We start from the raw sequence: 72,089 nt of genomic DNA on the forward strand, positions 1-72,089 counted from the left end.
CAGTACCAAAGCACCGGCCACCCACATATCAAATTATCAAAGTACCAAACGCGAATCATATGAGCATGATGAAACTAGCTTGAGGATAATTCCCATGTGTCCTCAGGAGCGCTCATTATAAGAAATTGTCCAGGCTTGTCCTTTGCCACAAAAAGGACTGGGCCACCTTGCTGCACCTTATTTACTTTCATTTCTTGTTATCCGTTACAAATTATCTTATCACAAAACTATCTGTTACCTACAATTTCAGTGCTTGCAGAGAATACCTTACTGAAAACCGCTTGTCATTTCCTTCTGCTCCTCGTTGGGTTCGACACTCTTAGTTATCAAAGGACTACGATAGATCCCCTATACTTGTGGGTCATCAAGACTCTTTTCTGGCGTCGTTGCCGGGGAGTGAAGCGCCTTTGGTGAGTGGAACTTGATAAGGAAACATTTATATAGTGTGCTGAAATTTTCTGTCACTTGTTACTATGGAAACTAATCCTTTGAGGGGCTTGTTCGGGGTATCTTCACCCCGACCAGTAGAGCAAAGAGTTGCTCCTCAACCTAGTGAACCTACTGAAAATGTTTACTTCGAAATTCCTTCGGGTATGATAGAGAAACTGCTAGCTAATCCCTTTGCAGGAGATGGAACATTGCATCCCGATTTACACCTTATCTTTGTGGATGAAGTTTGTGGATTATTTAAGCTTGTAGGTTTCCCCGATGACGTTGTTAAGAGGAAGGTTTTCCCTTTATCTTTGAAGGGAGATGCATTGACATGGTATAGGCTATGTGATGATACGAGATCTTGGAACTATAAACGATTGAAGTTGGAATTTCACCAGAAGTTCTATCCTATGCATCTTGTTCACCGTGATCGTAATTACATATATAATTTCTGGCCTCGCGAAGGAGAAAGCATCGCTCAAGCTTGGGGGAGGCTTAAGTTAATGTTATATTCATGCCCCAATTATGAGCTCTCAAGAGAAATGATTATTCAAAAATTTTATGCTCGGCTTTCTCTCAATGATCGCACCATGATCGATACTTCCTTTGCTGGTTCTTATATGCTGAAGACTATTGAATTCAAGTGGGACTTATTGGAAAGAATTAAACGCAACTCTGAAGATTGGGGTTCCGACGATGGTAAGGAGACAGGTACAACACCTAGGTTTGATTGTGTTAAATCTTTTATGGATACCGATGCTTTTCGTGGATTTAGCGCTAAATAGGGACTTGACTCCAAGATAGTAGCTTCTATCTGTGAATCTTTTGCTACTCATGTTGATCCCCCTAAGGAGAAGTGGTTTAAATATAATCCTCCCATTGAAGTAAAAGTAGTTGCACCTATTACAGTTGAAGAAAAGACTATTACTTATAATGATCCTATTGTTCCTACTACTTATGTTCAGAAACCACCTTTTCCTGTTAGAATAAAGAATCATGCTAAAGCTTCAACTGTTGTTCGTAAGTATAGTACTAGAATTTATACACCTCCTGAGCAAATTAAAGTTGAACCTAGTATTGCTATGGTTAAAGATCTCTTGGATGATAATATAGATGGGCATGTTATTTACTTCTGTGGTGAAACTGCTAATATTGTTAAACCAGATGCAAAAGTACATAGACCTGTAGTAGGCATGCCTATTATTTCTGTTAAAATAGGAGATCATTGTTATCATGGCTTATGTGATATGGGTGCTAGTGCTACTGCAATACCTTTTTCGTTATATCAATAAATTATGCACGATATTACACCTTCTGAGTTGGAAGATATTGATGTTACAATTAAGCTTGCCAATAGAGATACTATTAAGCCTTTTGGGATTGTTAGAGATGTTGAAGTCTTGTGTGGGAAGGTCAAATACCCTGCTGAGTTTCTTGTTATTGGTTCCCCACAAGATGACTTTTGTCCCATCATATTTGGTAGACCCTTCTTGAACACTGTTAATGCTAAGATTGATTGCAAAAAGGATGTTGTTACGATTGGCTTGGATGATATGACTCATGAGTTTAATTTTGCTAAATTTCGTAGACAACCCTGTGATAAAGAATTACCTCGTAAAGATGAAATAATTGGTCTTGCTTCTATTGCCGTGCCTCCTACTGATCCGTTAGAACAATCTATATCTATACTAATTCTTGACTTACTAGAAATTCCCACGTAAATTAGATTTTACGAGCCGTTCATCTAGCATGGGACCGAGTTATTACGGTGTAGATCCAACCATAAAATCCTGAGCTGAAAAAAAAACCAACCAACATCCCGAGCCAAAAAAAAGAATTTGTCCACTGCAAAAACAGAAAAGAAAAACATATCTCAATCAATACCTATACCAGTTATTACGGTAGATCTTTCTTTTGGGGTCATTACGGTAGATCTTTTGATAATGTAATAACTGCCAAAAAATTGCCACGTCCATCGCTTTGCCTCTCCCAATCTCTCATGACTCTTTCCTTCCTAAGCATGCAAAAAAAAGACTCTTTCCTTTCTATAGGTCCCCCGCATCTCACACCTCACGACTCACCTTGATCTATTCTCTATGTCAACAAATGAAAAAAAGAATCACGATCTCAGAAGCCCACCCCTCCTCGGCGGCGAGCGTCCTCTCTCCCGATATGATGTGAGTTCTTCATCGTCTATTGCTCCCTGGTGGCGATCTCAGAAGCCTGGCCCATGGCATGACGCCTTCTACCAGCACTCTTCCATGGCTCTATGCCTAGACACAAACATCCTCAGTACAGGAAAGGAGAACCAATTGCCTGAAGACGAACGGCCCTCAGGTTAGATCTTACAATCTTCCATGCCAAGTCAGTCATCTATGCTCTCTCCTGACCTCATCACTCTCATGTCTTCTGCAACAAATTTGTGCATATAACTCCATGGCTCTTACCATACCAGGTTGCCATGTCCAGATTTACTAATGTTTCTTCTTGTATCACGTGGAGATGGAACTGTCAAGAACAAACAGTATGTAGACAAATTTGTTTTTCTCCTATTATACTTGGATCTGATTTCTGTTTCTCATGTTTATTACTAATAAATAGTCCAGGATTTTGGTCCCTTTTTCAGGGTTTCCTTCTCAGATTACTCTTCTCCTCATAATATTCCACTTCTCATGTTCTATGCATCAATCTCATTGTATTACAATCTCTCCCCTCTTGGGTTTCAAACATGTATGATTGCTTTGCTGCCAGGACTGTTCTGACTGTGTTGGCCTTGAATTCGATTAACAAGAGTCAGTTCTTCGGTGAGACGCCCAGCTGTAGGTGGTTGCAAGATATATCATAAGGCATTGACTGGATGTTCATGGTGTTAGTTATCTCAAGATCATGTGATACAGAGCACACAAAGGAGTAGCTAGCAGAATGGTCGGTGCAAAACTGAGCAGATTTTTCGTTGGGCATCAGACTGCCAAAATTTCCTTCACTTATTATAACTTGATTAACTACATTAGGTTATAGAAGATTCCTTTTGAAAATTGATCAACCACCTGACTCGAAGGGTTGTGCACCACAGATCATGGGTGGCGCAGAGTCCTACCATCAACTTCTCTGCTGCTTCCATCAAAACAAAAAACTTCTCTGTTGCTTCTCATCTCATGTGAAAGGCATATGCCAGTACAGAACAATGTGTCCCAGTGAAGGTACGAAAAACATACATGTGAATCTTCTTTCAATCTAATCTGTACGTTTCCGAATGATTGTCTATTCTGCTTCTAATTATGATGTAAAAAAAGTGTGCAAAGTGTGCGCGCGCTGGGGACATAATATCATAACGTAACAAATAAACATGAATACTTCTACTTCATCCTGCAACAGTGGTAGTATACTCGGCACTGATGTGTACGTTTGCATGTATGTCCAGTTTAATATACATCTGATCTATGTATCATGACAAGATGTGGTTAGCTTGGAGATCGTCGTAACTTCTAATGGAATAGATACATGTTATACTAGCTCCGTTTATATGCTTTTGATGTTAAATTACTAATTAGTTCGTAGAATTTCTCTCATCCTCTGTTAAATAGAAGTCATGCATTGGCGTAGAATTTATAATGGTTAGGTGTGAGACTAAGGTGTGAATGAAATTTTTGTAACCCAACATGTAAATATGTTCTATAGTTATATCTGAATCACTTTTTATCCATCGGGTATAGTTTATCTGGTTTTCTTTCATAGTAATACCTGAATCATTCGTTTTTATTCATCGGGTAATCGGGTTTTCATACTTTTATTTATTTGATATCATGATGATCTAATATGGAAACTCATAATACTCTCACATGTGAAATGCAAGAAGGCACAAAAAATCATTTTATGTACTATAGTTCAGAAATATTAGAAGTTTGACATGTGAAACGCTTGCAAAAAACTCCCCTGCTAGCACAGATGACGCCTTGGTAGAGAACCAGTGGCATCCTCATCCCCATTTAGTGTGGCGATGACATGTCCATGTTCATTTATATGGTTGGTACTCACCACTGTTAATATCGCCTCCTCATTATATATGTACGAATGTGTCTATAGTTTTAAATTGATGAAGTTGGAGAACACCATACTTCATACAGACCTCATGGCGATTTAAAATATTCTTATGGTGTGCTTGGCTATTATTTTCTGTAAGATGGTAGCATTATCCATTAGATCTTTCTCTTTCTCTCCAAGATAATTATGTGGTAGATTTTTTGACTAAAGGACTGAAAGTAATTTTTTGAATAAGCTGGGGGCTGTCTTTCTTTCCGGACAGTACAACATGGTATCTTCCAGTGAATGGATAAGGAAACAATATAAGCAAAAATAGCAATGTGCACAGGTAAGCATAACTTCTAAATTTATATTTTAGCCCATCGCCACTTCTCTTACATATGGCTGAACAGGTGCTGCGTCAATAAAATTTGATGTAAATTTTTGTTTCCCTTTTATTCACTAGGGGCTTGCGACGTAGGTCATTCACTTCAATATGCCTTTGGGATAAGCATTCACATTGTGTTAGATTTGGTTGTTGGTTCATAGCAGGGTGAAATAAATAATAGTTGAAAAGAAATACTCAATTTTAGATGTCATAGCAGTTCAAATGATTTATTTCACACCACTATGGAGAGTAGTTAGGCCTCTAATGGAATTTCTGTATGTAACTACATGAGCTTTACATGTGGATAAGGCCTTTGTACCATTTCATATTTGGCAAATCAATTTCAGGTCAGGTAGCTCCTTCTAGAAGGTTTATAATAAGAAAAGTATGCTGATTTGGACATTATACCTCCTTTAGGGTTTACAAGGCATACATATTTTGAGTTCAAGTATTAATTACCATCAATTAGACAAGTAGCGTAGGTTAGCCCTGATTAAACATGAAGTATATGATTCCAAAAAATTAGGTAGAAGTTACTTTATATACAAAAGTCATTGGCATTCATAACAAATGCATGTCTGAAAAAAAACTTAGTAAATCTTGACATGTATATATATATTTGAAGGATAACATTCTTCTTATAAAGTATCATTGTTACGTTATTGTATTTTACCATCGATGTGTTTATTTGAATCTCATTTTTCCTTTATTATTTTATGATGGTATATTTCCTAACCAATTCGAATCTTCTAGATGACATAGGTCCACTTAATACTGCAGTGTGCAATTTAATCATCTTAAAATGTTCATGTCACTTCACCCATGTAAATCTTATTAGAAATTTTCTCGCGGTGAATCTGATTTCATGAATAAGACCTACATCCGAACCCATATAGAATTGAAGTGCTCACAAATCTATCATAGAAGGAACAAGTTACTCCGTACAAACTTTACATCAGCATGGAAAGAAACTGATCTACTCTAAAGTATAGCACCAATTATCACTCAAAGTTGCATAAGTAAGCACTCTTTATACAAGCCGGATAATTTATGCAGGCAAAATAGAAAAAAAACACAATAAAAAAATTAATATTGATTTGACCGCGAGATATTGCAAATGTAAAAAATCATAAAAAAGAAAAGATTGTTCTATTCTAATATGTAATTACTAGAATTTGGAATTATAATGTTCATGTGTGTTGCTATCTAAACTAGATTCAAAAGTTATAAATGGTCTGAGGCTTTCAGTATATATTAATCACTAAACTAGCCCGTGCAAATGCACGGGTTGGCGACTAGTATTTGCTAGACCATGAAAATGATATGTTTATGAATGAAAGAAGGGAAATAGATGAAGTATTCTTGCAGCAGGTTCCTATCTTGAAACACAACTTACCTGTTGAAATCCTAGGGGATCCTCCTCCACCCAAGAGTGATCCCGTGTCTGAGCTTAAACCATTACCTGATAATCTTAAATATGCTTATCTTGATGAAAAGAAGATATATTCTATTATTATTAGTGCTAACCTTTCAGAGCAGGAAGAGGAAAGATTATTGAAAACTCTGAAGAAGCACCGTGATGCTATTGGATATACTATGGATGATCTTAAGGGCATCGGTCCTACTCTATGCCAACACAAAATTAAAGTGGAGAAAGATGCCAAACCAGTTAGAGATCCGATCCTCAACGACGCTTTAATCCTAAGATGAAAGAAGTGGTAAGAAAGGAGATACTAAAGCTCCTTGAGGGAGGTATAATTTATCCCGTTGCTGATAGTGAATGGGTAAGCCCTGTCCATTGTGTCCCTAAAAAGGGAGGTATTACTGTTGTTTCTAATGATAAAGATGAATTTATTCCGCAAAGAATTATTACAGGTTATAGGATGGTAATTGATTTCCATAGATTAAATAAAGCTACTAAGAAAGATCATTACCCTTTACCTTTTATTGATCAAATGCTAGAAAGACTATCCAAACATACACATTTCTGCTTTCTAGATGGTTATTCTGGTTTCTCTCAAATACCTGTGTTAGCGGAAGATCAATCAAAAACTACTTTTACTTGCCCTTTCGGTACTTTTGCTTATAGACATATGCCTTTTGGTTTATGTAATGCACCTTCTACCGTTCAAAGATGCATGATGGCTATATTCTCTGACTTTTGTGAAAAGATTTGTGAGGTATTCATGGATGACTTCTTAGTCTATGGATCCTCTTTGATGATTGCTTGAGCAATCTTGATCGAGTTTTGCAAAGATGTGAAGACACTAGTCTCGTCCTGAATTGGGAAAAGTGTCACTTTATGGTTAATGAAGGCATTGTCTTGGGGCATAAAGTTTCTGAAAGAGGTATTGAAGTTGACAAAGCTAAAGTTGATGCTATTGAAAAGATGCCATGTCCCAAGGACATTAAAGGTATAAGAAGTTTCCTTGGTCATGCCGGTTTTTATAGGAGGTTCATTAATGACTTTTCTAAAATCTCTAGGCCTCTGACTAATTTATTACAAAAATATATTCCTTTTGTCTTTGATGATGATTGTGTAGAAGCATTTGTAGTACTTAAGAAAGCTTTGATCACTGCACCTATTGTTCAGCCACCTGATTGGAATTTACCTTTTGAAATTATGTGTGATGCTAGTGATTATGTTGTAGGTGCTATTCTAGGGCAGAGAGTTGATAAGAAATTAGATGTTATTCAATATGCTAGCAAGACTCTTGATACTGCCCAGAGAAATTATGCTACTACTGAAAAAGAATTCTTAGCAGTTGTATTTGCTTGTGATAAGTTCAGACCTTACATCGTTGATTCTAAAGTTACTATTCACACTAATCATGCTGCTATTAAATATCTTATGGAAAAGAAAGATGCTAAACCTAGACTTATCAGATGGGTCCTCTTGCTTCAAGAATTTGATTTACATATTATCAATAGAAAGGGAGCTGAGAACCCCGTTGCAGAAAACTTGTCTAGGCTAGAGAATGTTCTTGATGACCCACTACCTATTGATGATGGCTTTCCTGATGAACAATTAGCGGTCATTGATGCTTCTCGTACTGCTCCATGGTATGCTGATTATGCTAATTACATTGTTGCTAAATTTATACCACCTAGTTGCACATACCAGCAAAAGAAAAAGTTCTTTTATGATTTAAGACATTACTTCTGGGATGACCCACACCTTTATAAAGAAGGGGATGGTGTTATTAGACGTTGTGTACCTGAGCATGAACAGGAAAATATCCTACGCAAGTGTCACTCCGAACTATATGGAGGACACCACGCTGGAGACAAAAACTGCACATAAGGTATTGCAATCCGGTTTTTATTGGCCTACTCTCTTCAAAGATGCCCGTAAGTTTGTCTTGTCGTGTGATGAACGTCAAAGAATTGGTAATATTAGTAGACGTCAAGAAATGCCTATGAATTATTCTCTTGTTATTAAACCATTTGATGTTTGGGGCTTTGATTATATGGGACCTTTTCCTACCTCTAATGGATATACACATATTTTAGTTGATGTTGATTACGCTACTAAGTGAGTAGAAGCTATTCCAACTAGTAGTGCTGATCATAACACCTCTATTAAGATGCTTAAAGAAGTTATTTTTCCGAGGTTTGGAGTCCCTAGATATCTCATGACTGATGGTGGTTCACTAAGTATGATGTTAATCATAGAATTGCATCTCCTTATCACCCACAGTCTAGTGGTCAAGTAGAGTTGAGCAATAGAGAGATCAAATTAATTTTGCAAAAGACTGTTAATAGATCTAGAAAGAATTGTTCCAAGAAACTTGATGATGGATTATGGGCTTATAGAACTTCATATAAAAATCCTATGGGTATGTCCCCGTATAAGATGGTTTATGGAAAAGCGTGTCACTTACCTCTTGAACTTGAACATAAGGCATATTGGGCCATTAAAGAGCTCAACTATGATTTCAAACTTGCTGGTGAGAAGAGGTTATTTGACATTATCTCACTTGATGAATGGAGAACCCAGGCCTATGAGAATGCCAAGTTGTTTAAATAAAAAGTTAAAAGATGGCATGACAAAAGGATACAAAAGCGAGAATTTAACGTACGTGATTATGTGTTACTATTCAACTCTTGTTTAAGATTTTTTGTAGGAAAACTTCTCTCTAAGTGGGAAGGCCCTTACGTTATCGAGGAGGTCTATCGTTCGGTGCCATAAAAATTAACAACTTCGAAGGCACAATTCCGAGGGTGGTGAACGGTCCAAGAATCAAACATTATATCTCAGGTAACCCTATTAATGTTGAAACTAATATTATTGAAACCGTAACCCCAGAGGAATACATAAGGGCCACTTTCCAGAACATTCTAGACTCTGAAAAGGAATACGTATGTGGTACGGTAAGTAAACCGACTCCAAAACAATTCTAATGGCAATTTTTCTCCGTTTTGGAATATTTAGGAATTTTGGGAATAAAGAAGTAGTCCGAGAGGGACACGAGGCCTCCACGAGGGTGGAGGGCGCGCCCCCCTACCGGACACGCCCCCTATCTCGTGGACACCTCGTGTGTCCCCGGACTCCGTTTTCTTGCACATTACGTATTTGGTCAGTAAAAAGTCATTATGTAATCTCCCTAAAGTTTTGACCGCCGTATCACACAAGAATCTTCTGTCTTTGTTTCGAGCTATTTTTTCTGACAGAGCTAGAGCATCATGACATCACCCTCCTCCAACAATGAAGACAAGGATGCTCGGATATTGAAGATAGATCTGAAAAGAGAAGAACCGGAGGAGATCAACAGGGATGAAGGGATCAAGAAGGTCATGGAGGATAAAGCTCCGATGGTGAAAGAAGAAGACATCCCTCAACCTCTTCCTAACCTCTTTACCCCGAGTGAGATTGAAGCTTTCAAGATGATTGAGTTAGCTCGCATACAAAACAAGTATCTCACACAGGAAAATATTTTGCTGAAGGATCATATTGCCGGACTCAAGGGCATTATTCGCAAGTTGGAGGAGCCTTTACGCTCGATGTGCGATTATCCACCGTCATCATCACCGCCTTCATCACCTCCGAGGACATAATCACATGGGTATGGGCACTCCCCTTGGCATCTGCCAAGCTTGGGGGAGGTGCCCCGGTATTGTATCACCATCACACTCCTATCTTTACCGTTTTACTTAGTTCGATTCCTTTAGTAATATCTTGATCAAGTAGATTGAAGTTTTGATATGAATTAGTTTTGAGTTTTGCTTTGTGATCTCTATGTAATCGAGTCCATGAGTTATCTATAATAAAGATTAGTGTTGAGTCAAAGGGCTTTGCTATCTTGCTATGATCTTGAGAAAAATAGAAAGAATATAAAAAGAATAAAAGAGTTCATATTGATCTTGTGGATAGTGATGACTTCACACATAGAAAGTATGAGGCTTAAAAGTTGTTGAGAGTTGACAAGCATAGTTTTTGTCATCGTTGCAATTAATAGGAAGTAATAAGGAAAGAGAGGTTTTCACATATAAATACACTATCTTGGATATCTTTTATGATTGTGAGCACTCATTAAAGTATGACATGCTAAAGAGTTGACGTTGGACAAGGAAGACAACATAATGGTTTATGTTTTCTCACACCCCAATTAAAGTATATTGTCATGGATCTTCCTAACATGTTGAGCTTGCCTCTCCCCCTCATGCTAGCCAAATTCCTAGCACCAAGTAGAGATACTACTTGTGCTTTCAAATATCCTTAAATCCAGTTTTGCCATGAGAGTCCACCATATCTACCCATGGATTGAGTAAGATCCTTCAAGTAAGTTGTCATCGGTGCAGGCAATAAAAATTGCTCTCTAAATATGCATGACTTATTAGTGCGGAGAAAATAAGCTTTATACGATATTGTTATGGAAGCAATAAAAGCGACGGACTACATAATAAAGGTCCATATACAAGTGGCAATATAAAGTGACATTCTTTCGTATTAAGATTTTGTGTATCCAACCCTAAAAGCGCATGACAACCTCTGCTTCCCTCTGCGAAGGGCCTACCTTTTACTTTATGTCTTTTACTTTATGCAAGAGTCAAGGTGATCTTCACCTTTCCCTTTTTCATTTTATCCTTTGGCAAGCACCTCGTGTTGGAAAGATCCTGATACTTATATCCAATTGGATGTTCGTTAGCATGAACTATTATTGTTGACATTACCCTTGAGGTAAAACGTTGGGAGGCAACATTATAAGCCCCTATCTTTCTCAGTGTTCGATTAAAACTCCATAACCATAAGTATTGCGTGAGTGTTAGCAATTGTAGAAGACTATATGTTAGTTGAGTATGTGGACTTGCTGAAAAGCTCTATTCTTGACTCTTTCTGACGTTATGATAAATCGCAATTGCTTCATTGACTGAGATTATAGTTTGTTAGTTCCCAATGAAGTTTATGTTCCATACTTGACATTGTGAATAGATTGTTACTTGAGCATAAGAAATCATATGGCAAAATCTATATATGTCGCTGTTATAAGAATGATCATGATGCCCTCATGTATGTATTTTATTTTTATCGACACCTCTATCTATAAACATGTGGACATATTTTTGATTTTGGCTTCCGCTTGAGGACAAGCGAGGTCTAAGCTTGGGGAGTTGATACGACCATTTTACATCATGCTTTTATATCAATATTGATTGCATTATGGGCTGTTATTACACACTATGTCACAATACTTATGGATATTCCCTCTTATTTTACAAGGTTTACCATGAAGAGGGGAATGCCGGCTGCTGGGATTCTGGCTAGAAAAGGAGCAAATATGGGAAACCTATTCTGCACAGCTCCAAAAATCCTGAAACTCCACGGAAGTCATTTTTGGAATTAATAAGAATTATTGAGCGAAGAAAATACCAGAGGGGGCCCACACCCTGGCCAGGAGGGTGGGGGGTGCCCCCCTACTAGGCGCCCCCCCCGTCTCATGGGCCCCCTGTTGGCCCTCCGGTGCCCATCTTCTTCTATACGAAGGCTTTTACCCTGAAAAAAAATCATAAGCAAGCTTATAGGATGAAACTCTGCCGCCACGAGGCAGAACCTTGGAGGAAACCAATCTGGGGCTCTAGCAGAGCTGTTCCGCCGGGGGAAACTTCCCTCCGTGAGGGGGAAATCATCACCATCGTCATCACCAACGATCCTCTCATCGGGAGGGGGTCAATCTCCATCAACATCTTCACCAACACCATCTCCTCTCAAAACCCTAGTTCATCTCTTGTATCCAATCTTGTATCAAAACCAAAAATTGGTACCTATGGGTTGCTAGTAGTTTTGATTACTCCTTGTAGTGGATGCTAATTGGTTTACTTGGTGGAAGATCATATGTTCAGATCGTTAATGCATATTAATACTCCTCTGATCATGAACATGAATATGCTTTGTGAGTAGTTACGTTTGTTCCTGAGGACATGTGTGATGTCTTGCTATTAGTAGTCATGTGAATTTGGTATTCGTTCGATATTTTGATGAGATGTATGTTGTCTCTCCTCTAGTGGTGTTATGTGAACATCTACTACATGACAGTTCACCATTATTTGGGCCTAGAGGAAGGCATTGGGAAGTAATAAGTAGATGATGGGTTGCTAGAGTGACAGAAGCTTAAACCCTAGTTTATAAGTTGCTTCGTAAGGGGCTGATTTGGATCCATATGTTTCATGCTATGGTTAGGTTTACCTTAGTACTTCTTTTGTAGTTGCGGATGCTTGCAATATGGGTTAATCATAAGTGGGATGCTCGTCCAAGTAAGGGTAGTACCCAACCAGCGGTCCACCCACATATCAAATTATCAAAGTATCAAACGCGAATCATGTGAGCGTGATGAAACTAGCTTGACGATAATTCCCATGTGTCCTCGGGAGCACTTTTCTCATTATAAGAAATTGTCCAGGCTTGTCCTTTGCTACAAAAAGGATTGGGCCACCTTGTTGCACCTTATTTACTTTCATTGCTTGTTACCCGTTACAAATTATCTTGTCACAAAACTATCTGTTACCTAAAATTTCAGTGCTTGCAAGAATACCTTACTGAAAACCGCTTGTCATTTCCTTCTGCTCCTCGTTGGGTTCGATACTCTTACTTATCGAAAGGACTACGATAGATCCCCTATACTTGTGGGTCATCATCTACTAAATCTCATAGCCAATGTTTAGATGAATTTGATGAATTTATGGCTAGACAAGAAAGTTTTAATGCTTATGTTGGTAGAGAATTAAAGAATAATGCTTTTATGATAGAGCACTTGAGTGATTATTGTTGGGGAACGTAGCAGAAATTCAAAATTTTCTACACATCACCAAGATCAATCTATGGAGAGACTAGCAACGAGAGAGATGGGAGTGCATCTTCATACCCTTGAAGATCGCTAAGCGAAGCGTTACAAGAACACGGTCAGTGGAGTCGTTCACGAAGCGATTCAAATCGCGGCCGAATCCGATCTAAGCACCGAACAACGGTGCCTCCGCGTTCAACACATGTACAGCCCGGGGACGTCTCCTCCTTCTTGATCTAGCAAGAGGAGAGGAGAAGTTGCGGGAGAACTCTGACAACACGATGGCATGGTGGTGATGGAGCTCGTGGTTCTCCGGCAGGGCTTCGCCAAGCACTACGAGGAGGAGGAGGTGTTGGAGGGAGAGGGCTGCTCCAGGGGAAGGGTTGCGGCTGCCCTCTCTCTCTCTCACTATATAGGGGGGAGGGGGAGGAGGAGGCGCCCTAGGGTTTCCCTAGGGGAGGGGCGGCAGCCACAGGGGAAACCGTAGATGGGTTTGGGCGCCCCCACCCCATAGGAACTTGACCCCCAAGCCGGGAGGGGCGGCTGCCCTAGGGGTGGCGCCCCCACCTCTCCTGGTTACGTGAGATGGGGTGGGGAGGGGGCGCTCAGCCCTTAGTGGGCTGATGTGCCCCCTCCCCTTGGCCCATAAGGCCCCCAACACTTGCCGGGGCCTTCGAAACCCCCTTCGGACACGCTGGTCATCACCTGGTACCCCCGGAACAATTCTGGACTCCAACACCCTTCGTCCCAATATACCGATCTTCACCTCCGGACCATTCCGAAGCTCCTTGTCATGTCCGGGATCTCATCCGGGACTCCAAACAACCTTCGGTAACCACATACTATTTCCCATAACACCTCTAGCGTCACCGAACCTTAAGTGTGTAGACCCTACGGGTTCGGGAAACCATGCAGACATGACCGAGACATTCTCCGGCCAATAACCAACAGTGTAATCTGGATACCCATGTTGGCTCCCACATGTTCCACGATGATCTCATCGGATGAACCACGATGTCGGGGATTCAATCAAGCCTGTATACAATTCCCTTTGTCAATCGGTATGTTACTTGCCCGAGATTCGATCGTCGGTATCCCAATACCTCGTTCAATCTCATTACTGGCAAGTCACTTTACTCGTTCCATAATGCATGATCCCATGACTAACTACTTAGTCACATTGAGCTCATTGTGATGATGCATCACCAAGTGGGCCTAGAGATACCTCCCCGTCATACGGAGTGACAAATCCTAGTCTCAACGTGCCAACCCAACAAACACTTTCGGAGATACCTGTAGTGCACCTTCATAGTCACCCAGTTATGTTGTGATGTTTGGTACACCCAAAGCACTCCTAAGGTATCAGGGAGTTACACCATCTCATGGTCTAAGGAAATGATACTTGACATTAGAAAAGCTTTAGCAAACGAAGTACATGATCTTGTGCTATGCTTATGATTGGGTCTTGTCCATCACATCATTCTCCTAATGATGCGATCACGTTATCAATGACATCCAATGTCCATGGTCAGGAAACCATGACCATCTGTTGATCAACGAGTTAGTCAACTAGAGGCTTACTAGGGACATGTTGTGGTCTATGTATTCACACATGTATTGCGGTTCCGGTCAATACAATTATAGCATGAACAATAGACAGTTATCATGAACAAGGAAATACAATAATAACCAGTTTATTATTGCCTCCAGGGCATATTTCCAACAGTCTCCCACTTGCACTAGAGTCAATAATCTAGTTCACATCACTATGGGATTGTAATGAATCAACACCCGATGGGGTTTGATCATATCTCGCTTGTGAGATAGGTTATTAGTCAACAAATCTGAAACCTTTCAGATCCGTGTGTGCTTTGCAAATCTCTATGTCATCTTGTAGATGCAGCTACCACGCGCTATTTGGAACTATTCCAAATAACTAATCTACTATATGAATCCAGTTTACTACTCAGAGTCATCTGGATTAGTGTCAAAGTTTGCATCGGCGTAACCCTTTACGACGAACTCTTTTACCACCTCGTAATCGAGAAAATCCCTTAGTCCACTAGTTACTAAGGATAACCTTGACCGCTGTCCTGTGATCCATTCCTGGATCGCACTTGTACCCCTTGACTGACTCATGGCAAGGCACACTTCAGGTGCAGTACACAACATAGCATACTGTAGAGCCTACGTCTAAAGCATAGGGGACGGACCTTCGTCCTTTCTTCTCTCTTCTGCCGTGGTCAGGTCTTGAGTCTTACTCACTACTCACACCTCATAACACAAGCCAAGACTCCTTCTTTGCCTATATATTTTGAACTCCTTCAAAATCTTGTCACGGTATGTATTCATTTGAAAGTACTATTAAGCGATTTTGATCTATCCTTATAGATCTTGATGCTCAATGTTCAAGTAGCTTAATCCAGGTTTTCCATTGAAAAACACCTTCAAATACCCTATATGTTGTCCAGAAATTCTACATCATTTCTGATCAACAATATGTCAATAACATATACTCATCAGAAATTCCATAGTGCTCCCGCTCACTTCTTTGGAAATACAAGTTTCTCATAAACTTTGTATAAACCCAAAATCTTTGATTATCTCATCAAAGCGTATATCCCAACTCCAAGATGCTTACTCTAGTACTTAGAAGGATTGCTGGAGCTTTGCATACTTGTTAGCATCTTTGAGGATTGACAAAACCTTTTGGTTGTATCACATACAACCTTTCCTCAAGAATATCATCGAGGAAACAATGTTTGACATCCTATCTACAAGATTTCATAAATCATGCAGTAACTGCTAATATAATTCCAACAGACTCTTTAGCATCGCTATGAATGAGAAAGTCTCATCGTAGTCAACTCCTTGAACTTGTCAGAAAACATCTTAGCGACAAGTCGAGCTTTCTTAATGGCGATACTTACCATCATTGTCCGTCTTCCTTTTAAAATCCATCTGTACCCAACAGCCTTATGACCATCAAGTAGTTCTTCCAAAGTCTACACTTTGTTTTCATACATGGATCCTCTCTCGGATTTTATGGCCTTCGAGCCATTTGTCGGAATCCGGGCCCACCACCGCTTCTCCATAGCTCGTAGGTTCATTGTTGTCTAGCACCATGACCTCCAAGACAGGATTACCGTACCACTCTGAAGCAGTACGCGTGCTTGTCGTCCTACGAGGTTTGGTAGTGACTTGATCCGAAGTTTCATGAATCACTATCATCAACTTCCACTTCAATTAGTGTAGGTGCCACAGAACAACTTTTTGTGCCCTGCTACACACTGATTGAAGTGATGGTTCAATAACCTCATCAAGTCTCCACCATCCTCCCACTCAATTCTTTCGAGAGAAACTATTCCTCGAGAAAGGACCCGTTTCTAGAAACAATCATTTTTGCTTCCGGATCTGAATTAGGAGGTATACCCAACTGTTTTGGGTGTCCTATGAAGATGCATTTATCCGCTTTGGGTTTGAGCTTATCTGGCTGAAACCTTTCACATAAGCGTCACAGCCCCAAACTTTTAAGAAACGACAACTTAGGTTTCTCTAAACCATAGTTCATACACTGTCATCTCAACGGAATTACGTGGTGCCCTATTTAAAGTGAATGCGGTTGTCTCTAATGCTTAACCCATAAACCGATAATGGTAATTAGATAAGAGACATCATGGTATGCCACCATATCCAATAGGGTGCAGCTATGATGTTCGGACACACCATCACACTATGGTGTTCCAGGCGGTATTAGTTGTGAAACAATTCCACAAGGTCTTAATTGTGTACCAAACTCATAACTCAGATATTTATCTCTATGATCATATCATAGACATTTTATCCTATTGTCATGATGATCTTCAACTTCACTCTGAAATTACATGAACCTTTCAATAATTTAGACTTGTGTTTCATCAAGTAAATATACTCAGCATCTACTCAGATCATCTGTGAAGTAAGAACATAACAATATCCACCGCGTGCCTCAGCACTCATTGGACTGCACATATCAAAATGCATTACTTCCAACAAGTTGCTTTCTTGTTCCATTTCACTAAAAACGAGGCCTTTCAGTCATCTTGCCCATGTGGTATGATTTGCATGACTCAAGTGATTCAAAATCAAGTGAGACCAAACGATCCATCTGCATGGAGTTTCTTCATGCGTATATACCAATAGACATGGCTCGCATGTCTCAAACTTTTCAAAAACGAGTGAGTCCAAAGATCCATCAACATGGAGCTTCTTCATGCATTTTATACCAATATGACTCAAATGGCAGTGCCACAAGCAGGTGATACTATCATTACTATCTTATATCTTTTGGCATGAACATGTGTATCACTATGATCGAGATTCAGTAAACCATTCATTTTAGGTGCAAGACCATTGAAGGTATTATTCAAATATACAGAGTAACCATTATTCTCCTTAAATGAATAACCGTATTGCGATAGACATAATCCAATCATGTCTATGCTCAACGCAAACACCAAATAACAATTATTTAGGTTTAACACCAATCTCGATGGTAGAGGGAGCAGGTGATGCTTGATCACATCAACCTTGGAAACACTTCCAACACACATCGTCATCTCACCTTTAGCTAGTCTCCGTTTATTCCATAGCTCTTTATTTCGAGTTACTAACACTTAGCAACCGAACCGGTATCTTAATACCCTGGTGCTACTAGGAGTACTAGTAAAGTACACATTTAATACAATGTATATCCAATATACTTGTGTCAACCTTGCCAGCCTTCTCATCTACCAAGTATCTAGGATAGTTCTGCTTTAGTGACCGTTCCCTCATTACAGAAGCACTTAGTCTCGGGTTTGGGTTCAACCCTGGGTTTCTTCACTGGAGCAGCAACTAATTTGCCGTTTCATGAAGTATCCCTTCTTGCCCTTGCCCTTCTTGAAACTAGTGGTTTCACTAACCATCAATAGTTGATGCTCCTTCTGATTTCTACTTTCGCGGTGTCAAACATCCCGAATATTCAAGGATCATCATATCTATCCTTGATATGTTATAGTTCATCACGAAGCTCTAGTAGCTTGGTAGCAATGTCTTTGGAGAAACATCACTATCTTATCTGGAAGATTAACTCCCACTCGATTCAAGTTATTGTTGTACCCAGACAATCTGAGTACAAGCTCAACGATTGAGCTTTTCTCCCTTAGTTTGTAGGCTAAGAAACTCGTTAGAGGTCTCATCCCTTTTGTCCTGGGCACGAGCCTGAAATCCCAGTTTCAGCCCTCGAAACATCTCATATGTTCCGTGACGTTTCAAAATTGTCTTTGTTGCCTCAATTCTAAACCGTTTATCATTACTGAACTATCAGGTAGTCATCAAAACATGTATGTCATATGTTCGCAACATCCACAGACGATGTTCGAGGTTCAGCACACTGAGCGATGCATTAAGGACATAAGCCTTCTGCGCAGTAATGAGGACAGTCCTTAGTTTACGGACCCAGTCCGCATAATTGCTACTATCAACTTTCAACTAAATTTTCTCTAGGAACATATCTAAACAGTAGAACTAAAACACGATCTACGACATAATTTGCAAAGACCTTTTGACTATGTTTAGGATAATTAAGTTCATCTAATGAACTCCCACTCAGATAGACATCCCTCTAGTCATCTAAGTGATACATGATCTGAGTCAACTAGGCCGTGTCCGATCATCACGTGAGATGGACTAGTCATCATCGGTGAACATCTTCATGTTGATCGTATCTACTATATGACTCATGCTCGACCTTTCGGTCTCTTGTCTTCCGAGGCCATGTCTGTACATGCTAGGCTCGTCAAGTCAACCTAAGTGTTTCGCGTGTGTAAATCTGGCTTACACCCGTTGTATGTGAATGTTAGAATCTATCATACCCGATCATCACGTGGTGCTTTGAAGCAACGATGTTTCGCAACGGTGCACAGTTAGGGGGAACACTTTCTTGAAATTATTATGAGGGATGATACATCTCCAACGTATCTATAATTTTTGATTGTTCCATGGTATTATATTACCCCTTTTGGATGTTTATGGGCTTTATTTACACATTTATATCATTTTTGGGACTAGCCTACTAACCGGAGGCCAAACCCATATTGCTGTCTTTTTTGCCTATTTCAGTATTTCGAAGAAAAGGAATATCAAACGGAGTCCAAATGGAATGAAACCTTCGGGGAGCGTGATTTTTGGAACGAACGTGATCCGGAGAGCTTGGATTGCAAGTCAAGAAGCTCCCGAGGGCCCCACGAGATAGGGGGCCGCGCCCCCTGCAGGGCATGCCACCCTGTCTCGTGGGCCCCTCGGGCGGCCACCGACGTACTTCTTCCTCCTATATATACCTACGTACCCCGAAAACATCCAGGAGCACCAGAAACACAATTTCCACCGCCGTAACCTTCTGTATCCGCGAGATCCCATCTTGGAGCCTTCGCCGGCACTCTTCGGAGGGGGAATCGACCATGGAGGGCTTCTACATCAACATCCTTGCCCCTCCAATGAGTTGTGAGTAGTTTACCACAGACCTACGGGTCCATAGTTATTAGCTAGATGGCTTCTTCTTTCTTTTTGGATCTCAATACAATGTTCTCCCCCTCTCTTGTGGAGATCTATTCGATGTAATCTCTTTTTGCGGGTGTGTTTATCAAGATCCGATGAATTGTGGGGTTTATGATCAGATTTTTCTATGGATAATAATTGAATCTTCTCTGAATTCTTTTATGTATGATTGAGTTATCTTTGCAAGTCTCTTCGAATTATCAGTTTGGTTTGGCCTACTAGATTGATATTTCTTGCCATGGGAGAAGTGTTTAGCTTTGGGTTCAATCTTGCGGTGTTCTTACCCAGTGACAGAAAGGGTTGCAAGACACGTATTGTATTGTTGCCATCGAGGATAAGAAGATGGGGTTTATATTTATTGCATGAGTTTATCCCTCTACATCATGTCATCTTGCTTAATGCATTACTCCGTTCTTATGAACTTAATACTCTAGATGCAGGCAGGAGTCGGTCGATGTGTGGAGTAATAGTAGTAGATGCAGGCAGGAGTCGGTCTACTTGTTATGGACGTGATGCTATATACATGATCATGCCTAGATAACATCATAATTATTCGCTTTTCTGTAATTTGTTCACCCACCGTAATAGTTATGCTATCTCAAGAGAAGCCTCTAGTGAAACCTATGGTCCCCGAGTCTATCTCTTATCATATTTGCTTTCAATCTACTTTTATTTGCATCTTTACTTTTTGCATCTATATTATAAAATACCAAAAATATATTTATCTTATCTTACTATCTTTATTAGATCTCACTTTCGCAAGTGGCCGAAGGGATTGACAACCCCTTTATTGCGTTGGTTGCGAGTTCTCAGTTTGTTTGTGTAGGTGCATAGGACTTTGGACGAGCCTCCTACTGGATTGATACCTTGGTTCTCAAAACTGAGGGAAATATTTACGCTACACTTGCTGCATCACCCTCTCCTCTTCGGGGGAAAACCAACGCTAGCTCAAGACATAGCAAGAAGGATTTTTGGCGCCGTTGCCGGGGAGGTCTTCGCTCAAGTCAAGACATACCAAGTACCCATCACAAACCCATCTCCCTTGCATTTACATTATTTGCCATTTGCCTCTCGTTTTCCTCTCCCCCACTTCACCCTTGCCGTTTTATTCGCCCTCTCTTTCCCAATCTCCTCCTCTCTTTTTCGCTTGCTGTTTTTTCTGCTTGCTTGTGTGTTGGATTACTTGTTGCCATGGCCCAAGATAATACCAAATTGTGTGATTTCTCAAATACCAATAATAATGATTTCCTTAGTACTTCCGATTGCTCTCTTAATGATGTTGAGTCTTGTGAAATCAATGCTGCTTTGCTGAATCTTGTTATGAAAGATCAATTCACCGGCCTTCCTAGTGAAGATGCCGCTACTCATCTAAACAATTTTGTTGATTTGTGTGATATGCAAAAGAAGAAAGATACAGATAACAATATTGTCAAATTGAAGTTTTTCCGTTTTCACTTAGAGATCGTGCTAAAGTTTGGTTTTCGTCTTTGCGTAAGAATAGTATTGATTCTTGGAACAAGTGCAAAGATGCTTTATCTCTAAGTATTTTCCTCCTGCTAAGATCATCACTCTTAGGAATGATATTATGAAAAACAACTTGATCATGAGCATGTTTCCCAATCTTGGGAAAGAATGAAATTGATGCTTCGCAATTGCCCTACTCATGGTTTGAGTTTATGGATGATCATACAAATTTTTTATGCCGGTTTGAACTTTGCTTCTAGAAATCTCTTAGATTCGGCCGCAGGAGGCACCTTTATGGAAATCACGTTAGGAGATGCTACAAAACTTCTTGATAATATTATGGCTAATTATTCTCAATGGCACACCGAAAGATCTTCTAGTAAAAAAGTGCATGCTAAAGAAGAAATCAATGTTTGAGTGGAAAGATGGATGAACTTATGAAGATGTTTGCTACTAAAAATACTCCTCTTGATCCTAATGATATGCCTTTGTCTTCCTTGATTGAGAATAATAACGAATCTACGTATGTGAATTTTGTTGGTAGGAATAGTTTTGGAAACAATGCTTATAGAGGAATTTTAATGCTAGACCGTTCCCTAGTAATTCCTCTAATAATTATGGAAATTCCTACAATAATTCTTATGGTAATTTCAATAAGATGCCCTCTGATTTTGAGAATAGTGTGAAAGAATTTATGATTTCTCAAAGAATTTTAATGCTTTGCTTGAAGAAAAATTGCTCAAAGTTGATGATTTGGCTAGGAACCTTGATAGACTTTCGCTTGATGTTGATTCTCTTAAACTTAGACGCTTCTCCTCCTAAGCATGATATCAATGAGTCTCTCAAAGTAATGAGAATTTCCATTGACGAGTGCAAGGAAAGAACCGCTAGATTGCGTGCTAAAAAGAAAGCTTTATAAAAGCGTGTTCTTCTAGTTTCCGTGAAAATAATGATGAGGATCTTAAAGTTATTGATGCGTCTCCTATTAGATCTATGTTTTGCAATATGAATTTTGATGATTATGGGACTGATGATGAATCAACTTTGCCTAGAAGGCGTCCCAAGAATTCGGAGTCTTTAGATCTTAATGCTAAATTTGGTAAAAGTGAGATTGGAGAATTCTCAACTTCTAATAGTGTTGAACCCACTATCTCGGATTTCAAGGAATTTGACTATGATAATTGCTCTTTAAAAGGTTGTATTTCCTTGTTGCAATCCGTTCTTAATTCTCCTCATGCTTATAGTCAAAACAAAGCTTTTACCAAACATATTGTTGATGCCTTGATGCAATCTTATGATGAAAAACTTAATTTGGAAGTTTCTATACCTAGAAAACATAATGATGAGTGGGAACCTACTATAAATATTAGAATTAAAGATTATGAGTGTTTTTGCTTTGTGTGATTTGGGTGCTAGTGTTTCTACGATTCCCGAAAACTTTATGTGATATTCTAGATTTCCATGATATTGAAGATTGCTCTTTAAATTTGCACCTTGCAGATTCCACACTTAAAAAGCCTATGGGGAGGATCAATGATGTTCTTATTGTTGCAAATAGAAATTTGGTACCTGTAGATTTTATCGTTCTTGATATAGATTGCAATCTTTCTTGCCATATTATTCTTGGTAGACCTTTCCTTAGAACGATTGGTGCGATTATTAATATGGAGGGAAGGGAACATTAGATTCCAATTTCCCTTAAAGAAAGGCATGGATCACTTCCAAGAAAGAAAGTCAAATTACCTTATGAATCTATCATGCGTGCTACTTATGAATTTAGTGCCAAGATGGCACTACTTAGATCTATCTTCGCTTTTTATGCCTAGCTAGGGGCGTTAAACGATAGTGCTAGTTGGGAGGCAACCCAATTTTTCTTTATGTTATTTGTTTTTGCTCCTGTTTAGTAATAAATCTTGCATCTACTCTCTGTTTAGATGTGTTTTTATGTTTTATTTAGTGTTTGTGCCAGTAGAACCTATAGGATAAACTATGATGATAGTTGATTTGATTCTGCTGAAAAATAGAAACTTTGCACTCACGAGAAAAAATTCACTAAATCACAATCAATAAACAAATTTTCCAGTATGTCCTATTTTGGTAGGATTTTTAGAGTTCCAGAAGTTTGCGTTAGTTACAGATTTCTACAGATTGTTCTGTTTTTGACAGATTCTGTTTTTCGTGTGTTGTTTTCTTATTTCAATGCATCTATGGCTAGTAAATTAGTTTATAAACCATAAGGAAGTTGGAATACAGTAGGTTTGACACCAAAATAAATAAAGAATGAGTTCATTGCAGTACCTTATGTGGTGGTTTTGTTTTCTTTCACTAACGGAGCTTATAAGATTTCCTGTTGAGTTTTGTGTTGTGAAGTTTTCAAGTTTTGGGTAAAGCTTTTATGGACTATGGAATAAAGGGTGGCAAGAGACTAAGCTTGGGGATGCCCAAGGCACCCCAAGATATTCAAGAATAGCCCAAAAGCCTAAGCTTGGGAATGCCCCGGGAAGGCATCCCCTCTTTCGTCTTCGTTCATTGGTAACTTTACTTGGAGCTATATTTTTATTCGCCACATGATATGTGTTTTGCTTGGAGCGTCGTGTATTATATTAGTCTTTGCTTTTAGTTTACCACAATCATCCTTGCTGTACACACCTTCTTGGGAGAAGCCTATTTGATTAGAATTTGCTAGAATACTCTATGTGCTTCACTTATACCTTTTGAGCTTGATAGTTTTTGCTCTAGTACTTCACTTATATTTTTTTTAGAGGACGGTGGTGTCTTAATTTTGAAGAAATTTCTAGTCTCTCATGCTTCACTTATATTATTTTGAGAGTCTCTTAGAACAGCATGGTATTTGCTATGGTTACAAAGTTGGTCCTAGAATGATGAGCATCCAAGTTGGGTATAATAAAAACTATCATAGAAAAAGAATTGGATGCTATGATCAACTTGATGCTTGATAATTGTTTTGAGATATAAAGGTAGTAATGCTAGGGTCATGCTAGTGGATAATTATGAAACTGAGAAATAGTTTTGTTGAAGTTGGCAAGTCCCGTAGCATGCACGTATGGTAAAAGTTGTGTGACAAATTTGTTGCATGAGGTGCTCTTTTGAGTGTCTTCCTTATGAGTGGCAGTCGGGGACAAGCGATGGAATTTTTTCCTACCAATCTATCCCTCTTGGGGCATGCGTAGTAGTACTTTGCTTCGAGGGCTAAGTAGACTTTTGCAATAAGTATATGAGTTCTTTATGACTAATGTGAGTCCATGGATATACGCACACTCATCCTTCCAATTTGCTAGCTTTTCTTATTACCGCGCAACTTTCGCCGGTATTGAACCCTTTATTTACCTTCCTCAAAACAGCCACCATACCTACCTATTATGGCATTTCCATAGCCATTTCGAGATATATTGCCATGCAACTTTCCACCGTTCCGTTTATTATGACACGTTTCATCATTGTCATATTGCTCTTTGCATGATCATGTAGTTGACATCGTATTTGTGGCAAGGCCACCTTCATAATCTTCATACATGTCGCTCTTGATTCATTTCATATCCCGGTACACCACCGGAGGCATTCACATAGAGTCATATCTTGTTCTAGCTTTGAGTTGTAATTTTGAGTTGTAAATCCATAAAAGTGTGATGATCTTCATTATTAGAGCATTGTCCTAGTGAGGAAAAGATGATGAAGACTATGATTCCCCCCACAAGTCGGGATGAGGCTTCAGACTTTATAAAAATAAAAGAGGCCAAAGAAGCCCACCAAAAAGAAAAAGAAAGGAAGAAGAAAAAAAAGAAAGAAAAAAAGAAATAAAAAAAGAAATAAAAAGAGAGAAAAAGAGAGAAAGGACAATTGCTACTATATGTTTTTCCACACCTGTGCTTCATATAGCACCATGATCTTCATGATAGAGAGTCTCATATGTTGTCACTTTCATATACTAGTGGGAATTTTTCATTATAGAACTTGGCTTGTATATTCCAATGATGGGCTTCCTCAAAATTCCCTAGGTCTTCGTGAGCAAGCAAGTTGGATGCACACCCACTTAGTTTATTTTGTTGAGCTTTCATATATTTATAGCTCTAGTGCATTCGTTGCATGGCAATACCTACTCACTCACATTGATATCTATTGATGGGCATTTCCATAGCCCGTTGATACGCCTAGTTGATGTGAGACTATCTTCTCCCACTTTTTGTCCTCACAACCACCACCATTTACCACCATAGTGCTATGTCCATGGCTTGCACTCATATATTGCGTAAGAGTTGAAAAAGCCGAAGCGTGTTAAAAAGTATGAACCAATTGCTCGGTTCGTCATCGGCGTTGTACATGATGGGAGTATTTTGTGTAATGAAAATGAAGCATGGCCTAACTATATGATTTTGTAGGGATAAGCTTTCTTTGGCTGTGTTATTTTGATAGGACATGATTATTTGTTAGTATGCTTTGAAGCATTATTATTTTTATGTTTTATAAGATTTTATTTTGAATCATTTGGATCTGAACATTCATGCCATAGTAAATAAAATTACATTGAAAATTATGCCAGGTAGCATTCCACATCAAACATTTCTCTTTTTTATCATTTACCTACCCGAGGACGAGCAAGAATTAAGCTTGGGGATGCTTGATACGTCTCCAACGTATCTATAATTTTTGATTGTTCCATGCTATTATATTACCCCTTTTGGATGTTTATGGGCTTTATTTTACACATTTATATCATTTTTGGGACTAACCTACTAACCGGAGGCCCAACCCATATTGCTGTTTTTTGCCTGTTTCAGTATTTCGAAGAAAAGGAATATCAAACGGAGTCCAAACGAAATGAAACCTTCAGGAGCGTGATTTTTGGAACGAACGTGATCTGGAGAGCTTGGAGTGCAAGTCAAGAAGCTCCCGAGGTCCCCACGAGATAGGGGGCCACGCCCCCTGTAGGGCATGCCCCCCTGTCTCGTGGGCCCCTCGGGCGGCCACCGACGTACTTCTTCCTCCTATATATACCTACGTACCCCGAAAACATCCAGGAGCACCAGGAAACACAATTTCCACCGCCGTAACCTTCTGTATCCGCGAGATCCCATCTTGGAGCCTTCGCCGACACTCTACCGAAGGGGGAATCGACCATGGATGGCTTCTACATCAACATCCTTGCCCCTCCAATGAGTTGTGAGTAGTTTAACACAGACCTACGGGTCCATAGTTATTAGCTAGATGGCTTCTTCTCTCCGGGAGGGGGTCAATCTTCATCAACATCTTCACCAGCACCATGTCCTCTCCAAACCCTAGTTCATATCTTGTATCCAATCTTGTATCAAAACCACAAATTGGTACCTGTGGGTTGCTAGATGCTAATTGGTTTACTTGGTGGAAGATCATATGTTCAGATCCTTTATGCATACTAATACCCCTCTGATTATGAACATGAATATGCTTTGTGAGTAGTTCCGTTTGTTCCTGAGGACATGGGTGAAGTCTTGCTATTAGTAGTCATGTGAATTTGGTATTCGTTCGATATTTTGATGAGATGTATGTTGTCTCTCCTCTAGTGGTGTTATGTGAACGTCAACTACATGACACTTCACCATTATTTGGGCCTAGAGGAAGGCATTGGGAAGTAATAAGTAGATGATGGGTTGCTAGAGTGACAGAAGCTTAAACCCTAGTTTATGCGTTGCTTTGTAAGGGGCTGATTTGGATCCATATGTTTCATGCTATGGTTAGGTTTACCTTAATACTTCTTTTGTAGTTGCGGATGCTTGCAATATGGGTTAATCATAAGTGGGATGCTCGTCCAAGTAAGGGCAGTACCAAAGCACCGGCCACCCACATATCAAATTATCAAAGTACCGAACGCGAATCATATGAGCATGATGAAACTAGCTTGAGGATAATTCCCATGTGTCCTCAGGAGCGCTCATTATAAGAAATTGTCCAGGCTTGTCCTTTGCCACAAAAAGGACTGGGCCACCTTGCTGCACCTTATTTACTTTCATTTCTTGTTATCCGTTACAAATTATCTTATCACAAAACTATCTGTTACCTACAATTTCAGTGCTTGCAGAGAATACCTTATTGAAAACCGCTTGTCATTTCCTTCTGCTCCTCGTTGGGTTCGACACTCTTAGTTATCAAAGGACTACGATAGATCCCCTATACTTGTGGGTCATCAAGACTCTTTTCTGGCATCGTTGCCGAGGAGTGAAGCACCTTTGGTGAGTGGAACTTGGTAAGGAAACATTTATATAGTGTGCTGAAATTTTCTGTCACTTGTTACTATGGAAACTAATCCTTTGAGGGGCTTGTTCGGGGTATCTTCACCCCGACCAGTAGAGCAAAGAGTTGCTCCTCAACCTACTGAACCTACTGAAAATGTTTACTTTGAAATTCCTTCGGGTATGATAGAGAAACTGCTAGCTAATCCCTTTGCAGGAGATGGAACATTGCATCCCGATTTACACCTTATCTTTGTGGATGAAGTTTGTGGATTATTTAAGCTTGTAGGTATCCCCGATGACGTTGTTAAGAGGAAGGTTTTCCCTTTATCTTTGAAGGGAGATGCATTGACATGGTATAGGCTATGTGATGATACGAGATCTTGGAACTATAAACGATTGAAGTTGGAATTTCACCAGAAGTTCTATCCTATGCATCTTGTTCACCGTGATCGTAATTACATATATAATTTCTGGCCTCGCGAAGGAGAAAGCATCGCTCAAGCTTGGGGGAGGCTTAAGTCAATGTTATATTCATGCCCCAATTATGAGCTCTCAAGAGAAATGATTATTCAAAAATTTTATGCTCGGCTTTCTCTCAATGATCGCACCATGATCGATACTTCCTTTGCTGGTTCTTATATGCTGAAGACTATTGAATTCAAGTGGGACTTATTGGAAAGAATTAAACGCAACTCTGAAGATTGGGGTTCCGACGATGGTAAGGAGACAGGTACAACACCTAGGTTTGATTGTGTTAAATCTTTTATGGATACCGATGCTTTTCGTGGATTTAGCGCTAAATAGGGACTTGACTCCAAGATAGTAGCTTCTATCTGTGAATATTTTGCTACTCATGTTGATCCCCCTAAGGAGAAGTGGTTTAAATATAATCCTCCCATTGAAGTAAAAGTAGTTGCACCTATTACAGTTGAAGAAAAGACTATTACTTATAATGATCCTATTGTTCCTACTACTTATGTTCAGAAAGCACCTTTTCCTGTTAGAATAAAGAATCATGCTAAAGCTTCAACTGTTGTTCGTAAGTATAGTACTAGAATTTATACACCTCCTGAGCAAATTAAAGTTGAACCTAGTATTGCTATGGTTAAAGATCTCTTGGATGATAATATAGATGGGCATGTTATTTACTTCTGTGGTGAAACTGCTAATATTGTTAAACCAGATGCAAAAGTACATAGACCTGTAGTAGGCATGCCTATTATTTCTGTTAAAATAGGAGATCATTGTTATCATAGCTTATGTGATATGGGTGCTAGTGCTACTGCAATACCTTTTTTGTTATATCAATAAATTATGCATGATATTACACCTGCTGAGTTGGAAGATATTGATGTTACAATTAAGCTTGCCAATAGAGATACTATTAAGCCTTTTGGGATTGTTAGAGATGTTGAAGTCTTGTGTGGGAAGGTCAAATACCCTGCTGAGTTTCTTGTTATTGGTTCCCCACAAGATGACTTTTGTCCCATCATATTTGGTAGACCCTTCTTGAACACTGTTAATGCTAAGATTGATTGCAAAAAGGATGTTGTTACGATTGGCTTGGATGATATGACTCATGAGTTTAATTTTGCTAAATTTCGTAGACAACCCTGTGATAAAGAATTACCTCGTAAAGATGAAATAATTGGTCTTGCTTCTATTGCCGTGTCTCCTACTGATCCGTTAGAACAATCTATACCTATACTAATTCTTGACTTACTAGAAATTCCCACGTAAATTAGATTTTACGAGCCGTTCATCTAGCGTGGGACCGAGTTATTACGGTGTAGATCCAACCATAAAATCCTGAGCTGAAAAAAAAACCAACCAACATCCCGAGCCAAAAAAAAAAAGAATTTGTCCACTGCAAAAACAGAAAAGAAAAACATATCTCAATCAATACCTATACCAGTTATTACGGTAGATCTTTCTTTTGGGGTCATTACGGTAGATCTTTTGATAATGTAATAACTGCCAAAAAATTGGCACGTCCATCGCTTTGCCTCTCCCAATCTCTCATGACTCTTTCCTTCCTAAGCATGCAAAAAAAAGACTCTTTCCTTTCTATAGGTCCCCGCATCTCACACCTCACGACTCACCTTGATCTATTCTCTATGTCAACAAATGAAAAAAAGAATCACGATCTCAGAAGCCCACCCCTCCTCGGCGGCGAGCGTCCTCTCTCCCGATATGATGTGAGTTCTTCATCGTCTATTGCTCCCTGGTGGCGATCTCAGAAGCCTGGCCCATGGCATGACGCCTTCTACCAGCACTCTTCCATGGCTCTATGCCTAGACACAAACATCCTCAGTACAGGAAAGGAGAACCAATTGCCTGAAGACGAACGGCCCTCAGGTTAGATCTTACAATCTTCCATGCCAAGTCAGTCATCTATGCTCTCTCCTGACCTCATCACTCTCATGTCTTCTGCAACAAATTTGTGCATATAACTCCATGGCTCTTACCATACCAGGTTGCCATGTCCAGATTTACTAATGTTTCTTCTTGCATCACGTGGAGATGGAACTGTCAAGAACAAACAGTATGTAGACAAATTTGTTTTTCTCCTATTATACTTGGATCTGATTTCTGTTTCTCATGTTTATTACTAATAAATAGTCCAGGATTTTGGTCCCTTTTTCAGGGTTTCCTTCTCAGATTACTCTTCTCCTCATAATATTCCACTTCTCATGTTCTATGCATCAATCTCATTGTATTACAATCTCTCCCCTCTTGGGTTTCAAACATGTATGATTGCTTTGCTGCCAGGACTGTTCTGACTGTGTTGGCCTTGAATTCGATTAACAAGAGTCAGTTCTTCGGTGAGACGCCCAGCTGTAGGTGGTTGCAAGATATATCATAAGGCATTGACTGGATGTTCATGGTGTTAGTTATCTCAAGATCATGTGATACAGAGCACACAAAGGAGTAGCTAGCAGAATGGTCGGTGCAAAACTGAGCAGATTTTTCGTTGGGCATCAGACTGCCAAAATTTCCTTCACTTATTATAACTTGATTAACTACATTAGGTTATAGAAGATTCCTTTTGAAAATTGATCAACCACCTGACTCGAAGGGTTGTGCACCACAGATCATGGGTGGCGCAGAGTCCTACCATCAACTTCTCTGCTGCTTCCATCAAAACAAAAAACTTCTCTGTTGCTTCTCATCTCATGTGAAAGGCATATGCCAGTACAGAACAATGTGTCCCAGTGAAGGTACGAAAAACATACATGTGAATCTTCTTTCAATCTAATCTGTACGTTTCCGAATGATTGTCTATTCTGCTTCTAATTATGATGTAAAAAAAGTGTGCAAAGTGTGCGCGCGCTGGGGACATAATATCATAACGTAACAAATAAACATGAATACTTCTACTTCATCCTGCAACAGTGGTAGTATACTCGGCACTGATGTGTACGTTTGCATGTATGTCCAGTTTAATATACATCTGATCTATGTATCATGACAAGATGTGGTTAGCTTGGAGATCGTCGTAACTTCTAATGGAATAGATACATGTTATACTAGCTCCGTTTATATGCTTTTGATGTTAAATTACTAATTAGTTCGTAGAATTTCTCTCATCCTCTGTTAAATAGAAGTCATGCATTGGCGTAGAATTTATAATGGTTAGGTGTGAGACTAAGGTGTGAATGAAATTTTTGTAACCCAACATGTAAATATCTTCTATAGTTATATCTGAATCACTTTTTTATCCATCGGGTATAGTTTATCTGGTTTTCTTTCATAGTAATACCTGAATCATTCGTTTTTATTCATCGGGTAATCGGGTTTTCATACTTTTATTTATTTGATATCATGATGATCTAATATGGAAACTCATAATACTCTCACATGTGAAATGCAAGAAGGCACAAAAAATCATTTTATGTACTATAGTTCAGAAATATTAGAAGTTTGACATGTGAAACGCTTGCAAAAAACTCCCCTGCTAGCACAGATGACGCCTTGGTAGAGAACCAGTGGCATCCTCATCCCCATTTAGTGTGGCGATGACATGTCCATGTTCATTTATATGGTTGGTACTCACCACTGTTAATATCGCCTCCTCATTATATATGTACGAATGTGTCTATAGTTTTAAATTGATGAAGTTGGAGAACACCATACTTCATACAGACCTCATGGCGATTTAAAATATTCTTATGGTGTGCTTGGCTATTATTTTCTGTAAGATGGTAGCATTATCCATTAGATCTTTCTCTTTCTCTCCAAGATAATTATGTGGTAGATTTTTTGACTAAAGGACTGAAAGTAATTTTTTTGAATAAGCTGGGGGCTGTCTTTCTTTCCGGACAGTACAACATGGTATCTTCCAGTGAATGGATAAGGAAACAATATAAGCAAAAATAGCAATGTGCACAGGTAAGCATAACTTCTAAATTTATATTTTAGCCCATCGCCACTTCTCTTACATATGGCTGAACAGGTGCTGCGTCAATAAAATTTGATGTAAATTTTTGTTTCCCTTTTATTCACTAGGGGCTTGCGACGTAGGTCATTCACTTCAATATGCCTTTGGGATAAGCATTCACATTGTGTTAGATTTGGTTGTTGGTTCACAGCAGGGTGAAATAAATAATAGTTGAAAAGAAATACTCAATTTTAGATGTCATAGCAGTTCAAATGATTTATTTCACACCACTATGGAGAGTAGTTAGGCCTCTAATGGAATTTCTGTATGTAACTACATGAGCTTTACATGTGGATAAGGCCTTTGTACCATTTCATATTTGGCAAATCAATTTCAGGTCAGGTAGCTCCTTCTAGAAGGTTTATAATAAGAAAAGTATGCTGATTTGGACATTATACCTCCTTTAGGGTTTACAAGGCATACATATTTTGAGTTCAAGTATTAATTACCATCAATTAGACAAGTAGCGTAGGTTAGCCCTGATTAAACATGAAGTATATGATTCCAAAAAATTAGGTAGAAGTTACTTTATATACAAAAGTCATTGGCATTCATAACAAATGCATGTCTGAAAAAAAACTTAGTAAATCTTGACATGTATATATATATTTGAAGGATAACATTCTTCTTATAAAGTATCATTGTTACGTTATTGTATTTTACCATCGATGTGTTTATTTGAATCTCATTTTTCCTTTATTATTTTATGATGGTATATTTCCTAACCAATTCGAATCTTCTAGATGACATAGGTCCACTTAATACTGCAGTGTGCAATTTAATCATCTTAAAATGTTCATGTCACTTCACCCATGTAAATCTTATTAGAAATTTTCTCGCGGTGAATCTGATTTCATGAATAAGACCTACATCCGAACCCATATAGAATTGAAGTGCTCACAAATCTATCATAGAAGGAACAAGTTACTCCGTACAAACTTTACATCAGCATGGAAAGAAACTGATCTACTCTAAAGTATAGCACCAATTATCACTCAAAGTTGCATAAGTAAGCACTCTTTATACAAGCCGGATAATTTATGCAGGCAAAATAGAAAAAAAACACAATAAAAAATTAATATTGATTTGACCGCGAGATATTGCAAATGTAAAAAATCATAAAAAAGAAAAGATTGTTCTATTCTAATATGTAATTACTAGAATTTGGAATTATAATGTTCATGTGTGTTGCTATCTAAACTAGATTCAAAAGTTATAAATGGTCTGAGGCTTTCAGTATATATTAATCACTAAACTAGCCCGTGCAAATGCACGGGTTGGCGACTAGTATTTGCTAGACCATGAAAATGATATGTTTATGAATGAAAGAAGGGAAATAGATGAAGTATTCTTGCAGCAGGTTCCTATCTTGAAACACAACTTACCTGTTGAAATCCTAGGGGATCCTCCTCCACCCAAGAGTGATCCCGTGTCTGAGCTTAAACCATTACCTGATAATCTTAAATATGCTTATCTTGATGAAAAGAAGATATATTCTATTATTATTAGTGCTAACCTTTCAGAGCAGGAAGAGGAAAGATTATTGAAAACTCTGAAGAAGCACCGTGATGCTATTGGATATACTATGGATGATCTTAAGGGCATCGGTCCTACTCTATGCCAACACAAAATTAAAGTGGAGAAAGATGCCAAACCAGTTAGAGATCCGATCCTCAACGACGCTTTAATCCTAAGATGAAAGAAGTGGTAAGAAAGGAGATACTAAAGCTCCTTGAGGGAGGTATAATTTATCCCGTTGCTGATAGTGAATGGGTAAGCCCTGTCCATTGTGTCCCTAAAAAGGGAGGTATTACTGTTGTTTCTAATGATAAAGATGAATTTATTCCGCAAAGAATTATTACAGGTTATAGGATGGTAATTGATTTCCATAAATTAAATAAAGCTACTAAGAAAGATCATTACCCTTTACCTTTTATTGATCAAATGCTAGAAAGACTATCCAAACATACACATTTCTGCTTTCTAGATGGTTATTCTGGTTTCTCTCAAATACCTGTGTTAGCGGAAGATCAATCAAAAACTACTTTTACTTGCCCTTTCGGTACTTTTGCTTATAGACATATGCCTTTTGGTTTATGTAATGCACCTTCTACCGTTCAAAGATGCATGATGGCTATATTCTCTGACTTTTGTGAAAAGATTTGTGAGGTATTCATGGATGACTTCTTAGTCTATGGATCCTCTTTTGATGATTGCTTGAGCAATCTTGATCGAGTTTTGCAAAGATGTGAAGACACTAGTCTCGTCCTGAATTGGGAAAAGTGTCACTTTATGGTTAATGAAGGCATTGTCTTGGGGCATAAAGTTTCTGAAAGAGGTATTGAAGTTGACAAAGCTAAAGTTGATGCTATTGAAAAGATGCCATGTCCCAAGGACATTAAAGGTATAAGAAGTTTCCTTGGTCATGCCGGTTTTTATAGGAGGTTCATTAATGACTTTTCTAAAATCTCTAGGCCTCTGACTAATTTATTACAAAAATATATTCCTTTTGTCTTTGATGATGATTGTGTAGAAGCATTTGTAGTACTTAAGAAAGCTTTGATCACTGCACCTATTGTTCAGCCACCTGATTGGAATTTACCTTTTGAAATTATGTGTGATGCTAGTGATTATGTTGTAGGTGCTATTCTAGGGCAGAGAGTTGATAAGAAATTAGATGTTATTCAATATGCTAGCAAGACTCTTGATACTGCCCAGAGAAATTATGCTACTACTGAAAAAGAATTCTTAGCAGTTGTATTTGCTTGTGATAAGTTCAGACCTTACATCGTTGATTCTAAAGTTACTATTCACACTAATCATGCTGCTATTAAATATCTTATGGAAAAGAAAGATGCTAAACCTAGACTTATCAGATGGGTCCTCTTGCTTCAAGAATTTGATTTACATATTATCAATAGAAAGGGAGCTGAGAACCCCGTTGCAGAAAACTTGTCTAGGCTAGAGAATGTTCTTGATGACCCACTACCTATTGATGATGGCTTTCCTGATGAACAATTAGCGGTCATTGATGCTTCTCGTACTGCTCCATGGTATGCTGATTATGCTAATTACATTGTTGCTAAATTTATACCACCTAGTTGCACATACCAGCAAAAGAAAAAGTTCTTTTATGATTTAAGACATTACTTCTGGGATGACCCACACCTTTATAAAGAAGGGGATGGTGTTATTAGACGTTGTGTACCTGAGCATGAACAGGAAAATATCCTACGCAAGTGTCACTCCGAACTATATGGAGGACACCACGCTGGAGACAAAACTGCACATAAGGTATTGCAATCCGGTTTTTATTGGCCTACTCTCTTCAAAGATGCCCGTAAGTTTGTCTTGTCGTGTGATGAACGTCAAAGAATTGGTAATATTAGTAGACGTCAAGAAATGCCTATGAATTATTCTCTTGTTATTAAACCATTTGATGTTTGGGGCTTTGATTATATGGGACCTTTTCCTACCTCTAATGGATATACACATATTTTAGTTGATGTTGATTACGCTACTAAGTGAGTAGAAGCTATTCCAACTAGTAGTGCTGATCATAACACCTCTATTAAGATGCTTAAAGAAGTTATTTTTCCGAGGTTTGGAGTCCCTAGATATCTCATGACTGATGGTGGTTCACTAAGTATGATGTTAATCATAGAATTGCATCTCCTTATCACCCACAGTCTAGTGGTCAAGTAGAGTTGAGCAATAGAGAGATCAAATTAATTTTGCAAAAGACTGTTAATAGATCTAGAAAGAATTGTTCCAAGAAACTTGATGATGGATTATGGGCTTATAGAACTTCATATAAAAATCCTATGGGTATGTCCCCGTATAAGATGGTTTATGGAAAAGCGTGTCACTTACCTCTTGAACTTGAACATAAGGCATATTGGGCCATTAAAGAGCTCAACTATGATTTCAAACTTGCTGGTGAGAAGAGGTTATTTGACATTATCTCACTTGATGAATGGAGAACCCAGGCCTATGAGAATGCCAAGTTGTTTAAATAAAAAGTTAAAAGATGGCATGACAAAAGGATACAAAAGCGAGAATTTAACGTACGTGATTATGTGTTACTATTCAACTCTTGTTTAAGATTTTTTGTAGGAAAACTTCTCTCTAAGTGGGAAGGCCCTTACGTTATCGAGGAGGTCTATCGTTTCGGTGCCATAAAAATTAACAACTTCGAAGGCACAATTCCGAGGGTGGTGAACGGTCCAAGAATCAAACATTATATCTCAGGTAACCCTATTAATGTTGAAACTAATATTATTGAAACCGTAACCCCAGAGGAATACATAAGGGCCACTTTCCAGAACATTCTAGACTCTGAAAAGGAATACGTATGTGGTACGGTAAGTAAACCGACTCCAAAACAATTCTAATGGCAATTTTTCTCCGTTTTGGAATATTTAGGAATTTTGGGAATAAAGAAGTAGTCCGAGAGGGACACGAGGCCTCCACGAGGGTGGAGGGCGCGCCCCCCTACCGGACACGCCCCCTATCTCGTGGACACCTCGTGTGTCCCCCGGACTCCGTTTTCTTGCACATTACGTATTTTGGTCAGTAAAAAGTCATTATGTAATCTCCCTAAAGTTTTGACCGCCGTATCACACAAGAATCTTCTGTCTTTGTTTCGAGCTATTTTTTCTGACAGAGCTAGAGCATCATGACATCACCCTCCTCCAACAATGAAGACAAGGATGCTCGGATATTGAAGATAGATCTGAAAAGAGAAGAACCGGAGGAGATCAACAGGGATGAAGGGATCAAGAAGGTCATGGAGGATAAAGCTCCGATGGTGAAAGAAGAAGACATCCCTCAACCTCTTCCTAACCTCTTTACCCCGAGTGAGATTGAAGCTTTCAAGATGATTGAGTTAGCTCGCATACAAAACAAGTATCTCACACAGGAAAATATTTTGCTGAAGGATCATATTGCCGGACTCAAGGGCATTATTCGCAAGTTGGAGGAGCCTTTACGCTCGATGTGCGATTATCCACCGTCATCATCACCGCCTTCATCACCTCCGAGGACATAATCACATGGGTATGGGCACTCCCCTTGGCATCTGCCAAGCTTGGGGGAGGTGCCCCGGTATTGTATCACCATCACACTCCTATCTTTACCGTTTTACTTAGTTCGATTCCTTTAGTAATATCTTGATCAAGTAGATTGAAGTTTTGATATGAATTAGTTTTGAGTTTTGCTTTGTGATCTCTATGTAATCGAGTCCATGAGTTATCTATAATAAAGATTAGTGTTGAGTCAAAGGGCTTTGCTATCTTGCTATGATCTTGAGAAAAATAGAAAGAATATAAAAAGAATAAAAGAGTTCATATTGATCTTGTGGATAGTGATGACTTCACACATAGAAAGTATGAGGCTTAAAAGTTGTTGAGAGTTGACAAGCATAGTTTTTGTCATCGTTGCAATTAATAGGAAGTAATAAGGAAAGAGAGGTTTTCACATATAAATACACTATCTTGGATATCTTTTATGATTGTGAGCACTCATTAAAGTATGACATGCTAAAGAGTTGACGTTGGACAAGGAAGACAACATAATGGTTTATGTTTTCTCACACCCCAATTAAAGTATATTGTCATGGATCTTCCTAACATGTTGAGCTTGCCTCTCCCCCTCATGCTAGCCAAATTCCTAGCACCAAGTAGAGATACTACTTGTGCTTTCAAATATCCTTAAATCCAGTTTTGCCATGAGAGTCCACCATATCTACCCATGGATTGAGTAAGATCCTTCAAGTAAGTTGTCATCGGTGCAGGCAATAAAAATTGCTCTCTAAATATGCATGACTTATTAGTGCGGAGAAAATAAGATTTATACGATATTGTTATGGAAGCAATAAAAGCGACGGACTACATAATAAAGGTCCATATACAAGTGGCAATATAAAGTGACATTCTTTCGTATTAAGATTTTGTGTATCCAACCCTAAAAGCGCATGACAACCTCTGCTTCCCTCTGCGAAGGGCCTACCTTTTACTTTATGTCTTTTACTTTATGCAAGAGTCAAGGTGATCTTCACCTTTCCCTTTTTCATTTTATCCTTTGGCAAGCACCTCGTGTTGGAAAGATCCTGATACTTATATCCAATTGGATGTTCGTTAGCATGAACTATTATTGTTGACATTACCCTTGAGGTAAAACGTTGGGAGGCAACATTATAAGCCCCTATCTTTCTCAGTGTTCGATTAAAACTCCATAACCATAAGTATTGCGTGAGTGTTAGCAATTGTAGAAGACTATATGTTAGTTGAGTATGTGGACTTGCTGAAAAGCTCTATTCTTGACTCTTTCTGACGTTATGATAAATCGCAATTGCTTCATTGACTGAGATTATAGTTTGTTAGTTCCCAATGAAGTTTATGTTCCATACTTGACATTGTGAATAGATTGTTACTTGAGCATAAGAAATCATATGGCAAAATCTATATATGTCGCTGTTATAAGAATGATCATGATGCCCTCATGTATGTATTTTATTTTTATCGACACCTCTATCTATAAACATGTGGACATATTTTTTGATTTTGGCTTCCGCTTGAGGACAAGCGAGGTCTAAGCTTGGGGGAGTTGATACGACCATTTTACATCATGCTTTTATATCAATATTGATTGCATTATGGGCTGTTATTACACACTATGTCACAATACTTATGGATATTCCCTCTTATTTTACAAGGTTTACCATGAAGAGGGGGAATGCCGGCTGCTGGGATTCTGGCTAGAAAAGGAGCAAATATGGGAAACCTATTCTGCACAGCTCCAAAAATCCTGAAACTCCACGGAAGTCATTTTTGGAATTAATAAGAATTATTGAGCGAAGAAAATACCAGAGGGGGCCCACACCCTGGCCAGGAGGGTGGGGGGTGCCCCCCTACTAGGCGCCCCCCCGTCTCATGGGCCCCCTGTTGGCCCTCCGGTGCCCATCTTCTTCTATACGAAGGCTTTTACCCTGAAAAAAAATCATAAGCAAGCTTATAGGATGAAACTCTGCCGCCACGAGGCAGAACCTTGGAGGAACCAATCTGGGGCTCTAGCAGAGCTGTTCCGCCGGGGAAACTTCCCTCCGTGAGGGGGAAATCATCACCATCGTCATCACCAACGATCCTCTCATCGGGAGGGGGTCAATCTCCATCAACATCTTCACCAACACCATCTCCTCTCAAAACCCTAGTTCATCTCTTGTATCCAATCTTGTATCAAAACCAAAAATTGGTACCTATGGGTTGCTAGTAGTTTTGATTACTCCTTGTAGTGGATGCTAATTGGTTTACTTGGTGGAAGATCATATGTTCAGATCGTTAATGCATATTAATACTCCTCTGATCATGAACATGAATATGCTTTGTGAGTAGTTACGTTTGTTCCTGAGGACATGTGTGATGTCTTGCTATTAGTAGTCATGTGAATTTGGTATTCGTTCGATATTTTGATGAGATGTATGTTGTCTCTCCTCTAGTGGTGTTATGTGAACATCTACTACATGACAGTTCACCATTATTTGGGCCTAGAGGAAGGCATTGGGAAGTAATAAGTAGATGATGGGTTGCTAGAGTGACAGAAGCTTAAACCCTAGTTTATAAGTTGCTTCGTAAGGGGCTGATTTGGATCCATATGTTTCATGCTATGGTTAGGTTTACCTTAGTACTTCTTTTGTAGTTGCGGATGCTTGCAATATGGGTTAATCATAAGTGGGATGCTCGTCCAAGTAAGGGTAGTACCCAACCAGCGGTCCACCCACATATCAAATTATCAAAGTATCAAACGCGAATCATGTGAGCGTGATGAAACTAGCTTGACGATAATTCCCATGTGTCCTCGGGAGCACTTTTCTCATTATAAGAAATTGTCCAGGCTTGTCCTTTGCTACAAAAAGGATTGGGCCACCTTGTTGCACCTTATTTACTTTCATTGCTTGTTACCCGTTACAAATTATCTTGTCACAAAACTATCTGTTACCTAAAATTTCAGTGCTTGCAAAGAATACCTTACTGAAAACCGCTTGTCATTTCCTTCTGCTCCTCGTTGGGTTCGATACTCTTACTTATCGAAAGGACTACGATAGATCCCCTATACTTGTGGGTCATCATCTACTAAATCTCATAGCCAATGTTTAGATGAATTTGATGAATTTATGGCTAGACAAGAAAGTTTTAATGCTTATGTTGGTAGAGAATTAAAGAATAATGCTTTTATGATAGAGCACTTGAGTGATTATTGTTGGGGAACGTAGCAGAAATTCAAAATTTTCTACACATCACCAAGATCAATCTATGGAGAGACTAGCAACGAGAGAGATGGGAGTGCATCTTCATACCCTTGAAGATCGCTAAGCGGAAGCGTTACAAGAACACGGTCAGTGGAGTCGTTCACGAAGCGATTCAAATCGCGGCCGAATCCGATCTAAGCACCGAACAACGGTGCCTCCGCGTTCAACACATGTACAGCCCGGGGACGTCTCCTCCTTCTTGATCTAGCAAGAGGAGAGGAGAAGTTGCGGGAGAACTCTGACAACACGATGGCATGGTGGTGATGGAGCTCGTGGTTCTCCGGCAGGGCTTCGCCAAGCACTACGGAGGAGGAGGAGGTGTTGGAGGGAGAGGGCTGCTCCAGGGGAAGGGTTGCGGCTGCCCTCTCTCTCTCTCACTATATAGGGGGGAGGGGGAGGAGGAGGCGCCCTAGGGTTTCCCTAGGGGAGGGGCGGCAGCCACAGGGGAAACCGTAGATGGGTTTGGGCGCCCCCACCCCATAGGAAACTTGACCCCCAAGCCGGGAGGGGCGGCTGCCCTAGGGGTGGCGCCCCCACCTCTCCTGGTTACGTGAGATGGGGTGGGAGGGGCGCTCAGCCCCTTAGTGGGCTGATGTGCCCCCTCCCCTTGGCCCATAAGGCCCCCAACACTTGCCGGGGCCTTCGAAACCCCCTTCGGACACGCTGGTCATCACCTGGTACCCCCGGAACAATTCTGGACTCCAACACCCTTCGTCCAATATACCGATCTTCACCTCCGGACCATTCCGAAGCTCCTTGTCATGTCCGGGATCTCATCCGGGACTCCAAACAACCTTCGGTAACCACATACTATTTCCCATAACACCTCTAGCGTCACCGAACCTTAAGTGTGTAGACCCTACGGGTTCGGGAACCATGCAGACATGACCGAGACATTCTCCGGCCAATAACCAACAGTGTAATCTGGATACCCATGTTGGCTCCCACATGTTCCACGATGATCTCATCGGATGAACCACGATGTCGGGGATTCAATCAAGCCTGTATACAATTCCCTTTGTCAATCGGTATGTTACTTGCCCGAGATTCGATCGTCGGTATCCCAATACCTCGTTCAATCTCATTACTGGCAAGTCACTTTACTCGTTCCATAATGCATGATCCCATGACTAACTACTTAGTCACATTGAGCTCATTGTGATGATGCATCACCAAGTGGGCCTAGAGATACCTCCCCGTCATACGGAGTGACAAATCCTAGTCTCAACGTGCCAACCCAACAAACACTTTCGGAGATACCTGTAGTGCACCTTCATAGTCACCCAGTTATGTTGTGATGTTTGGTACACCCAAAGCACTCCTAAGGTATCAGGGAGTTACACAATCTCATGGTCTAAGGAAATGATACTTGACATTAGAAAAGCTTTAGCAAACGAAGTACATGATCTTGTGCTATGCTTATGATTGGGTCTTGTCCATCACATCATTCTCCTAATGATGCGATCACGTTATCAATGACATCCAATGTCCATGGTCAGGAAACCATGACCATCTGTTGATCAACGAGTTAGTCAACTAGAGGCTTACTAGGGACATGTTGTGGTCTATGTATTCACACATGTATTGCGGTTTCCGGTCAATACAATTATAGCATGAACAATAGACAGTTATCATGAACAAGGAAATACAATAATAACCAGTTTATTATTGCCTCCAGGGCATATTTCCAACAGTCTCCCACTTGCACTAGAGTCAATAATCTAGTTCACATCACTATGGGATTGTAATGAATCAACACCGATGGGGTTTGATCATATCTCGCTTGTGAGATAGGTTATTAGTCAACAAATCTGAACCTTTCAGATCCGTGTGTGCTTTGCAAATCTCTATGTCATCTTGTAGATGCAGCTACCACGCGCTATTTGGAACTATTCCAAATAACTAATCTACTATATGAATCCAGTTTACTACTCAGAGTCATCTGGATTAGTGTCAAAGTTTGCATCGGCGTAACCCTTTACGACGAACTCTTTTACCACCTCCGTAATCGAGAAAATCCCTTAGTCCACTAGTTACTAAGGATAACCTTGACCGCTGTCCTGTGATCCATTCCTGGATCGCACTTGTACCCCTTGACTGACTCATGGCAAGGCACACTTCAGGTGCAGTACACAACATAGCATACTGTAGAGCCTACGTCTAAAGCATAGGGGACGACCTTCGTCCTTTCTTCTCTCTTCTGCCGTGGTCAGGTCTTGAGTCTTACTCACTACTCACACCTCATAACACAGCCAAGAACTCCTTCTTTGCCTATATATTTTGAACTCCTTCAAAATCTTGTCACGGTATGTATTCATTTGAAAGTACTATTAAGCGATTTTGATCTATCCTTATAGATCTTGATGCTCAATGTTCAAGTAGCTTAATCCAGGTTTTCCATTGAAAAACACCTTCAAATAACCCTATATGTTGTCCAGAAATTCTACATCATTTCTGATCAACAATATGTCAATAACATATACTCATCAGAAATTCCATAGTGCTCCCGCTCACTTCTTTGGAAATACAAGTTTCTCATAAACTTTGTATAAACCCAAAATCTTTGATTATCTCATCAAAGCGTATATCCCAACTCCAAGATGCTTACTCTAGTACTTAGAAGGATTGCTGGAGCTTTGCATACTTGTTAGCATCTTTGAGGATTGACAAAACCTTTTGGTTGTATCACATACAACCTTTCCTCAAGAATATCATCGAGGAAACAATGTTTTGACATCCTATCTACAAGATTTCATAAATCATGCAGTAACTGCTAATATAATTCCAACAGACTCTTTAGCATCGCTATGAATGAGAAAGTCTCATCGTAGTCAACTCCTTGAACTTGTCAGAAAACATCTTAGCGACAAGTCGAGCTTTCTTAATGGCGATACTTACCATCATTGTCCGTCTTCCTTTTAAAATCCATCTGTACCCAACAGCCTTATGACCATCAAGTAGTTCTTCCAAAGTCTACACTTTGTTTTCATACATGGATCCTCTCTCGGATTTTATGGCCTCGAGCCATTTGTCGGAATCCGGGCCCACCACCGCTTCTCCATAGCTCGTAGGTTCATTGTTGTCTAGCACCATGACCTCCAAGACAGGATTACCGTACCACTCTGAAGCAGTACGCGTGCTTGTCGTCCTACGAGGTTTGGTAGTGACTTGATCCGAAGTTTCATGATCACTATCATCAACTTCCACTTCAATTAGTGTAGGTGCCACAGAACAACTTTTTGTGCCCTGCTACACACTGATTGAAGTGATGGTTCAATAACCTCATCAAGTCTCCACCATCCTCCCACTCAATTCTTTCGAGAGAAACTATTCCTCGAGAAAGGACCCGTTTCTAGAAACAATCATTTTTGCTTCCGGATCTGAATTAGGAGGTATACCCAACTGTTTTGGGTGTCCTATGAAGATGCATTTATCCGCTTTGGGTTTGAGCTTATCTGGCTGAAACCTTTTCACATAAGCGTCACAGCCCCAAACTTTTAAGAAACGACAACTTAGGTTTCTCTAAACCATAGTTCATACACTGTCATCTCAACGGAATTACGTGGTGCCCTATTTAAAGTGAATGCGGTTGTCTCTAATGCTTAACCCATAAACGATAATGGTAATTAGATAAGAGACATCATGGTATGCACCATATCCAATAGGGTGCAGCTATGATGTTCGGACACACCATCACACTATGGTGTTCCAGGCGGTATTAGTTGTGAAACAATTTCCACAAGGTCTTAATTGTGTACCAAACTCATAACTCAGATATTTATCTCTATGATCATATCATAGACATTTTATCCTATTGTCATGATGATCTTCAACTTCACTCTGAAATTACATGAACCTTTCAATAATTTAGACTTGTGTTTCATCAAGTAAATATACTCAGCATCTACTCAGATCATCTGTGAAGTAAGAACATAACAATATCCACCGCGTGCCTCAGCACTCATTGGACTGCACATATCAAAATGCATTACTTCCAACAAGTTGCTTTCTTGTTCCATTTCACTAAAAACGAGGCCTTTCAGTCATCTTGCCCATGTGGTATGATTTGCATGACTCAAGTGATTCAAAATCAAGTGAGACCAAACGATCCATCTGCATGGAGTTTCTTCATGCGTATATACCAATAGACATGGCTCGCATGTCTCAAACTTTTCAAAAACGAGTGAGTCCAAAGATCCATCAACATGGAGCTTCTTCATGCATTTTATACCAATATGACTCAAATGGCAGTGCCACAAGCAGGTGATACTATCATTACTATCTTATATCTTTTGGCATGAACATGTGTATCACTATGATCGAGATTCAGTAAACCATTCATTTTAGGTGCAAGACCATTGAAGGTATTATTCAAATATACAGAGTAACCATTATTCTCCTTAAATGAATAACCGTATTGCGATAGACATAATCCAATCATGTCTATGCTCAACGCAAACACCAAATAACAATTATTTAGGTTTAACACCAATCTCGATGGTAGAGGGAGCAGGTGATGCTTGATCACATCAACCTTGGAAACACTTCCAACACACATCGTCATCTCACCTTTAGCTAGTCTCCGTTTATTCCATAGCTCTTTTATTTCGAGTTACTAACACTTAGCAACCGAACCGGTATCTTAATACCCTGGTGCTACTAGGAGTACTAGTAAAGTACACATTTAATACAATGTATATCCAATATACTTGTGTCAACCTTGCCAGCCTTCTCATCTACCAAGTATCTAGGATAGTTCTGCTTTAGTGACCGTTCCCTCATTACAGAAGCACTTAGTCTCGGGTTTGGGTTCAACCCTGGGTTTCTTCACTGGAGCAGCAACTAATTTGCCGTTTCATGAAGTATCCCTTCTTGCCCTTGCCCTTCTTGAAACTAGTGGTTTCACTAACCATCAATAGTTGATGCTCCTTCTTGATTTCTACTTTCGCGGTGTCAAACATCCCGAATATTTCAAGGATCATCATATCTATCCTTGATATGTTATAGTTCATCACGAAGCTCTAGTAGCTTGGTAGCAATGTCTTTGGAGAAACATCACTATCTTATCTGGAAGATTAACTCCCACTCGATTCAAGTTATTGTTGTACCCAGACAATCTGAGTACAAGCTCAACGATTGAGCTTTTCTCCCTTAGTTTGTAGGCTAAGAAACTCGTTAGAGGTCTCATCCCTTTTGTCCTGGGCACGAGCCTGAAATCCCAGTTTCAGCCCTCGAAACATCTCATATGTTCCGTGACGTTTCAAAATTGTCTTTGTTGCCTCAATTCTAAACCGTTTAACATTACTGAACTATCACGTAGTCATCAAAACATGTATGTCATATGTTCGCAACATCCACAGACGATGTTCGAGGTTCAGCACACTGAGCGATGCATTAAGGACATAAGCCTTCTGCGCAGTAATGAGGACAGTCCTTAGTTTACGGACCCAGTCCGCATAATTGCTACTATCAACTTTCAACTAAATTTTCTCTAGGAACATATCTAAACAGTAGAACTAAAACACGATCTACGACATAATTTGCAAAGACCTTTTGACTATGTTTAGGATAATTAAGTTCATCTAATGAACTCCCACTCAGATAGACATCCCTCTAGTCATCTAAGTGATACATGATCTGAGTCAACTAGGCCGTGTCCGATCATCACGTGAGATGGACTAGTCATCATCGGTGAACATCTTCATGTTGATCGTATCTACTATATGACTCATGCTCGACCTTTCGGTCTCTTGTCTTCCGAGGCCATGTCTGTACATGCTAGGCTCGTCAAGTCAACCTAAGTGTTTCGCGTGTGTAAATCTGGCTTACACCCGTTGTATGTGAATGTTAGAATCTATCATACCCGATCATCACGTGGTGCTTTGAAGCAACGATGTTTCGCAACGGTGCACAGTTAGGGGGAACACTTTCTTGAAATTATTATGAGGGATGATACATCTCCAACGTATCTATAATTTTTGATTGTTCCATGGTATTATATTACCCCTTTTGGATGTTTATGGGCTTTATTTTACACATTTATATCATTTTTGGGACTAGCCTACTAACCGGAGGCCAAACCCATATTGCTGTCTTTTTTGCCTATTTCAGTATTTCGAAGAAAAGGAATATCAAACGGAGTCCAAATGGAATGAAACCTTCGGGAGCGTGATTTTTGGAACGAACGTGATCCGGAGAGCTTGGATTGCAAGTCAAGAAGCTCCCGAGGGCCCCACGAGATAGGGGGCCGCGCCCCCTGCAGGGCATGCCACCCTGTCTCGTGGGCCCCTCGGGCGGCCACCGACGTACTTCTTCCTCCTATATATACCTACGTACCCCGAAAACATCCAGGAGCACCAGAAACACAATTTCCACCGCCGTAACCTTCTGTATCCGCGAGATCCCATCTTGGAGCCTTCGCCGGCACTCTTTCGGAGGGGGAATCGACCATGGAGGGCTTCTACATCAACATCCTTGCCCCTCCAATGAGTTGTGAGTAGTTTACCACAGACCTACGGGTCCATAGTTATTAGCTAGATGGCTTCTTCTTTCTTTTTGGATCTCAATACAATGTTCTCCCCCTCTCTTGTGGAGATCTATTCGATGTAATCTCTTTTTGCGGTGTGTTTATCAAGATCCGATGAATTGTGGGTTTATGATCAGATTTTTCTATGGATAATAATTGAATCTTCTCTGAATTCTTTTATGTATGATTGAGTTATCTTTGCAAGTCTCTTCGAATTATCAGTTTGGTTTGGCCTACTAGATTGATATTTCTTGCCATGGGAGAAGTGTTTAGCTTTGGGTTCAATCTTGCGGTGTTCTTACCCAGTGACAGAAAGGGTTGCAAGACACGTATTGTATTGTTGCCATCGAGGATAAGAAGATGGGGTTTATATTTTATTGCATGAGTTTATCCCTCTACATCATGTCATCTTGCTTAATGCATTACTCCGTTCTTATGAACTTAATACTCTAGATGCAGGCAGGAGTCGGTCGATGTGTGGAGTAATAGTAGTAGATGCAGGCAGGAGTCGGTCTACTTGTTATGGACGTGATGCCTATATACATGATCATGCCTAGATAACATCATAATTATTCGCTTTTCTGTAATTTGTTCACCCACCGTAATAGTTATGCTATCTCAAGAGAAGCCTCTAGTGAAACCTATGGTCCCCGAGTCTATCTCTTATCATATTTGCTTTCAATCTACTTTTATTTGCATCTTTACTTTTTGCATCTATATTATAAAATACCAAAAATATATTTATCTTATCTTACTATCTTTATTAGATCTCACTTTCGCAAGTGGCCGAAGGGATTGACAACCCCTTTATTGCGTTGGTTGCGAGTTCTCAGTTTGTTTGTGTAGGTGCATAGGACTTTGGACGAGCCTCCTACTGGATTGATACCTTGGTTCTCAAAACTGAGGGAAATATTTACGCTACACTTGCTGCATCACCCTCTCCTCTTCGGGGAAAACCAACGCTAGCTCAAGACATAGCAAGAAGGATTTTTGGCGCCGTTGCCGGGGAGGTCTTCGCTCAAGTCAAGACATACCAAGTACCCATCACAAACCCATCTCCCTTGCATTTACATTATTTGCCATTTGCCTCTCGTTTTCCTCTCCCCCACTTCACCCTTGCCGTTTTATTCGCCCTCTCTTTCCCAATCTCCTCCTCTCTTTTTCGCTTGCTGTTTTTTCTGCTTGCTTGTGTGTTGGATTACTTGTTGCCATGGCCCAAGATAATACCAAATTGTGTGATTTCTCAAATACCAATAATAATGATTTCCTTAGTACTCCGATTGCTCCTCTTAATGATGTTGAGTCTTGTGAAATCAATGCTGCTTTGCTGAATCTTGTTATGAAAGATCAATTCACCGGCCTTCCTAGTGAAGATGCCGCTACTCATCTAAACAATTTTGTTGATTTGTGTGATATGCAAAAGAAGAAAGATACAGATAACAATATTGTCAAATTGAAGTTTTTTCCGTTTTCACTTAGAGATCGTGCTAAAGTTTGGTTTTCGTCTTTGCGTAAGAATAGTATTGATTCTTGGAACAAGTGCAAAGATGCTTTTATCTCTAAGTATTTTCCTCCTGCTAAGATCATCACTCTTAGGAACGATATTATGAAAACAACTTGATCATGAGCATGTTTCCCAATCTTGGGAAAGAATGAAATTGATGCTTCGCAATTGCCCTACTCATGGTTTGAGTTTATGGATGATCATACAAATTTTTTATGCCGGTTTGAACTTTGCTTCTAGAAATCTCTTAGATTCGGCCGCAGGAGGCACCTTTATGGAAATCACGTTAGGAGATGCTACAAAACTTCTTGATAATATTATGGCTAATTATTCTCAATGGCACACCGAAAGATCTTCTAGTAAAAAAGTGCATGCTAAAGAAGAAATCAATGTTTTGAGTGGAAAGATGGATGAACTTATGAAGATGTTTGCTACTAAAAATACTCCTCTTGATCCTAATGATATGCCTTTGTCTTCCTTGATTGAGAATAATAACGAATCTACGTATGTGAATTTTGTTGGTAGGAATAGTTTTGGAAACAATGCTTATAGAGGAAATTTTAATGCTAGACCGTTCCCTAGTAATTCCTCTAATAATTATGGAAATTCCTACAATAATTCTTATGGTAATTTCAATAAGATGCCCTCTGATTTTGAGAATAGTGTGAAAGAATTTATGATTTCTCAAAAGAATTTTAATGCTTTGCTTGAAGAAAAATTGCTCAAAGTTGATGATTTGGCTAGGAACCTTGATAGACTTTCGCTTGATGTTGATTCTCTTAAACTTAGACCTTCTCCTCCTAAGCATGATATCAATGAGTCTCTCAAAGTAATGAGAATTTCCATTGACGAGTGCAAGGAAAGAACCGCTAGATTGCGTGCTAAAAAGAAAGCTTTATAAAAGCGTGTTCTTCTAGTTTCCGTGAAAATAATGATGAGGATCTTAAAGTTATTGATGCGTCTCCTATTAGATCTATGTTTTGCAATATGAATTTTGATGATTATGGGACTGATGATGAATCAACTTTGCCTAGAAGGCGTCCCAAGAATTCGGAGTCTTTAGATCTTAATGCTAAATTTGGTAAAAGTGAGATTGGAGAATTCTCAACTTCTAATAGTGTTGAACCCACTATCTCGGATTTCAAGGAATTTGACTATGATAATTGCTCTTTAAAAGGTTGTATTTCCTTGTTGCAATCCGTTCTTAATTCTCCTCATGCTTATAGTCAAAACAAAGCTTTTACCAAACATATTGTTGATGCCTTGATGCAATCTTATGATGAAAAACTTAATTTGGAAGTTTCTATACCTAGAAAACATAATGATGAGTGGGAACCTACTATAAATATTAGAATTAAAGATTATGAGTGTTTTGCTTTGTGTGATTTGGGTGCTAGTGTTTCTACGATTCCGAAAACTTTATGTGATATTCTAGATTTCCATGATATTGAAGATTGCTCTTTAAATTTGCACCTTGCAGATTCCACCATTAAAAAGCCTATGGGGAGGATCAATGATGTTCTTATTGTTGCAAATAGAAATTTGGTACCTGTAGATTTTATCGTTCTTGATATAGATTGCAATCTTTCTTGCCATATTATTCTTGGTAGACCTTTCCTTAGAACGATTGGTGCGATTATTAATATGGAGGAAGGGAACATTAGATTCCAATTTCCCTTAAAGAAAGGCATGGATCACTTTCCAAGAAAGAAAGTCAAATTACCTTATGAATCTATCATGCGTGCTACTTATGAATTTAGTGCCAAAGATGGCACTACTTAGATCTATCTTCGCTTTTTATGCCTAGCTAGGGGCGTTAAACGATAGTGCTAGTTGGGAGGCAACCCAATTTTTCTTTATGTTATTTGTTTTTGCTCCTGTTTAGTAATAAATCTTGCATCTACTCTCTGTTTAGATGTGTTTTTATGTTTTATTTAGTGTTTGTGCCAAGTAGAACCTATAGGATAAACTATGATGATAGTTGATTTGATTCTGCTGAAAAATAGAAACTTTGCACTCACGAGAAAAAATTCACTAAATCACAATCAATAAACAAATTTTCCAGTATGTCCTATTTTGGTAGGATTTTTAGAGTTCCAGAAGTTTGCGTTAGTTACAGATTTCTACAGATTGTTCTGTTTTTGACAGATTCTGTTTTTCGTGTGTTGTTTTCTTATTTCAATGCATCTATGGCTAGTAAATTAGTTTATAAACCATAAGGAAGTTGGAATACAGTAGGTTTGACACCAAAATAAATAAAGAATGAGTTCATTGCAGTACCTTATGTGGTGGTTTTGTTTTCTTTCACTAACGGAGCTTATAAGATTTCCTGTTGAGTTTTGTGTTGTGAAGTTTTCAAGTTTTGGGTAAAGCTTTTATGGACTATGGAATAAAGGGTGGCAAGAGACTAAGCTTGGGGATGCCCAAGGCACCCCAAGATATTCAAGAATAGCCCAAAGCCTAAGCTTGGGAATGCCCCGGGAAGGCATCCCCTCTTTCGTCTTCGTTCATTGGTAACTTTACTTGGAGCTATATTTTTATTCGCCACATGATATGTGTTTTGCTTGGAGCGTCGTGTATTATATTAGTCTTTGCTTTTTAGTTTACCACAATCATCCTTGCTGTACACACCTTCTTGGGAGAAGCCTATTTGATTAGAATTTGCTAGAATACTCTATGTGCTTCACTTATACCTTTTGAGCTTGATAGTTTTTGCTCTAGTACTTCACTTATATTTTTTTTAGAGGACGGTGGTGTCTTAATTTTGAAGAAATTTCTAGTCTCTCATGCTTCACTTATATTATTTTGAGAGTCTCTTAGAACAGCATGGTATTTGCTATGGTTACAAAGTTGGTCCTAGAATGATGAGCATCCAAGTTGGGTATAATAAAAACTATCATAGAAAAAGAATTGGATGCTATGATCAACTTGATGCTTGATAATTGTTTTGAGATATAAAGGTAGTAATGCTAGGGTCATGCTAGTGGATAATTATGAAACTGAGAAATAGTTTTGTTGAAGTTGGCAAGTCCCGTAGCATGCACGTATGGTAAAAGTTGTGTGACAAATTTGTTGCATGAGGTGCTCTTTTGAGTGTCTTCCTTATGAGTGGCAGTCGGGGACAAGCGATGGAATTTTTTCCTACCAATCTATCCCTCTTGGGGCATGCGTAGTAGTACTTTGCTTCGAGGGCTAAGTAGACTTTTGCAATAAGTATATGAGTTCTTTATGACTAATGTGAGTCCATGGATATACGCACACTCATCCTTCCAATTTGCTAGCTTTTCTTATTACCGCGCAACTTTCGCCGGTATTGAACCCTTTATTTACCTTCCTCAAAACAGCCACCATACCTACCTATTATGGCATTTCCATAGCCATTTCGAGATATATTGCCATGCAACTTTCCACCGTTCCGTTTATTATGACACGTTTCATCATTGTCATATTGCTCTTTGCATGATCATGTAGTTGACATCGTATTTGTGGCAAGGCCACCTTCATAATCTTCATACATGTCGCTCTTGATTCATTTCATATCCCGGTACACCACCGGAGGCATTCACATAGAGTCATATCTTGTTCTAGCTTTGAGTTGTAATTTTGAGTTGTAAATCCATAAAAGTGTGATGATCTTCATTATTAGAGCATTGTCCTAGTGAGGAAAAGATGATGAAGACTATGATTCCCCCACAAGTCGGGATGAGGCTTCAGACTTTATAAAAATAAAAGAGGCCAAAGAAGCCCACCAAAAAGAAAAAGAAAGGAAGAAGAAAAAAAAGAAAGAAAAAAAGAAATAAAAAAAGAAATAAAAAGAGAGAAAAAGAGAGAAAGGACAATTGCTACTATATGTTTTTCCACACCTGTGCTTCATATAGCACCATGATCTTCATGATAGAGAGTCTCATATGTTGTCACTTTCATATACTAGTGGGAATTTTTCATTATAGAACTTGGCTTGTATATTCCAATGATGGGCTTCCTCAAAATTCCCTAGGTCTTCGTGAGCAAGCAAGTTGGATGCACACCCACTTAGTTTATTTTGTTGAGCTTTCATATATTTATAGCTCTAGTGCATTCGTTGCATGGCAATACCTACTCACTCACATTGATATCTATTGATGGGCATTTCCATAGCCCGTTGATACGCCTAGTTGATGTGAGACTATCTTCTCCCACTTTTTGTCCTCACAACCACCACCATTTACCACCATAGTGCTATGTCCATGGCTTGCACTCATATATTGCGTAAGAGTTGAAAAAGCCGAAGCGTGTTAAAAAGTATGAACCAATTGCTCGGTTCGTCATCGGCGTTGTACATGATGGGAGTATTTTGTGTAATGAAAATGAAGCATGGCCTAACTATATGATTTTGTAGGGATAAGCTTTCTTTGGCTGTGTTATTTTGATAGGACATGATTATTTGTTAGTATGCTTTGAAGCATTATTATTTTTATGTTTTATAAGATTTTATTTTGAATCATTTGGATCTGAACATTCATGCCATAGTAAATAAAATTACATTGAAAATTATGCCAGGTAGCATTCCACATCAAACATTTCTCTTTTTTATCATTTACCTACCCGAGGACGAGCAAGAATTAAGCTTGGGGATGCTTGATACGTCTCCAACGTATCTATAATTTTTGATTGTTCCATGCTATTATATTACCCCTTTTGGATGTTTATGGGCTTTATTTTACACATTTATATCATTTTTGGGACTAACCTACTAACCGGAGGCCCAACCCATATTGCTGTTTTTTGCCTGTTTCAGTATTTCGAAGAAAAGGAATATCAAACGGAGTCCAAACGAAATGAAACCTTCAGGAGCGTGATTTTTGGAACGAACGTGATCTGGAGAGCTTGGAGTGCAAGTCAAGAAGCTCCCGAGGTCCCCACGAGATAGGGGGCCACGCCCCCCTGTAGGGCATGCCCCCCTGTCTCGTGGGCCCCTCGGGCGGCCACCGACGTACTTCTTCCTCCTATATATACCTACGTACCCCGAAAACATCCAGGAGCACCAGGAAACACAATTTCCACCGCCGTAACCTTCTGTATCCGCGAGATCCCATCTTGGAGCCTTCGCCGACACTCTACCGAAGGGGGAATCGACCATGGATGGCTTCTACATCAACATCCTTGCCCCTCCAATGAGTTGTGAGTAGTTTAACACAGACCTACGGGTCCATAGTTATTAGCTAGATGGCTTCTTCTCTCCGGGAGGGGGTCAATCTTCATCAACATCTTCACCAGCACCATGTCCTCTCCAAACCCTAGTTCATATCTTGTATCCAATCTTGTATCAAAACCACAAATTGGTACCTGTGGGTTGCTAGATGCTAATTGGTTTACTTGGTGGAAGATCATATGTTCAGATCCTTTATGCATACTAATACCCCTCTGATTATGAACATGAATATGCTTTGTGAGTAGTTCCGTTTGTTCCTGAGGACATGGGTGAAGTCTTGCTATTAGTAGTCATGTGAATTTGGTATTCGTTCGATATTTTGATGAGATGTATGTTGTCTCTCCTCTAGTGGTGTTATGTGAACGTCAACTACATGACACTTCACCATTATTTGGGCCTAGAGGAAGGCATTGGGAAGTAATAAGTAGATGATGGGTTGCTAGAGTGACAGAAGCTTAAACCCTAGTTTATGCGTTGCTTTGTAAGGGGCTGATTTGGATCCATATGTTTCATGCTATGGTTAGGTTTACCTTAATACTTCTTTTGTAGTTGCGGATGCTTGCAATATGGGTTAATCATAAGTGGGATGCTCGTCCAAGTAAGGGCAGTACCAAAGCACCGGCCACCCACATATCAAATTATCAAAGTACCGAACGCGAATCATATGAGCATGATGAAACTAGCTTGAGGATAATTCCCATGTGTCCTCAGGAGCGCTCATTATAAGAAATTGTCCAGGCTTGTCCTTTGCCACAAAAAGGACTGGGCCACCTTGCTGCACCTTATTTACTTTCATTTCTTGTTATCCGTTACAAATTATCTTATCACAAAACTATCTGTTACCTACAATTTCAGTGCTTGCAGAGAATACCTTATTGAAAACCGCTTGTCATTTCCTTCTGCTCCTCGTTGGGTTCGACACTCTTAGTTATCAAAGGACTACGATAGATCCCCTATACTTGTGGGTCATCAAGACTCTTTTCTGGCATCGTTGCCGAGGAGTGAAGCACCTTTGGTGAGTGGAACTTGGTAAGGAAACATTTATATAGTGTGCTGAAATTTTCTGTCACTTGTTACTATGGAAACTAATCCTTTGAGGGGCTTGTTCGGGGTATCTTCACCCCGACCAGTAGAGCAAAGAGTTGCTCCTCAACCTACTGAACCTACTGAAAATGTTTACTTTGAAATTCCTTCGGGTATGATAGAGAAACTGCTAGCTAATCCCTTTGCAGGAGATGGAACATTGCATCCCGATTTACACCTTATCTTTGTGGATGAAGTTTGTGGATTATTTAAGCTTGTAGGTATCCCCGATGACGTTGTTAAGAGGAAGGTTTTCCCTTTATCTTTGAAGGGAGATGCATTGACATGGTATAGGCTATGTGATGATACGAGATCTTGGAACTATAAACGATTGAAGTTGGAATTTCACCAGAAGTTCTATCCTATGCATCTTGTTCACCGTGATCGTAATTACATATATAATTTCTGGCCTCGCGAAGGAGAAAGCATCGCTCAAGCTTGGGGGAGGCTTAAGTCAATGTTATATTCATGCCCCAATTATGAGCTCTCAAGAGAAATGATTATTCAAAAATTTTATGCTCGGCTTTCTCTCAATGATCGCACCATGATCGATACTTCCTTTGCTGGTTCTTATATGCTGAAGACTATTGAATTCAAGTGGGACTTATTGGAAAGAATTAAACGCAACTCTGAAGATTGGGGTTCCGACGATGGTAAGGAGACAGGTACAACACCTAGGTTTGATTGTGTTAAATCTTTTATGGATACCGATGCTTTTCGTGGATTTAGCGCTAAATAGGGACTTGACTCCAAGATAGTAGCTTCTATCTGTGAATATTTTGCTACTCATGTTGATCCCCCTAAGGAGAAGTGGTTTAAATATAATCCTCCCATTGAAGTAAAAGTAGTTGCACCTATTACAGTTGAAGAAAAGACTATTACTTATAATGATCCTATTGTTCCTACTACTTATGTTCAGAAACCACCTTTTCCTGTTAGAATAAAGAATCATGCTAAAGCTTCAACTGTTGTTCGTAAGTATAGTACTAGAATTTATACACCTCCTGAGCAAATTAAAGTTGAACCTAGTATTGCTATGGTTAAAGATCTCTTGGATGATAATATAGATGGGCATGTTATTTACTTCTGTGGTGAAACTGCTAATATTGTTAAACCAGATGCAAAAGTACATAGACCTGTAGTAGGCATGCCTATTATTTCTGTTAAAATAGGAGATCATTGTTATCATAGCTTATGTGATATGGGTGCTAGTGCTACTGCAATACCTTTTTTGTTATATCAATAAATTATGCATGATATTACACCTGCTGAGTTGGAAGATATTGATGTTACAATTAAGCTTGCCAATAGAGATACTATTAAGCCTTTTGGGATTGTTAGAGATGTTGAAGTCTTGTGTGGGAAGGTCAAATACCCTGCTGAGTTTCTTGTTATTGGTTCCCCACAAGATGACTTTTGTCCCATCATATTTGGTAGACCCTTCTTGAACACTGTTAATGCTAAGATTGATTGCAAAAAGGATGTTGTTACGATTGGCTTGGATGATATGACTCATGAGTTTAATTTTGCTAAATTTCGTAGACAACCCTGTGATAAAGAATTACCTCGTAAAGATGAAATAATTGGTCTTGCTTCTATTGCCGTGTCTCCTACTGATCCGTTAGAACAATCTATACCTATACTAATTCTTGACTTACTAGAAATTCCCACGTAAATTAGATTTTACGAGCCGTTCATCTAGCGTGGGACCGAGTTATTACGGTGTAGATCCAACCATAAAATCCTGAGCTGAAAAAAAAAACCAACCAACATCCCGAGCCAAAAAAAAAAGAATTTGTCCACTGCAAAAACAGAAAAGAAAAACATATCTCAATCAATACCTATACCAGTTATTACGGTAGATCTTTCTTTTGGGGTCATTACGGTAGATCTTTTGATAATGTAATAACTGCCAAAAAATTGGCACGTCCATCGCTTTGCCTCTCCCAATCTCTCATGACTCTTTCCTTCCTAAGCATGCAAAAAAAAGACTCTTTCCTTTCTATAGGTCCCCCGCATCTCACACCTCACGACTCACCTTGATCTATTCTCTATGTCAACAAATGAAAAAAAGAATCACGATCTCAGAAGCCCACCCCTCCTCGGCGGCGAGCGTCCTCTCTCCCGATATGATGTGAGTTCTTCATCGTCTATTGCTCCCTGGTGGCGATCTCAGAAGCCTGGCCCATGGCATGACGCCTTCTACCAGCACTCTTCCATGGCTCTATGCCTAGACACAAACATCCTCAGTACAGGAAAGGAGAACCAATTGCCTGAAGACGAACGGCCCTCAGGTTAGATCTTACAATCTTCCATGCCAAGTCAGTCATCTATGCTCTCTCCTGACCTCATCACTCTCATGTCTTCTGCAACAAATTTGTGCATATAACTCCATGGCTCTTACCATACCAGGTTGCCATGTCCAGATTTACTAATGTTTCTTCTTGCATCACGTGGAGATGGAACTGTCAAGAACAAACAGTATGTAGACAAATTTGTTTTTCTCCTATTATACTTGGATCTGATTTCTGTTTCTCATGTTTATTACTAATAAATAGTCCAGGATTTTGGTCCCTTTTTCAGGGTTTCCTTCTCAGATTACTCTTCTCCTCATAATATTCCACTTCTCATGTTCTATGCATCAATCTCATTGTATTACAATCTCTCCCCTCTTGGGTTTCAAACATGTATGATTGCTTTGCTGCCAGGACTGTTCTGACTGTGTTGGCCTTGAATTCGATTAACAAGAGTCAGTTCTTCGGTGAGACGCCCAGCTGTAGGTGGTTGCAAGATATATCATAAGGCATTGACTGGATGTTCATGGTGTCAGTTATCTCAAGATCATGTGATACAGAGCCCACAAAGGAGTAGCTAGCAGAATGGTCGGTGCAAAACTGAGCAGATTTTTCGTTGGGCATCAGACTGCCAAAATTTCCTTCACTTATTATAACTTGATTAACTACATTAGGTTATAGAAGATTCCTTTTGAAAATTGATCAACCACCTGACTCAAAGGGTTGTGCACCACAGATCATGGGTGGCGCAGAGTCCTACCATCAACTTCTCCGCTGCTTCCATCAAAACAAAAAACTTCTCTGTTGCTTCTCATCTCATGTGAAAGGCATATGCCAGTACAGAACAATGTGTCCCAGTGAAGGTACGAAAAACATACATGTGAATCTTCTTTCAATCTAATCTGTACGTTTCCGAATGATTGTCTATTCTGCTTCTAATTATGATGTAAAAAAAGTGTGCAAAGTGTGCGCGCGCTGGGGACATAATATCATAACGTAACAAATAAACATGAATACTTCTACTTCATCCTGCAACAGTGGTAGTATACTCGGCACTGATGTGTACGTTTGCATGTATGTCCAGTTTAATATACATCTGATCTATGTATCATGACAAGATGTGGTTAGCTTGGAGATCGTCGTAACTTCTAATGGAATAGATACATGTTATACTAGCTCCGTTTATATGCTTTTGATGTTAAATTACTAATTAGTTCGTAGAATTTCTCTCATCCTCTGTTAAATAGAAGTCATGCATTGGCGTAGAATTTATAATGGTTAGGTGTGAGACTAAGGTGTGAATGAAATTTTTGTAACCCAACATGTAAATATCTTCTATAGTTATATCTGAATCACTTTTTATCCATCGGGTATAGTTTATCTGGTTTTCTTTCATAGTAATACCTGAATCATTCGTTTTTATTCATCGGGTAATCGGGTTTTCATACTTTTATTTATTTGATATCATGATGATCTAATATGGAAACTCATAATACTCTCACATGTGAAATGCAAGAAGGCACAAAAAATCATTTTATGTACTATAGTTCAGAAATATTAGAAGTTTGACATGTGAAACGCTTGCAAAAAACTCCTCTGCCAGCACAGATGACGCCTTGGTAGAGAACCAGTGGCATCCTCATCCCCATTTAGTGTGGCGATGACATGTCCATGTTCATTTATATGGTTGGTACTCACCACTGTTAATATCGCCTCCTCATTATATATGTACGAATGTGTCTATAGTTTTAAATTGATGAAGTTGGAGAACACCATACTTCATACAGACCTCATGGCGATTTAAAATATTCTTATGGTGTGCTTGGCTATTATTTTCTGTAAGATGGTAGCATTATCCATTAGATCTTTCTCTTTCTCTCCAAGATAATTATGTGGTAGATTGTTTGACTAAAGGACTGAAAGTAATTTTTTTGAATAAGCTGGGGGCTGTCTTTCTTTCCGGACAGTACAACATGGTATCTTCCAGTGAATGGATAAGGAAACAATATAAGCAAAAATAGCAATGTGCACAGGTAAGCATAACTTCTAAATTTATATTTTAGCCCATCGCCACTTCTCTTACATATGGCTGAACAGGTGCTGCGTCAATAAAATTTGATGTAAATTTTTGTTTCCCTTTTATTCACTAGGGGCTTGCGACGTAGGTCATTCACTTGAATATGCCTTTGGGATAAGCATTCACATTGTGTTAGATTTGGTTGTTGGTTCATAGCAGGGTGAAATAAATAATAGTTGAAAAGAAATACTCAATTTTAGATGTCATAGCAGTTCAAATGATTTATTTCACACCACTATGGAGAGTAGTTAGGCCTCTAATGGAATTTCTGTATGTAACTACATGAGCTTTACATGTGGATAAGGCCTTTGTACCATTTCATATTTGGCAAATCAATTTCAGGTCAGGTAGCTCCTTCTAGAAGGTTTATAATAAGAAAAGTATGCTGATTTGGACATTATACCTCCTTTAGGGTTTACAAGGCATACATATTTTGAGTTCAATTATTAATTACCATCAATTAGACAAGTAGCGTAGGTTAGCCCTGATTAAACATGAAGTATATGATTCCAAAAAATTAGGTAGAAGTTACTTTATATACAAAAGTCATTGGCATTCATAACAAATGCATGTTTGAAAAAAACTTAGTAAATCTTGACATGTATATATATATTTGAAGGATAACATTCTTCTTATAAAGTATCATTGTTACGTTATTGTATTTTACCATCCATGTGTTTATTTGAATCTCATTTTTCCTTTATTATTTTATGATGGTATATTTCCTAACCAATTCGAATCTTCTAGATGACATAGGTCCACTTAATACTGCAGTGTGCAATTTAATCATCTTAAAATGTTCATGTCACTTCACCCATGTAAATCTTATTAGAAATTTTCTCGCGGTGAATCTGATTTCATGAATAAGACCTACATCCGAACCCATATAGAATTGAAGTGCTCACAAATCTATCATAGAAGGAACAAGTTACTCCGTACAAACTTTACATCAGCATGGAAAGAAACTGATCTACTCTAAAGTATAGCACCAATTATCACTCAAAGTTGCATAAGTAAGCACTCTTTATACAAGCCGGATAATTTATGCAGGCAAAATAGAAAAAAACACAATAAAAAAATTAATATTGATTTGACCGCGAGATATTGCAAATGTAAAAAATCATAAAAAAGAAAAGATTGTTCTATTCTAATATGTAATTACTAGAATTTGGAATTATAATGTTCATGTGTGTTGCTATCTAAACTAGATTCAAAAGTTATAAATGGTCTGAGGCTTTCAGTATATATTAATCACTAAACTAGCCCGTGCGAATGCACGGGTTGGCGACTAGTATTTGCTAGACCATGAAAATGATATGTTTATGAATGAAAGAAGGGAAATAGATGAAGTATTCTTGCAGCAGGTTCCTATCTTGAAACACAACTTACCTGTTGAAATCCTAGGGGATCCTCCTCCACCCAAGGGTGATCCCGTGTCTGAGCTTAAATCATTACCTGATAATCTTAAATATGCTTATCTTGATGAAAAGAAGATATATTCTATTATTATTAGTGCTAACCTTTCAGGGCAGGAAGAGGAAAGATTATTGAAAACTCTGAAGAAGCACCGTGATGCTATTGGATATACTCTGGATGATCTTAAGGGCATCGGTCCCACTCTATGCCAACACAAAATTAAAGTGGAGAAAGATGCCAAACCAGTTAGAGATCCGATCCTCAACGACGCTTTAATCCTAAGATGAAAGAAGTGGTAAGAAAGGAGATACTAAAGCTCCTTGAGGCAGGTATAATTTATCCCGTTGCTGATAGTGAATGGGTAAGCCCTGTCCATTTTGTCCCTAAAAAGGGAGGTATTACTGTTGTTCCTAATGATAAAGATGAATTTATTCCGCAAAGAATTATTACAGGTTATAGGATGGTAATTGATTTCCATAAATTAAATAAAGCTACTAAGAAAGATCATTACCCTTTACCTTTTATTGATCAAATGCTAGAAAGACTATCCAAACATACAGATTTCTGCTTTCTAGATGGTTATTCTGGTTTCTCTCAAATACCTGTGTTAGCGGAAGATCAATCAAAAACTACTTTTACTTGCCCTTTCGGTACTTTTTCTTATAGACATATGCCTTTTGGTTTATGTAATGCACCTTCTACCGTTCAAAGATGCATGATGGCTATATTCTCTGACTTTTGTGAAAAGATTTGTGAGGTATTCATGGATGACTTCTTAGTCTATGGATCCTCTTTTGATGATTGCTTGAGCAATCTTGATCGAGTTTTGCAAAGATGTGAAGATACTAGTCTCGTCCTGAATTGGGAAAAGTGTCACTTTATGGTTAATGAAGGCATTGTCTTGGGGCATAAAATTTCTGAAAGAGGTATTGAAGTTGACAAAGCTAAAGTTGATGCTATTGAAAAGATGCCATGTCCCAAGGACATTAAAGGTATAATAAGTTTCCTTGGTCATGCCGGTTTTTATAGGAGGTTCATTAAGGACTTTTCTAAAATCTCTAGGCCTCTGACTAATTTATTACAAAAATATATTCCTTTTGTCTTTGATGATGATTGTGTAGAAGCATTTGTAGTACTTAAGAAAGCTTTGATCACTGCACCTATTGTTCAGCCACCTGATTGGAATTTACCTTTTGAAATTATGTGTGATGCTAGTGATTATGTTGTAGGTGCTATTCTAGGGCAGAGAGTTGATAAGAAATTAGATGTTATTCAATATGCTAGCAAGACTCTTGATACTGCCCAGAGAAATTATGCTACTACTGAAAAAGAATTCTTAGCAGTTGTATTTGCTTGTGATAAGTTCAGACCTTACATCGTTGATTCTAAAGTTACTATTCACACTAATCATGCTGCTATTAAATATCTTATGGAAAAGAAAGATGCTAAACCTAGACTTGTCAGATGGGTCCTCTTGCTTCAAGAATTTGATTTACATATTATCGATAGAAAGGGAGCTGAGAACCCCGTTGCAGAAAACTTGTCTAGGCTAGAGAATGTTCTTGATGACCCACTACCTATTGATGATAGCTTTCCTGATGAACAATTAGCGGTCATTGATGCTTCTCGTACTGCTCCATGGTATGCTGATTATGCTAATTACATTGTTGCTAAATTTATACCACCTAGTTGCACATACCAGCAAAAGAAAAAGTTCTTTTATGATTTAAGACATTACTTCTGGGATGACCCACACCTTTATAAAGAAGGGGATGGTGTTATTAGACGTTGTGTACCTGAGCATGAACAGGAAAATATCCTACGCAAGTGTCACTCCGAACTATATGGAGGACACCACGCTGGAGACAAAACTGCACATAAGGTATTGCAATCCGGCTTTTATTGGCCTACTCTCTTCAAAGATGCCCGTAAGTTTGTCTTGTCGTGTGATGAACGTCAAAGAATTGTTAATATTAGTAGACGTCAAGAAATGCCTATGAATTATTCTCTTGTTATTAAACCATTTGATGTTTGGGGCTTTGATTATATGGGACCTTTTCCTACCTCTAATGGATATACACATATTTTAGTTGATGTTGATTACGCTACTAAGTGAGTAGAAGCTATTCCAACTAGTAGTGCTGATCATAACACCTCTATTAAGATGCTTAAAGAAGTTATTTTTCCGAGGTTTGGAGTCCCTAGATATCTCATGACTGATGGTGGTTCACTAAGTATGATGTTAATCATAGAATTGCATCTCCTTATCACCCACAGTCTAGTGGTCAAGTAGAGTTGAGCAATAGAGAGATCAAATTAATTTTGCAAAAGACTGTTAATAGATCTAGAAAGAATTGTTCCAAGAAACTTGATGATGGATTATGGGCTTATAGAACTTCATATAAAAATCCTATGGGTATGTCCCCGTATAAGATGGTTTATGGAAAAAGCGTGTCACTTACCTCTTGAACTTGAACATAAGGCATATTGGGCCATTAAAGAGCTCAACTATGATTTCAAACTTGCTGGTGAGAAGAGGTTATTTGACATTATCTCACTTGATGAATGGAGAACCCAGGCCTATGAGAATGCCAAGTTGTTTAAAGAAAAAGTTAAAAGATGGCATGACAAAAGGATACAAAAGCGAGAATTTAACGTACGTGATTATGTGTTACTATTCAACTCTTGTTTAAGATTTTTTGTAGGAAAACTTCTCTCTAAGTGGGAAGGCCCTTACGTTATCGAGGAGGTCTATCATTTCGGTGCCATAAAAATCAACAACTTCGAAGGCACAATTCCGAGGGTGGTGAACGGTCCAAGAATCAAACATTATATCTCAGGTAACCCTATTAATGTTGAAACTAATATTATTGAAACCGTAACCCCAGAGGAATACATAAGGGCCACTTTCCAGAACATTTTAGACTCTGAAAAGGAATACGTATGTGGTACGGTAAGTAAACCGACTCCAAAACAATTCTAATGGCAATTTTTCTCCGTTTTGGAATATTTAGGAATTTTGGGAATAAAGAAGTAGTCCGAGAGGGACACGAGGCCTCCACGAGGGTGGAGGGCGCGCCCCCCTACCGGACACGCCCCCTATCTCGTGGACACCTCGTGTGTCCGCCGGACTCCGTTTTCTTGCACATTACGTATTTTGGTCAGTAAAAAGTCATTATATAATCTCCCTAAAGTTTTGACCGTCGTATCACGCAAAAATCTTCTATCTTTGTTTCGAGCTATTTTTTCTGACAGAGCTAGAGCATCATGACATCACCCTCCTCCAACAATGAAGACAAGGATGCTCGGATATTGAAGATAGATCTGAAAAGAGAAGAACCGGAGGAGATCAACAGGGATGAAGGGATCAAGAAGGTCATGGAGGATAAAGCTCCGATGGTGAAAGAAGAAGACATCCCTGAACCTCTTCCTAACCTCTTTACCCCGAGTGAGATTGAAGCTTTCAAGATGATTGAGTTAGCTCGCATACAAAACAAGTATCTCACACAGGAAAATATTTTGCTGAAGGATCATATTGCCGGACTCAAGGGCATTATTCGCAAGTTGGAGGAGCCTTTACGCTCGATGTGCGATTATCCACCGTCATCATCACCGCCTTCATCACCTCCGAGGACATAATCACATGGGTATGGGCACTCCCCTTGGCATCTGCCAAGCTTGGGGGAGGTGCCCCGGTATTGTATCACCATCACACTCCTATCTTTACCGTTTTACTTAGTTCGATTCCTTTAGTAATATCTTGATCAAGTAGATTGAAGTTTTGATATGAATTAGTTTTGAGTTTTGCTTTGTGATCTCTATGTAATCGAGTCCATGAGTTATCTATAATAAAGATTAGTGTTGAGTCAAAGGGCTTTGCTATCTTGCTATGATCTTGAGAAAAATAGAAATAATATAAAAAGAATAAAAGAGTTCATATTGATCTTGTGGATAGTGATGACTTCACACATAGAAAGTATGAGGCTTAAAAGTTGTTGAGAGTTGACAAGCATAGTTTTTGTCATCGTTGCAATTAATAGGAAGTAATAAGGAAAGAGAGGTTTTCACATATAAATACACTATCTTGGATATCTTTTATGATTGTGAGCACTCATTAAAGTATGACATGCTAAAGAGTTGACGTTGGACAAGGAAGACAACATAATGGTTTATGTTTTCTCACACCCCAATTAAAGTATATTGTCATGGATCTTCCTAACATGTTGAGCTTGCCTTTCCCCCTCATGCTAGCCAAATTCCTAGCACCAAGTAGAGATACTACTTGTGCTTCCAAATATCCTTAAATCCAGTTTTGCCATGAGAGTCCACCATATCTACCCATGGATTGAGTAAGATCCTTCAAGTAAGTTGTCATCGGTGCAGGCAATAAAAATTGCTCTCTAAATATGCATGACTTATTAGTGCGGAGAAAATAAGCTTTATACGATATTGTTATGGAAGCAATAAAAGTGACGGACTGCATAATAAAGGTCCATATACAAGTGGCAATATAAAGTGACATTCTTTCGTATTAAGATTTTGTGTATCCAACCCTAAAAGCGCATGACGACCTCTGCTTCCCTCTGCGAAGGGCCTACCTTTTACTTTATGTCTTTTACTTTATGCAAGAGTCAAGGTGATCTTCACCTTTCCCTTTTTCATTTTATCCTTTGGCAAGCACCTCATGTTGGAAAGATCCTGATACTTATATCCAATTGGATGTTCGTTAGCATGAACTATTATTGTTGACATTACCCTTGAGGTAAAACGTTGGGAGGCAACATTATAAGCCCCTATCTTTCTCAGTGTTCGATTAAAACTCCATAACCATAAGTATTGCATGAGTGTTAGCAATTGTAGAAGACTATATGTTAGTTGAGTATGTGGACTTGCTGAAAAGCTCTATTCTTGACTCTTTCTGACGTTATGATAAATCGCAATTGCTTCATTGACTGAGATTATAGTTTGTTAGTTCCCAATGAAGTTTATGTTCCATACTTGACATTGTGAATAGATTGTTACTTGAGCATAAGAAATCATATGACAAAATCTATATATGTCGCTGTTATAAGAATGATCATGATGCCCTCATGTATGTATTTTATTTTTATCGACACCTCTATCTCTAAACATGTGGACATATTTTTTGATTTTGGCTTCCGCTTGAGGACAAGCGAGGTCTAAGCTTGGGGGAGTTGATACGACCATTTTACATCATGCTTTTATATCAATATTGATTGCATTATGGGCTGTTATTACACACTATGTCACAATACTTATGGATATTCTCTCTTATTTTACAAGGTTTACCATGAAGAGGGGGAATGCCGGCAGCTGGGATTCTGGCTAGAAAAGGAGCAAATATGGGAAACCTATTCTGCACAGCTCCAAAAATCCTGAAACTCCACGGAAGTCATTTTTGGAATTAATAAGAATTATTGAGCGAAGAAAATACTAGAGGGGGCCCACACCCTGGCCAGGAGGGTGGGGGGTGCCCCCCCTACTAGGCGCCCCCCCCCCCCCGTCTCATGGGCCCCCTGTTGGCCCTCCGGTGCCCATCTTCTTCTATACGAAGCTTTTACCCTGGAAAAAAAATCATAAGCAAGCTTATAGGATGAAACTCTGCCGCCACGAGGCGGAACCATGGAGGAACCAATCTGGGGCTCTAGCAGAGCTGTTCCGCCGGGGAAACTTCCCTCCGTGAGGGGGAAATCATCACCATCGTCATCACCAACGATCCTCTCATCGGGAGGGGGTCAATCTCTATCAACATCTTCACCAACACCATCTCCTCTCAAAACCCTAGTTCATCTCTTGTATCCAATCTTGTATCAAAACCAAAAATTGGTACCTGTGGGTTGCTAGTAGTTTTGATTACTCCTTGTAGTGGATGCTAATTGGTTTACTTGGTGGAAGATCATATGTTCAGATCCTTAATGCATATTAATACTCCTCTGATCATGAACATGAATATGCTTTGTGAGTAGTTACGTTTGTTCCTGAGGACATGGGTGATGTCTTGCTATTAGTAGTCATGTGAATTTGGTATTCGTTCGATATTTTGATGAGATGTATGTTGTCTCTCCTCTAGTGGTGTTATGTGAACATCTACTACATGACAGTTCACCATTATTTGGGCCTAGAGGAAGGCATTGGGAAGTAATAAGTAGATGATGGGTTGCTAGAGTGACAGAAGCTTAAACCCTAGTTTATAAGTTGCTTCGTAAGGGGCTGATTTGGATCCATATGTTTCATGCTATGGTTAGGTTTACCTTAGTACTTCTTTTGTAGTTGCGGATGCTTGCAATATGGGTTAATCATAAGTGGGATGCTCGTCCAAGTAAGGGTAGTACCCAACCACCGGTCCACCCACATATCAAATTATCAAATTATCGAACGTGAATCATGTGAGCGTGATGAAACTAGCTTGACGATAATTCCCCTGTGTCCTCGGGAGCACTTTTCTCATTATAAGAAATTGTCCAGGCTTGTCCTTTGCTACAAAAAGGATTGGGCCACCTTGTTGCACCTTATTTACTTTCATTGCTTGTTACCCGTTACAAATTATCTTATCACAAAACTATCTGTTACCTAAAATTTCAGTGCTTGCAAAGAATACCTTACTGAAAACCGCTTGTCATTTCCTTCTGCTCCTCGTTGGGTTCGATACTCTTACTTATCGAAAGGACTACGATAGATCCCCTATACTTGTGGGTCATCATCTACTAAATCTCATAGCCAATGTTTAGATGAATTTGATGACTTTATGGCTAGACAAGAAAGTTTTAATGCTTACGTTGGTAGAGAATTAAAGAATAATGCTTTTATGATAGAGCACTTGAGTGATTATTGTTGGGGAACGTAGAAGAAATTCAAAATTTTCTACACATCACCAAGATCAATCTATGGAGAGACTAGCAATGAGAGAGATGGGAGTGCATCTTCATACCCTTGAAGATCGCTAAACGGAAGCGTTACAAGAACACGGTCAGTGGAGTCGTTCACGAAGCGATTCAAATCGCGGCCGAATCCGATCTAAGCACCGAACAACGGTGCCTCCGCGTTCAACACACGTACAGCCCTGGGACGTCTCCTCCTTCTTGATCTAGGAAGAGGAGAGGAGAAGTTGCGGGAGAACTCTGACAACACGACGGCATGGTGGTGATGGAGCTCGTGGTTCTCCGGCAGGGCTTCGCCAAGCACTACGGAGGAGGAGGAGGTGTTGGAGGGAGAGGGCTGCTCCAGGGGAAGGGTTGCGGCTGCCCTCTCTCTCCCTCACTATATAGGGGGGAGGGGGAGGAGGAGGCGCCCTAGGGTTTCCCTAGGGGAGGGGCGGCGGCCACAGGGGAAACCCTAGATGGGTTTGGGCGCCCCCACCCCCTAGGAAACTTGACCCCCAAGCCGGGAGGTGCGGCTGCCCTAGGGGTGGCGCCCCCACCTCTCCTGGTTACGTGAGATGGGGTGGGAGGGGCGTTCAGCCCCTTAGTGGGCTGATGTGCCCCCTCCCCTTGGCCCATAAGGCCCCCAACACTTGCCGGGGCCTTCGAAACCCCCTTCGGACACGCTGGTCATCACCTGGTACCCCCGGAACAATTCTGGACTCCAACACCCTTCGTCCAATATACCGATCTTCACCTCCGGACCATTCTGAAGCTCCTCGTCATGTCCGGGATCTCATCCGGGACTCCAAACAACCTTCGGTAACCACATACTATTTCCCATAACACCTCTAGCGTCACCGAACCTTAAGTGTGTAGACCCTACGGGTTCGGAACCATGCAGACATGACCGAGACATTCTCTGGCCAATAACCAACAACGTAATCTAGATACCCATGTTGGCTCCCACATGTTCCACGATGATCTCATCCGATGAACCACGATGTCGGGGATTCAATCAAGCCTGTATACAATTCCCTTTGTCAATCGGTATGTTAGTTGCCCGAGATTCGATCGTCGGTATCCCAATACCTCGTTCAATCTCATTACTGGCAAGTCACTTTACTCGTTCCATAATGCATGATCCCATGACTAACTACTTAGTCACATTGAGCTCATTGTGATGATGCATCACCAAGTGGGCCTAGAGATACCTCCCCGTCATACGGAGTGACAAATCCCAGTCTCAATTCGTGCCAACCCAACAAACACTTTCGGAGATACCTGTAGTGCACCTTCATAGTCACCCAGTTATGTTGTGATGTTTGGTACACCCAAAGCACTCCTACGGTATCAGGGAGTTACACAATCTCATGGTCTAAGGAAATGATACTTGACATTAGAAAAGCTTTAGCAAACGAAGTACATGATCTTGTGCTATGCTTATGATTGGGTATTGTCCATCACATCATTCTCCTAATGATGCGATCCCGTTATCAATGACATCCAATGTCCATGGTCAGGAAACCATGACCATCTGTTGATCAACGAGTTAGTCAACTAGAGGCTTACTAGGGACATGTTGTGGTCTATGTATTCACACATGTATTGCGGTTTCCGGTCAATACAATTATAGCATGAACAATAGACAGTTATCATGAACAAGGAAATACAATAATAACCAGTTTATTATTGCCTCCAGGGCATATTTCCAACAGTCTCCCACTTGCACTAGAGTCAATAATCTAGTTCACATCACTATGGGATTGTAATGAATCAACACCGATGGGGTTTGATCATATCTCGCTTGTGAGATAGGTTATTAGTCAACAAATCTGAACCTTTCAGATCCGTGTGTGCTTTGCAAATCTCTATGTCATCTTGTAGATGCAGCTACCACGCGCTATTTGGAACTATTCCAAATAACTGCTCTACTATATGAATCCAGTTTACTACTCAGAGTCATCCGGATTAGTGTCAAAGTTTGCATCGGCGTAACCCTTTACAACGAACTCTTTTACCACCTCCGTAATCGAGAAAATCCCTTAGTCCACTAGTTACTAAGGATAACCATGACCGCTGTCCTGTGATCCATTCCTGGATCGCACTTGTACCCCTTGACTGACTCATGGCAAGGCACACTTCAGGTGCAGTACACAACATAGCATACTGTAGAGCCTACGTCTAAAGCATAGGGGACGACCTTCGTCCTTTCTTCTCTCTTCTGCCGTGGTCAGGTCTTGAGTCTTACTCACTACTCACACCTCATAACACAGCCAAGAACTCCTTCTTTGCCTATATATTTTGAACTCCTTCAAAATCTTGTCACGGTATGTATTCATTTGAAAGTACTATTAAGCGATTTTGATCTATCCTTATAGATCTTGATGCTCAATGTTCAAGTAGCTTAATCCAGGTTTTCCATTGAAAAACACCTTCAAATAACCCTATATGTTGTCCAGAAATTCTACATCATTTCTGATCAACAATATGTCAATAACATATACTCATCAGAAATTCCATAGTGCTCCCACTCACTTCTTTGGAAATACAAGTTTCTCATAAACTTTGTATAAACCCAAAATCTTTGATTATCTCATCAAAGCGTATATCCCAACTCCAAGATGCTTACTCTAGTACTTAGAAGGATTGCTGGAGCTTTGCATACTTGTTAGCATCTTTGAGGATTGACAAAACCTTTTGGTTGTATCACATACAACCTTTCCTCAAGAATATCATCGAGGAAACAATGTTTTGACATCCTATCTGCAAGATTTCATAAATCATGCAGTAACTGCTAATATAATTCCAACAGACTCTTTAGCATCGCTATGAATGAGAAAGTCTCATCGTAGTCAACTCCTTGAACTTGTCAGAAAACATCTTAGCGACAAGTCGAGCTTTCTTAATGGCGATACTTACCATCATTGTCCGTCTTCCTTTTAAAATCCATCTGTACCCAACAGCCTTATGACCATCAAGTAGTTCTTCCAAAGTCTACACATTGTTTTCATACATGGATCCTCTCTCGGATTTTATGGCCTCGAGCCATTTGTCGGAATCCGGGCCCACCACCGCTTCTCCATAGCTCGTAGGTTCATTGTTGTCTAGCACCATGACCTCCAAGACAGGATTACCGTACCACTCTGAAGAAGTACGCGTGCTTGTCGTCCTACGAGGTTTGGTAGTGACTTGATCCGAAGTTTCATGATCACTATCATCAACTTCCACTTCAATTGGTGTAGGTGCCACAGAACAACTTTTTGTGCCCTGCTACACACTGATTGAAGTGATGGTTCAATAACCTCATCAAGTCTCCACCATCCTCCCACTCAATTCTTTCGAGAGAAACTATTCCTCAAGAAAGGACCCGTTTCTAGAAACAATCATTTTTGCTTCCGGATCTGAATTAGGAGGTATACCCAACTGTTTTGGGTGTCCTATGAAGATGCATTTATCCGCTTTGGGTTTGAGCTTATCTGGCTGAAACCTTTTCACATAAGCGTCACAGCCCCAAACTTTTAAGAAACGACAACTTAGGTTTCTCTAAACCATAGTTCATACACTGTCATCTCAACGGAATTACGTGGTGCCCTATTTAAAGTGAATGCGGTTGTCTCTAATGCTTAACCCATAAACGATAATGGTAATTAGATAAGAGACATCATGGTATGCACCATATCCAATAGGGTGCAGCTATGATGTTCGGACACACCATCACACTATGGTGTTCCAGGCGGTATTAGTTGTGAAACAATTTCCACAAGGTCTTAATTGTGTACCAAACTCGTAACTCAGATATTTATCTCTATGATCATATCATAGACATTTTATCCTCTTGTCACGATGATCTTCAACTTCACTCTGAAATTACATGAACCTTTCAATAATTTAGACTTGTGTTTCATCAAGTAAATATACTCAGCATCTACTCAAATCATCTGTGAAGTAAGAACATAACAATATCCACCGCGTGCCTCAGCACTCATTGGACTGCACATATCAAAATGCATTACTTCCAACAAGTTGCTTTCTTGTTCCATTTCACTGAAAATGAGGCCTTTCAGTCATCTTGCCCATGTGGTATGATTTTCATGACTCAAGTGATTCAAAATCAAGTGAGACCAAACGATCCATCTGCATGGAGTTTCTTCATGCGTATATACCAATAGACATGGCTCGCATGTCTCAAACTTTTCAAAAACGAGTGAGTCCAAAGATCCATCAACATGGAGCTTCTTCATGCATTTTATACCAATATGACTCAAATGGCAGTGCCACAAGCAGGTGATACTATCATTACTATCTTATATCTTTTGGCATGAACATGTGTATCACTATGATCGAGATTCAGTAAACCATTCATTTTAGGTGCAAGACCATTGAAGGTATTATTCAAATATACAGAGTAACCATTATTCTCCTTAAATGAATAACCGTATTGCGATAGACATAATCCAATCATGTCTATGCTCAACGCAAACACCAAATAACAATTATTTAGGTTTAACACCAATCTCGATGGTAGAGGGAGCAGGTGATGCTTGATCACATCAACCTTGGAAACACTTCCAACACACATCGTCATCTCACCTTTAGCTAGTCTCCGTTTATTCCATAGCTCTTTTATTTCGAGTTACTAACACTTAGCAACCGAACCGGTATCTTAATACCCTGGTGCTACTAGGAGTACTACTAAAGTACACATTTAATACAATGTATATCCAATATACTTCTGTCAACCTTGCCAGCCTTCTCATCTACCAAGTATCTAGGATAGTTCTGCTTTAGTGACCGTTCCCTCATTACAGAAGCACTTAGTCTCGGGTTTGGGTTCAACCCTGGGTTTCTTCACTGGAGCAGCAACTGATTTGCCGTTTCATGAAGTATCCCTTCTTGCCCTTGCCCTTCTTGAAACTAGTGGTTTCACTAACCATCAATAGTTGATGCTCCTTCTTGATTTCTACTTTTGCGGTGTCAAACATCCC

General features: G+C 39.5%; 3 long non-coding RNA genes across 3 annotated transcripts; all 3 read left to right on the plus strand.

Annotated features, from left to right (window-relative positions):
- The first annotated feature begins 2,465 nt into the window (after window positions 1-2,465).
- Window positions 2,466-6,240, plus strand: LOC123082904 (uncharacterized). The gene is made up of 4 exons (XR_006439148.1): window positions 2,466-2,769; window positions 2,888-2,956; window positions 3,184-3,632; window positions 4,709-6,240. It is a non-coding gene; the product is annotated as an uncharacterized lncRNA (long non-coding RNA).
- Window positions 6,241-29,477: 23,237 nt separating this feature from the next.
- LOC123082905 (uncharacterized) lies at window positions 29,478-32,868 on the plus strand. The gene is made up of 4 exons (XR_006439149.1): window positions 29,478-29,744; window positions 29,863-29,931; window positions 30,159-30,607; window positions 31,686-32,868. It is a non-coding gene; the product is annotated as an uncharacterized lncRNA (long non-coding RNA).
- Window positions 32,869-56,426: 23,558 nt separating this feature from the next.
- On the plus strand, window positions 56,427-59,225 carry LOC123082906 (uncharacterized). The gene is made up of 5 exons (XR_006439150.1): window positions 56,427-56,730; window positions 56,849-56,917; window positions 57,145-57,318; window positions 57,467-57,593; window positions 58,671-59,225. It is a non-coding gene; the product is annotated as an uncharacterized lncRNA (long non-coding RNA).
- Window positions 59,226-72,089: the final 12,864 nt, after the last annotated feature.

This window comes from Triticum aestivum, chromosome 4A (genome assembly GCF_018294505.1).
Source record: "Triticum aestivum cultivar Chinese Spring chromosome 4A, IWGSC CS RefSeq v2.1, whole genome shotgun sequence".
Classification (NCBI taxonomy): Eukaryota; Viridiplantae; Streptophyta; class Magnoliopsida; order Poales; family Poaceae; genus Triticum; species Triticum aestivum.